Below are 72,089 nucleotides of genomic sequence, written 5' to 3'. Positions count from 1 at the left end.
TATTCAAAATTGATATTTTTCGAAAGTATACTCGTTCCAACGAACACAATATGCAAACAAAACTTAATTTAGACTTGTTAAAAGATAAAATAGATTCAAATTTTGAGATGATATGAAAAGGCATGAGAGGTGGGGTCGGTGGCTCATGCAACTCTGCCAAAAGCTGGCATGCATTGAACCCAATGCAACAATTAAGGGCTAATGAAATAAACTGGTGCATCAATTTTTAAGCAAATGGATTGCCGTATGCATGTGTACGTGTGTGCCCCTGCGAATTTTCAAACATTGTAAGCACTGTCAATAATTTGGCACCAAACAAATGGAGTCCAAACCTTTTAAACTTGCCAATATATTACCTTGGCAGAAGGTGGCTTCAAACCAAGCAACCCCTTCATATACGAGGCATCCAACTAGTTTTTGTTTTGTTTTCTTCCTTGTTTCTTTTTCTTTTTTGCAAAGAAGAGCTTTGGATCTAACTAGCTGAGTCGAACATGCTGTACTTTTTTGCACTGTTCCTTGGTTGCTTCGGTGCCTCCCTTTTTTCTCCGTCGAGGAAGGGACATGGTGTTGGATCATGGTTTTTGGGTCTCCGTCAAAATCTAGCTAGCTATCTTCATCCAACTGTTATGGCCTTTTGGGCCTTGGCTTTTGGAGAGAGTGGGTGCCACGGTCTGACGCCATGGCCGGCCTTGTGCCGACCTACGTTTGTGCCACGGTGGGCACCACGTCCTCCAATGCTGTTGACCCCATAGGTGACGTCGCCAAAGTCGCGGCTATGTTCAATGCATGGGTCCATGTCGACGCCGCCTACGCCGGCAGCGCGTGCATTTGCCCAGAGTTTCGGCACCACCTCAACGGCGTCGAGCGCGTAGACTCCATAAGCATGAGCCCGCACAAGTGGCTGCTCACGTGCCTGGACTGCACCTGCCTCTACGTGCGCGACGCACACCACCTCAGCCAGTCGCTGGAGACTAATCCCGAGTACCTCAAGAACGATGCCAGCATGTCCGGCGACGGCACTGACCTCAAGGACATGCAGGTCGGAGTCGGCCGCCGCTTCCGTGGCCTCAAACTTTGGATGGTCATGCGAACCTACGGCACCGCCAATCTCCAAGAGCACATCCGCAGAGACGTCGCCATGGCCAAGATGTTTGAGGACTTGGTCCATGCTGATGATCGGTTTGAGATCGTCGTGCCGAGAAACTTTGCTCTCGTCTGCTTCAAGATCAAGGCGACTAGAATTAGGGCGAACGACGAGGTGAACCGTTTGCTCATGGTAAACGTGAACAAGACCGGCAAGGCGTACCTTGCGCACACAGTGGTAGGTGGCAGGCTCGTCCTGCGCTTCGCCGTGGGATCGTCACTTCAGGAGGAGAGACACATTTTGAGCGCTTGGGAGCTCATCAGGAAGACGGTCGGTGAGATGATGAAGTGAGTTCACTATGGACTATCCAGCCGTGACATTACATATCTATGGTCTTCATTTATTTTTCCAAATAAATATGAACTTTTTTTTACAAATATATATATATATATATATATATATATATATATATATATATATATATGAACATTTGTTGTGACTCTTGATGGATATATAGCTAGCTGGTGATTTTGTGTTCGCCCAATTGGTTGTAAAAGAGTGGTCATGAATAGTTAGTACACGGTAATACTTGGTGTCTGATGTTCACTGAGCTGTTACTGCATAAAGGGAATTCTATTAATCTGTCACAAGATTAGATTGTTATTTTTTCTTTGTGGAGAAATTTGTCAATATATCATTGATGACACGCGTTGCCGCGACGCCGTATTGCAAGGGAGTGATGCAAGTATATGAAAAGAGAAGCCATGTTACTTTGTAGTCAAATTGGCATGAAGTAATATCTACATATTTGTTATGACCTTTTGAAGTAATACGATTTCAAATAATAAGTAAACGGTTAATATTGGAATGTTATGTTTCTGGTGAGCTACTGTAGGAGAGTTTATCCATTACTATGTCGATACGTTTCATCGTGCATTGTTTACCCCCTGTCTAATCTACTTTCGATGAATTACCCATAGTTTTAGATAGCTTGCTAAGGATCTTAGCGGCAGACCTCTTTTAAATGTTATAGTGGGCTATTTAAAATGTGTCTTCATGTGTTTGGATCAAAGAACCTTAGCGCATGATCTCTTCTAAATGCTATAGCATGCTATAACAAAGCTATAGCGAGCTATTTTAAATCATGGAATTACCTGAGGTTGTGGTGTGGATTCAGTCGTGTATCGAAGCATAGTTGCAGAACGACCGTTCGTGATCACATTGCGAACATAATGCAGCCATTTATTCATATATTTTGGTCATGGAAACATTGATCCAGATCTATTTGACAAAAAGAAAGTACATTTGAAACGTCTCAGCATGACCAACACAACTTTAAATCATACATAGGTCAAGGACCTCAAGTATCGGGCAAAATAAACTTAAGAAATCTAGACCATAGCTACATGATCTGAATAATACTCCCTCCTTTTTTTTAGTTCGCGTATTAGCTTTGGTCAAAGTCAAGCTTTGTAAACTTTGACCAATTTTATAAACAAAAATATTAACATATACGATAACAAATCAATATCATTAGATTTATTATTGAATGTACTTTCACATAGTATAAATTTGTTATGGTAAATATTTATATTATTTTCTATAAACTTGGTCAAACTTTACAAAGTTTGACTTCAGTCAACTCTAATATGCGGAGTAAATAAAAACGGAGGGAGTAATATATTTTTTACTTTTCCACTACTAGGAAAAGGGCTATAGATGAAATGGATACTAATGGCGCACCTGACATGTGGTGCGCCACTACAATATAGCAGTGGCGCATTGTAACACCCCGGATGTAACTTTCCCAATTTGTACTCCAACTCTTGCCGTTTCCGGTGTTAAGTTATATTTATTTCCTCGGGTTCGGGTCTTTGTCTCCGTGTGTTGTTGTCGTTGTCATGCATCTCATATCATGTCATCATGTGCATTGCATTTGCATACGTGTTCGTCTTTCGCATTCGAGCTTTTTCCCCGTTGTCCGTTTTGCATTCCGGCGCTTCGTTCTCCTCCGGTGGTCATTTCTAGCTTTCTTTCGTGTGTGGGGATTAAACATTTCCGGATTGGACTGAGACTTGCCAAGCGGCCTTGTTTTACTACCGGTAGACCGCCTGTCAAGTTTCGTATCATTTGGACTTCGTTTGATACTCCAACGGTTAACCGAGGGACCGAAAAAGCCTCGTGTGTGTTGCACCCCAACACCTCTCCAATTTGGCCCAAAACCCACCTAACTCTGCTCCATCATCTAGAGCGTTCGATCACGATCGCGTGGCCGAAAACCGCACCTCATTTGGACTCTCCTATGTCCCTCTATGCCTATATATATCTCCCCCCATTCGAATCACGGACGAAACCCTAGATCCACCCACCTCTCGCGCCGGCGGACATTTCTCTGTCCGGCCGGACACATCCGGATCCATCGCCGCCACCACGTGGCGCTCCGCCATTGGCCCGCGCCGCCGCCCCACTTCGCCGCCTCCATCGCCAGCCCGCCACGGCCCGTGGCCGGCCCGCCCGCGCCCGCGCACGGGCCAGTGGAGCTCGCCCGCGCCGCCTCGTCCTCCCCCACGCCGCTCGCCGCCTCCACGCCGCCCGCCGCCCGGCCGCTCGCTGCGCCGCGCCGCCTCGCCGACCGCCGCCGCCTTCGCCCCTCGCCGTCCGCCGCCAGATCCGGCCCGGATCCGGCCAGGTCCGGCTCTCCCTCTCCTCCCGCCGGTTTTTGCGACCTCGCCGGAGCTCCTCGGTTCGCGTGCCGATCCAGATCTGGGACGAACCCTAGGTCAAATTCTTCTAAGTCCTCGGAATTTTCAGTCCAAGTGCTCATGTTCACGGCTCCGTAACTTTGCATCCGTAGCTCCAATTCATGCATATAGCATATCAAAATGTTCATCTCAGAGAGTACATCATTTCATCCCATTGCATCATTTTCATTTGAGTTCATCTTGATGCCCGAAATGCTGTTAAAAGAGGGCTGCTTGAGTTAATTGTCAGATCTGCTACTCCGTTTAGCACTTTTGTCAATTTTGCCATGATTATTGTGTGCATGATATGCCCGTGAGTTCTACATGTGTTTTGTTAAGGGTTTTGTCATCTTTCCAGAGGTGCAACCCATGTATTTTAGGATGTGTGTGGTGACTTGTGCAAGCTTGCAAAGTGGTGCACTTGCTAATTCTGTTTTCAGGGACTTAGTGATTTCACTAAGTCCTGGGGCTGTTTATCTCATAATGCCATATGTTCTTGTTATTTCCTAGTGATCCGTGCCTCTTTTGAGGATGATCAGTAAGGGAGTTTTGTTAATCTTGTAGTGCTCTATCCATCCATATCTTTGTTTGCAATTATGGAGCACCCTAACTTGAGTCAATCGAGCTCTACTTTTGCTACTTTGTGAATCTGGGCAGATTGTCAACTTGTTTGCAATTTTGCCGGTGATGTTGTAGTTGATCCGTGCATGCTATGCTATTATTCTTGCCATGTCTAGCTTGCATTTTGTGCCTTCTTGATGGATATATGCTTGTCTTGCCATGACTTACTCTGTAGTGAGTGCATCGAGCTCGTAAACATGCCTACTTGAGATATATTTCAGCTTGTGTCAGTTTTCACTAAGTCTGAAAACTGATTATGTTTTTTTGCTATGTTCACATGCTTGCAATTGTATTTTCTGATCCCTTTTGGCTCAAGGTCACTAAGGGACTTTTGTTAAGCTCTTTGAGTAGCTCCATACCATGCTTTACTTTGCCATGTTTAGGTCTTGTAGCATGTAGTTTTGTTTCTCCGAAGAGGGCTACCTGATCTGAAATTCCAGACAAGTGTTAATTTCACTAAGTCTGAGATCTGTTTGCCATTTGCATTTTTGCCATGCTTGTTTGAACCTGTTAATGGATGAATTGGCCATAGCTCAGTGCTAGACTTTTGTTAAGCATTTTGTGTGCATCCCTACCATGTATTTTGTTGTCATGTTTGGGTGCTGTAGCATGTTCATTTCATTGCATTTAGACGCCTACTTGCTGTAAATCGCAGACTGGTGTCATTTTTGAATCGCTTGCCATTTCCAAACCGTAACTCCGATTCCGGCGTTCTTTATATCGTTTTCAAGCGATTTCATCTCATCTTTCCAGTGGCATACTTGGATTTCCAAGTTGAGGCCAGGTTCATGCAATTCCTGTCATATCTTGCATTTTGCATCCCGCATCGCATCCCGCATAGCATATCATCTTTGCATTGTGTTGTTTGAGTTTGCACGTGGTTGATTGTATCCTTGTTGCTTGTTTGTCTTGTTTTGGTAGAGCCGGGAGACGAGTTCGCTAACGAGGAGCCCGTTGAGTTTGCTTTCGAGGATCCAGTCAACTCTGACAACTGTGCAGGCAAGATGATCATACCCTCGAAATCACTACTATCTTTGCTATACTAGTTTGCTCGCTCTTTTGCTATGCCAATGCTACGATGCCTACCATTTGCTTGCAAGCCTCCCAAATTTCCATGTCAAACCTCTAACCCATCATTGACCTAGCAAACCGTTGATTGACTGTGTTACCGCTTTGCTCAACCCCTCTTATAGTGTTACTAGTTGCAGGTGAAGGTCGGAGGCCGTTCCTTATTGGAATATTTATTTTCTTGTTGGGATATCATCATATTATCTTGTTATCTTAATGCATCTATATACTTGGTAAAGGGTGGAAGGCTCGGCCTCTCGCCTAGTGTTTTGTTCCACTCTTGTCGCCCTAGTTTCCGTCATATCGGTGTTATGTTCCCGGATTTTGCGTTTCTTACGCGGTTGGGTTATAATGGGAATCCCTTGATAGTTCGCCTTGATTAAAGCTTTTCCAGCAATGCCCAACCTTGGTCTTACCATTTGCCACCTAGCCTCTTTTTCCCTCGGGTTTCCGGAGCCCGCGGGTCATCTTATTTTAAACCCCCCCGGGCCAGTGCTCCTCTGAGTGTTGGTCCAAACTAGAGTCCTGTGCAGCGCCCCCTCGGGGAAACTCGAGGTTTGGTTTTAGTTGTATGGAGCGCTCATCTGAGTGTGCCCTGAGAAAGAGATATGTGCAGCTCCTATCGGGATTTGTCGGCACATTCGGGCGGTGTTGCTGGATTTGTTTTAACCTGTCGAAGTGTCTTGAATTATCGAGATACCGAGTCTGATCGGAACGTCTTGGGAGGAGGTCTATTCCTTCGTTGACCGTGAGAGCTTGTCATGGGCTAAGTTGGGACTCCCTTGCAGGGATTTGAACTTTCGAAAGCCGTGCCCGCGGTTATGGGCAGATGGGAATTTGTTAATGTCCGGCTGTAGATAATTTGAACCTTAACTTAATTAAAATGAATCAACTGAGCGTGTTACCGTGATGGCCTCTTCTCGGCGGAGTCCGGGAAGTGGACACGGTGTTGGTGTATTGTTTGCGCAGGTTGCTCTCTAGTTTCTCGCCCGCGCTTTGCCTCCTCTTCTCGCCCTCTTTTGCGAATAAGTTAGTCACCATACTTGCTAGTCGCTTGCTGCAGCTCCACTTATATTTACCTTGCCATACCTATAAGCTTAAATAGTCTTGATCGCGAGGGTGCGAGATTGCTGAGTCCCTGTGGCTCACAAATTACTATTACACCAGATGCAGGGGCTGATGATTCCGCTCCAGGTGACGCGTATGAGCTCAAGTGGGAGTTCGACGGGGACTCTCAACATTACTATGTTTCCTTTCCCGATGATCAGTAGTGGTGCCCAGTTGGGGGTGAACGGGACCGTTGTCACATGTTGGATTCTCTTTTATTTTGGCGCCGTAGTCGGGCCATGAGTGTTTGGATGATGTAATGTTATTTATGTACTTGTTTGACGTGGCGAGTGTAAGCCAACTATGTTATCTCCCCTTTGTTGTTCATATTACATGGGATGTTGTGAAGATTGCCTAACTTGCGACATATGCCTTCAATGCGATTATGTCTCTAAGTCGTGCCTCGACACGTGGGAGCTATAGTCGCATCGAGGGTGTTACACGCATCATGTGCAGGTGCGCCATTAGTGTGGAAGACACTAATGGCACACCAGATACATGGTGCGCCACTAGTAACAATTTTTTTTCATTTTTCCAAACATACTAATGGCGCATCATGTAGACAGTGCACCATTACTAGTTACTGTCCATAGGTGCGCCATTACTAAGTTTTTTCCCCCTAGCTAATGGCGCACCGCCAGGGGGTGCGCCATTAGTAATCTTCTCCCTAGCTAATTCGCCCGATCTCTTCGTCCCTCCCTCCACTTCCCCCCTCGCTCCACACCCGCTCCGACGACCCCCGCGCCCCGCCTCACCATCTCGGTCCTCGCCGCCAACCCACTGCGATGCCACCCCACCCACTGCGTCGCTGCCCCACCCACTGCGCCGCCGCCCGGTCTTCTCCGCCCGTATGCCCCCTCCTCCTCCGCTCGTCCATCGCCTTCGGCCTCCTGCCCCACCCGCCGCCGCCCCACCCGTTGCACCACCGCCCGGTCTCCTATGCCTCCACGATCTCCGCGGTGAGTCCCACAACCGTTCCCCCCTTCGATCCGCCTCCATAGGCCACCGTAAGCCGCCGACGTTGACCTCGCGCTCACCCCATAGCCGGCCCGTGTGCCCCCGGGCTCCTCTGCCGCCCTACCAGCTGCTCCTGCCTTGGGCACGCATCCGCCTGCGCGCCCCTGGCCATCCCTCGCCCGTGCTCGTCCGCCCGTTGCCGCTCGCGTGCGCCCGCGCTGACTGTTGTCGCGCCGCCCCCGCTGATGTTGTTGCTCTGCTGACTGCACTACTGCTGCTGTTGATGTTTGCTGCTTGGCTGCTGCTTGCTGCTGCCTTGGCGTTGCTCTTTCCCGCTGCTGATCATGCTGCTGCTGCTGCTGGGAAGAAGAGTAGGAGCCATTGTTGCTGTTGTTGTGCCTTTGATCAGCGCCGAGCATGTGGTCCATGGAGTAGCAGGGTGGTGAGCTTGGTGTTTGCAGGTGGTGCTGGAAGAAGTAATCTTGGCCATTTGCCTATTAATCCTGCGGGCGTGCATGCGGCGGCTAAGTCAGAGAGTCAGGCCAGATGGTTGGATTGCCTTCTACATAGGCAGCAGCATGCATAGGCAGTTGACATGTTCTGAGCCGTTACTTCAATCCAGTGCTCCTCATAGGATTAAGCAAAGCCAATTAAGCAAAAAGACAGCACCATCATAGATCACACATCCCTCAAGGAAGAACCACTTTCAGCTATCCATGAAGAACCACTCTCCTGCTTGTCTGCAAAGTGGTTGTTGGAGTCCAGAACACTTAAATAGTTAGTCAAATGAATTGCTTGCTTGCTACTTTTTTAGCTACTGTTTTTATTAAAAAAATTATTGGAGTTTATATCATATATATATTGCTGGCATGTATTTCATATGTTCTGTAGCATTAAGGCTACATAGAATGCCATTTTTGTGCCTTGTATTAATTGCTTTCCCTACATGTTTGCAGGTTTAAGTGAAAAAAGAGGAAGAAAGGAGAATCAGGGTAGGGTTTCATGGCTAGAAGATGTATGATGATGATTAGTAGGACTTGTTAGGAAGAAAGTAGAAGTTGTATGATGATGATTAGTAGGACTTGTTAGGATTAGTATTACTTCCGACAAACTCGCTACTCGCGGTCTTGAGACTTATAATGTTCTATTTTTGTTCGGTCTTTTGAATTTGGAGACTAATATGATGAATTGTATTCGGAGACTAATCTTCTATTGTATTCGATGAATCTGCTCTTGCTGTGTGGTGTTATCTATATTCTGTCCAATAATATATTTTGTAACCTGTGCAAAAATCAGAAAAGTAAAAAAAACCCTAATATTCATACTAATGGTGCATCACCCCACAGTGCACTATTAGTATGCCAGATACTAATGACGCATGTTGGTCTATACTAATGGCGCACGGCGTGGTGCGCCATTAGTATATAATACTAGTGGCGTGGTACTAGCGGCGCACCTGTGCTGCGCCATTAGTATATAATACTAGTGGCGTGGTACTAGCGGCGCACCAGTAGTGCGCCATTAGTAGGCAAAACCGGTGTGCCACTAGTACGCCTTTTCCTAGTAGTGTTCTGATTTATTTTACTTTTTTATGTGAATAATAAACTTAAGAAATGTAGACCGTAGCTACATGATCTACATTGTCGAAAATCGATATGCTTTAAATGGATAAGAGAGATGTGGATTTTAGCTTAGTACAAATTGTATCCTTCTCTTTCAACTTGGACAGGAAGAGATATGAAATATTTCACAAAGACTGGATTTCATAGTCATTTGTAGTCTATCTCTTATATATATGGAAATCCAACATGTTGTGCGAATCATGACTCTTTTTCGGCCCCAAAGGACTGCTACTTTGATGAATCAAGCGGTATTAATTCCTAATGCTACTCCTACTCAGCATTATAGGACAGAGTCGTTAGTAGCAGTTACCTGAGTTTTTCCGCTTTCTTCGGTCTCCTCCAATTCAACTCTTTTAGGGAAGGCTATTTACCAAATGAGTCCGTGCCTACAAAACATAAGAATCACTATGAATACAATTTGCACCCATGTCGGCTTCTTTTGAACTAGCAAATAAACTTTCAAAATATTTTTCCAAATAACTTTGAGTATTTTAAAAATATACGACCATTATCTAAAATATGTTAAAAAATCATGACAAATATTTTCATATTTGTTCTTTGTTTTCTACAAACGAAACAAAAAAAGCGAAAAACAGAAAACAAGAAAAAAGAAAAATACTAGAATAGAAAAAGAAAAAGGAAACTAATATAAATAAAAAATACATAAATATGAATATATATAAAGAAATGAAATTGTGGAAAAAAATAAAAGCACATAAAAAGAGAAAACGTTGGCACAAAACCATGCAGCTCCACAAAAGGCATATAAAAAATCATCTGAGTCTATGGCTATTGGGCTGGCCCAGTGGCATTGCCCATTAGGGAGCGCACTGTATGGGAGCAACTAATTAGGAGTTACTAGCAAGATGCCCGTGCTACGCTACGGAGGGAGTAACAAAAGATTGGGTGGACATTGTTTACTTAATAAGTGGAGCCTGCTGAACAATAAAAGATGCACCAAGATATCAATGAAAGTGATGCCATATTGTTGCTAAGTACATATCGAGGAAAATCAAACATATGGTTTCCTGATGAACCCTGTTGTCTAAGCCAAATATTTTCTTCTCAATTTTCATCTTGCAAAAGAATTGTTATTCTCCCTACCTAGCTTTCTCATTGCTCTCGACAAAGAGCATGGGGCAAATGAAAAATATGTTCACCACACATTTTGGCAATTGCGACGATGCCAACCAGCTTCTGTTTAACACATGCTTCTGTAGTATATTTAGGCAAAGGAAAAGATAATAGACATCACTTGCAGTACATTTTGCATGGGGCAAAGAAACAAAATGTAAGTAAAATATGCTCCTGGATCATATGTACTCCCTCCGTAAACTAATAAAGGAGCGTTTAGAATACTAAAGTAGTGATATAAATGCTCTTATATTAGTTTACATAGGAAGTATATAGAAGGGATGAGTGCACATACACGTACGTGCAAAAATATTAGTATTGAATTAATTCTAACTTTCTTACATTTGGATGTACTTCCTCCATTTGTAAATACAAGTGCATTTATAGATTCTAATATGGGCTACATACGAAGCAAAATGAGTGAATCTAAACTCTAAAATACGTCTATATTTATCTGTATGTAATCCATATTCAAATCTCTAAAAAGAATTATATTTAGGAACTGAGGGAGTGTACTTTCTAAAACCAGAGAAATCACCACTGATGTTCTGGTAGGTGGTTTCGGATGGTGGTTTTGCTCACGTGGCGGTGAGGTGAGACGGGAAAGCACCAATGTGATAGCCATTCCGTCGAACACTTTAGGTGCCCCTGTTAGAGCATCTCTAGCAGACCCATAAAACCGGTCAAACCCTTATAATTTTCAGATTTTGAGGGTTTGGTCGAAAAAAATATGCAGAACAGAAACCGTAAAAGTGGTCCGACCCTTAAATATTTTAAGGGGCACCGTAAACCCACAGCCGAAACCCATATATTTGAAGGTTCGAAAGACAAACAAAGGGCGACCCTTATACTGGTCAAACCTCGTCGGGAAGGACGCGCCGCCGCAATTCCACGCATAGCTCACCGGAATCGTCTATTGCCCACGGGAATCGGCCACCGCCCGCCGAAATCAGCCGTCGGTTGTTCAAATTGGGGCCCGAGAAGGGCGGGGCGAGGTGGCCGGGATGAGCGCCACCTCGCGGATGTGACCGGCCGCCGCTGGGGGCGTTCAGGGGGAACAAGGAGGGAAGGACGGCGGGAAGCATCTCTGAGAGGAATATTTGTTTTTTACAGTGCCGTTTACAGGGTCTGTTCCGAGGGAGGTAAAGTCGATTCTTAAAATACGTTTTTTGTGACCCTTATAACGGTTTTAAGGGTCCACTAGAGATGCTTTTAGTGTGCTCCCAACGTACATGTCAACCGCTCCAAGATCTGCCACATGATGAACCTGGTGAGCACGGACGCACAACTAACTCTACAGACACATGCCTCCACAAAGCCTACCTCAACGGAAGCCACTGAAGGACACGAGGAGCCGACCGGCAGCACGCATTCGCACTGTCGCGTTAGCACAACCTCATGGAGATCATATAATATAATATATATACTAAATCTGGCCAGGTTTCTTTTACCTTGTTTTTTTGACTTTTTTCTATCAGTGAAACCCCGGCCAATCAGATCGTGCCACGTTATTTACTAGGCGATATGGTTGGGTACATTTAGGGTGTGCCTAGCAGGTTTGCATTAGATTTTGGGTTGCGGCAGTCCATGATTGGTGCGCTGTATGTCGGCACCGCATGTGCGCTGCACCTTGATTTGCCTACGTTGTTTCTGGCCGTTTCTTGCTTGGCTGTGTTTGACCACCGCTTGGCTGTTCGTTTTTTATATTCTTTTGTAGACACGTGGGTGTGCATGCCCTTGACGGTGTTTTTGTCCAGGCTGACGTGTGCTTTTATATTTAGCTTGCTGTCATACTGGGTGGCTGCCACGTATGCGCCTGATTAAGATTTGGGTTTGTTGATCGCCACGTGCGTGTGTGGTGCGATTAGGATTGGCCGCCGCTTGCATCGCGCGTTCTAGGCATTTGTTGGTAGATCGTTCTAGGCCGACCTCTCCACCTCAGTATGGGCCTATAAATGGGGCTCGCCTTCCCCATTGCTCATCATCACCTCGCGCTCACCCCTGCATCGTTGTGTCCGTTCCTCCAATTTTTGCTCCGCCCATGCCATGCCTGTTCCTCGCCGGAGGCCACTAGACAAGCTCTGCCCCATCACTTGCGCGAGAGGAAGCCACGGCGGCGCGCCGCCGGCTGCCACGCTGTTGACTCCGGCGGTGGCTGCGGCACTCGCGATGGCATGCTCAGCTTCCTTGTCGGCGGCGAGGAGGCCATCCTCGCATGCCTCGGGCTGCTCTTTGCCCACCTTGGTCGACTTCAACACGGCCGGTCAGGAGCGGCGAGCAGCAAAATCGCGAGGACAGTTGGATCAACGCGCAGCTCTGGCACTCCTGCTTGAAGATGTGTGACGCTGACGCCTCGGCGTCTGCAAGGTGGAGCCCAGGCTGGAGGCCGCGCGTTCTGCCCTTGCGCGATGGCTGCGACCTATGCGCTGGTGATTGGTGACGAGGAAGAAGAGGGTGGAGGGCATGCCCTCGAAGAACCTGATGGCAAATCACCGCCGTCGCAAGCTACCTTGATCATCAAGGTAAAGAGACCAAACGTCCATCGAAAGAATAGGGGTAGAATCCTGGGAATAAATCTGCATGTGTGTTCTTGGTTTTGGGCATCTAGATGGATAGAACGTCCAGCCTGGGGACACGATCGACTACATGAAAGAGCTAGATGATAGCGAGGAACACTCCTAAGGTGACCAATCTAGGCCACCCAGTGTCGTCACGGGAGAGCCGCGTCATTGCTGCTGTAGCTTGAAAAAATGGTGAGAACAGGGGACTAGCCGAGGATTGTTGGCTGATGGTTGCAGAGCTGCAGTTCGAGGTGGAGCGCAAGCAAGGGCCGTGGTGATACCCGGGTGGAGATCTACAGTGCCGCCAAGCTGGGTCTGCTGCTATCGACGGTGAGCACGTCGATCGTTTGCCTGCTTTCTTGACCCTCTCTTTACAGATGGCTAATTATTTCTTCTGCTGCATCAGGAACACACCGGGTACGGCGTTAGCTCACTCACCTCCCTATCTAGCCCTAACTCTGCAAAACAAACCAGGTTCAATCAATCGATCCAAGAGACATACGTGGGAGTTTATGATACATGCATTGCATAGGTAAATAGCCCATGTCGATGAGGAGAGGATAGGCATGTACGGAGCAGAAATATTTTTTTCCTTTTCATTCAATATTTTTTGGCTACCAATCTGATCTCAGTGGGGTGCGGCGCGTTTAGTTCGCTCAGGAGGGCACGCTGGATCTGTGTCCATTGCAGTTTTCCACTAATTTGGTTCCTGATCAATTTTATCGGTTTGTCGGGCGGCGGATCGTTTCTTTCAGCTGCTTGCATGATGTGTAGGACTGGACGCGTGATGTGACTACCTGCATGCATCAATTGTTTCCCGTATCTTCTTGACGGGCGTTTAATGTAGGTGGTTGCGCCTTTTTCAAATCTCCTTTGTGTGTCATTGTTGTGCCGCTTTGATTCCTATTTTTCGGTGGCCCGCTTTGGTGACCATTTAATTGGTGCCTTCATTGTGGGTCTATAAATATGGAGATTTAGTATTGGGTTGTTTCACTGATGCGTTTGATTCCTGCTTCATGGTGATCCCCGCAGTTCTCGCCGTCTTGGGTCCTCCTTGTGGCATCCGTGTTGGTGTTGTTGGTCATGCCCATGGTTGGCGAGGTCCTCCTTGTGGCATCCGTGTTGGTGTTGTTGGTCATGCCCATGGTTGGCGAGCTGCTGCTGATGGTTGGAATCCTGATGGTCGTGCCCGTAGTTCTTCTAACCATGGCTGAGTTGCTGCTGATGGTTGGAACACCGCCGCCTTGTGAGGATGCGGACGGCTTTGACGACGTCCACACCGTGTTCGTGCAGGGGCATCACCGCCTCCGTGTGGAGTGACCTCACGAAGGGTGTCCTCTAATGCGACTGATTTTATTGCCGGTGAGGAGAAAGAGCATGCACCCATGGTTTTCAACCGTGTCCTGCAGCCGGAGGAACTCAGTATCCTGCGATAGGCCACCCACACGATGGAAGAGATCCACGCGTACCAGAAATAACTGGAAGAAGGTTGGTACCAGCCGGTGTAGATGCATATATATGTCTTATCATTTGGTCGATCAAGTAGCATGCATGCATGTCGGAATAGTAGGGCACTTGACAATGTTTCTTGATCTTAATATGAACACTCTTTGCCTGTGATTTGTGACTTGTAAGTATGATGTATGTAGTACATCCGGGTACTCTAAAGAAGGTAACTTCCGACACTGATTAGTTAGTTCTCAAAGCCACACATACTTGTTTCGCAAAATAGATGGTTCGTCACTATGCTTTGGTAATATTTGTTTTAACTAATGGTGTATGGCTTTTCTTCAAAACTGTTCCAGTACATACATAAGGAAACTGGGTGCAAGCAGAATTTGCGTTGCATGTTTCTTTTTGTTTTGTGATGACATTTTCCAACCCTGCCGGTGGCGCCGCCAGCCCTGCCGGTGGCGGACGACACGCTGCTCGCCTGCGTCCGCGGCGTATTGTACTGGATGAGCGACCCGCCAGCAGGCTGTCGTATTCCTTCGTCCCACACCAGCCGTTCTACCAGACAAGACGGAGGACAACAACATGAACACCAGAGCATGCGCGCAGCAACAGCGACCGGTGCCCATGTCCGAGTGGCCGGAGCCGCCGGACCTTGTCAACCCAATACGCGTGCCCCATGGCCAACCGGGTCTTCGCGCCCGCGTCGAGGTCAAACTTGGACATGGCAGCAACCACCGCCATGTTTCCTTCTCCAACAGCCAGATCTAGAAGGAAGGAGTGATGCCGGAGAAATATCAAATCCAAATCTGCTTTATTGTACAAGAGACATGAAACTCCGCCAACTCAACTCTGGCGGTCGCGGGGAGAGAGGGGAGGGGCCAACAGCGTGAAAATTGGGAGGGAGAATCTGTTTCGCCAGGGAAGGAGAAGCCTCTAGAGACCCGGCGGTTGGCTCGGCACAACACATCTCAATCCCAATCTCAGCCTTAGATTACAGATCAGACGGTTCATATGGCTCAAAGATAGACACATCATCGCCATCAACTCATATTTTTATAGGAGTAGAGATGGCTCCCGTAAAGATCAGTATCTAGACCTAGACGCGTGTGAAATGGTGTGCTTCTTAAAAAGTAAAAAAAAAAAAAAAACAGGCTATGCTTCTGCGAAGCATAGTCTGTCCTACCCGAAAAGGGAAAGGCAAGATGTGCTTTTCGAAAAAGAGAAAAGCACAACCGATGCTTTCATGAGTAGTATAGTTGTGCTTTCCGAAAATGGAAAAACATAGTCTATATTTCCATAAGAAGCACAGTCTGTGCTCCCCCCCTCCCAGAAAAAGTGAAAAGCACAACTCTGCTTCTGGATTCTAGGTTTTTTCCTTAGGTTTTCATTTGTTTTTTCAGGTTTTTAATTTTTATTTCTTTTTTGTTCAAAAAAGTCATGGAAACACTCCTAGGTTGCACAAGTGATGCACATGCACTTGTCACAATGAATAAACGTGGGAGTAACGTTCGCGAGGGATGCCCCCTAACTAGGGATTTCTGCTATATATCACTCGTAGCGCCCCGACAGCGAAAGCCGTCGTCCTTCGGGTTCGGCCCACCTATCCTCCAGCCCATCATCGTACGGGCCACTCATTCGTTCCAAAAAAATTAAGTGGTAAATACATACGAGCGCTATGTCTCGCATTAAGCGAGACGGTAGCAACTCTCGCTGAAGCATTTTCTCCCCTTGTGCCGTATTGGGCCGGCCCATTCATGCGCGCATAATCGTAAAAGGAGCAGAGGTAACGCGAGATGAAGGGATCGGTCCCTTGTCTCCAGGGAGATTGCACGCTGCGCTAGGCACTTGTTCAACATTTGATTAAAAATATTCAAACACTTGTTCAACATTTTTTCAAATGCTCGATTAACATTTTATATACATGATCAAATGTTTTCATCATTTATTTAATACATAGTGAACATTTTTTCTATACACATTTAACATTTCCCATATGCTTGACTAACATTTTTCAAATACTTGTTCAACATTTTTTTAAATGCTTGATTAACATCTTTATACACATGATCAACAAAATTCATCATTTTTTTAAAATAAGTGATCAACATATTTTATATACACGTTCAACATTGTTCGAACACTTATTCAGCAATTTTTTAAATACTTGTCCAACATTGTTTAATACCTATTCAACATTCCAAATATACTTGTTCAACATTTTTCAAATATTTTTTCAATATTTTCAAATGTTTTTTGTAGAATATTTTAACATATAAACAAAAGTAAAAAATAAAGCAAAAAAAGAGCATTCCGCCTGCCGCGCGCGTGGGCCGGTCCATTTTGGTCGACTCGTTGAAGGGCGAGATGGACGCCAGTAAATAGGCACACTGCCAAGGAAAAAAGATACTACATACAACGAGGGTCACAAAACTTACGCCGGATGGTCAGTTTGGTTCATAAACCTAGTAGAGAATTACATATCTCCGTTGGATTGTCTATGTATAGACTATACACACAGCTGAGAGCATACATTGCGTACAAATGAATAATGAATCAATCAATCAAGAAGCATGGTGCATAACGGATCCCGCCGCCTGACCGAGGAAGTGCAGGACTGCGAAAGCGGAGACCGGCACGCCGGCGAGCAGCATGGCGACTACGGCCGCAGCGACGCCAGGCCTGGTGCCCATGGCCAGCAGCTGCAGCGCTCCGGCGAGCACGGACACGTCGGAGACGTAGGCCGGGTAGTAGCGCTTCTCCCAGTCCGCCCACGCCGGCGGCGCCTCGTAGTTTGTCTCCGCCATCCGCGCCTCCCGGATCCTCCGCCGGAGCACCGCCATGCCCTCGTCCACCAGCGCGCCCCCGTAGTGGTGGTCCTGCCCGAAAGCGGCGCAGCGCCTCGTGCTCGGTCGCAGCGCCAGCAGACCGTGGCACGGCACCGCCTGCGGCCTCCTCGGTGGCAGCACCGGACCGCGGCGCGGCGGCGACCCGTAAAGCTGGCGCCCAGGCCCGGAGGATGCCGGCCGCACCGTCGCCGGTAAGGAGAGGGCGGACGACATCGATGGAATCGAATCGGCTGAAGAATGAGCCGAACGTGTGATCTGTCAGACACGAAGATGAGACAGCAAGAAAGCGATGGAGGGAGGAGCAGGAATGAAGCAATGGAGGGAAGTGAATGCTGAATAATGGCGAGAGATGCAGCTCGATCGAGTGGGTGCTGCGTCTTATAGGTAGTGGTAGAGAGAGCTCACGCGGTTTCATGGACGGTCATCCTTGGCGGGTTTTGGCCGGTGATTTGGAATCTCGTTGTTTAATTGTGGTTTGGATCCAGCTGACGATGGATGGAGCGGTAATCACCTAGCTAGCTCGTTAAGCAACAACACGACAACCACGAAGGACCATGGATTCCAACTAACACCTGCCTGCCTACCGCCTCTCAGTTTCATCGATTAAATAATGATCAATCATCGATGAGTTGAATCGTACTCCTACCAGAGCGCCAGGTAATTAAAAAGAGTATATATGTACGTACATATATACTGTTTTCTTATGAGTTGAACTGGTAGTGCCTCGGTAGCCTGGGCGGCGGGTTATTTATTTTAAGGAGAAAAAGTCCAAGCAACATGTTCTCTGGATGGGTATATGTACTTAGTACTAAATTAATTTGTATGATCAACCACCCTTCAAAAAAGAAATTGTATGATCAAAGACTATGGTTTTTCCACAACGAATTTCTGACTTTATTTATAGAGAGTGAGATTGATTCATTTTCTCTTTATTGCCTTCTATTGGAAGGAACGCAGCTGACCAGGCATGCTGAATACACCAACTTTTTTGCATTGAACTGAATTATAAATAGTCAGCGAAGGAAACATGCGCAGATGATCATAATCATCGCATATGTCACCAACGTATAGTGCCGATCCATCCCAGCACCTTGGGTCGAACTACTCTATCATTTTCCCGTCGTAGTGTATTAGTCTCTTCGTATTTTATGCCAAATTTTAAACATAAATCTAACTAACAAAATGTTAATACATGTCACCAAAAAATATATTGTTGGATTCGTTTTTTAACATAGTTTTCTACAATAATAATTTTGCTATGCATAACTTATATTCTATTAATTAAAATCATGATTAAAATATGACCCTAAATATGGTTGAGACTAACAAACCGGGATGGATGTACAATAGTACCTCGAATTCAATTAGATCATAGTTCCACCCGCAAAAAAAAAAATAGATCATAGTTCATGCAAGTATCCTACTAGTACAGTAGTACCTCGAATTTAATTAAATCATAATTCAACCAAGTATCCTACTAGAAAAGGCTAATTAGTTCATTCATCCATGTGCATTGGTCTCTCTATAACAAAAGATTGCAAGAAGTTTTGTTGCCCTATGCAAAATCAAAAACATTTTACATTTTGATACAGAGGGAGAGAGTATAATGCTACCTCGAGGCTCTTTTCTAGGTTATTTAATTGATCCATCCACGAATTAGTCCTAGGCCCAGAAAGAGCTCCAGGAAAGTCTACGGGCAAGCAGAGACGTCCATATCGACCAGCTGCTATCAATCGAATCATCCATTTGCAACTCTCATATCCACTTGAACACCTCTGACGATGATCGATCACATGGTGTGAGTAAGTGCTGTTAGGAATTAATTAATTAGGTTAATTAACTATTAATCACTGCTATGACGGTGCCACTTTTGGCAACTGCCTCCTTTTGTAACCGCCTTGTAAACTGGGTATAAATACCCCAATCTTCAATCAATAGAATAACTGTTCAATCCATAAACTGGGTATAAATACCCCAATCTTCAATCAATAAAATAACTGTTCAATCCATTCGTTCCTCTTTCTTTTTCTTCTTTACACGTTATCAGCACTTTGCCCTAACCTGGAGCGAGCGATTAGGCCACCCACATCAATCCGTCACCGGCGACGTCCTTGATGCCCGAGAGGCAGCAAGGTTTCTCCGACACGACCGGATGCCCAGCGTTCCTTGACGCATCTCGTTGTCCCCGGCGGCAGCCCACGCCCTCCGGCGCGTGGTGCGAGCACGCCTCACCCTGCAGAGCGGCACGGCGGCGCGGGTCTCCAGACGGCGCGTGGTCGCGTGGCCTCGACCTCCCGCATCAGCCCGAGGCGTTCGCGGCACAGGCGCAGGCGCTGCGAGTCTCTCGATCAGGGAAGAAACCAGATGCAAAGAGAAAGAAAGCACAAAATTCAGAGAAAGGTCAAGAACAGCAGAACGGCAAGGGGATCAGAAGAAAACATACAAGATCCCTGTGACACATCTCGTACAAAACGACAATAATGCAAAGACCAACTCTGCATCATACATCAATCAGGTGATTCAATTCCGATTTCGTTATACTAACCTCTAGTGCATCGTTTTTAATGTCGTCCAAAGCAAACTTCGGCAGCAACCCATGGCCCGGTCGATGTTTACCTCGGCTAGGCTCCTCGCGGAGCGGCGACATCCTTCGGCCCGGCTGCTCCCAGCGTTGCACCCCGAGGCGGCCGTGGACCACGGCCCCGGCGTGGCGGAGGATGCACTCTGGGCCTGCATCTTTTTCGATGAGGCGGCCAGGCGCGTAACGCACAGCGGCGGCAGCGGCCAACGGCCGGTGCCCGGCATGGCAACGCCCGGCAGCAAACACGGTGTCTCGCGGCTCCGCGGCGGCGGCCATCGGCCGGCGTGCGGCAGCGCGGTCCTCAGCCCGGGCAGAGGCAGCCCACGAGGCGCAAAACGCGGCGGCGCAACCATCGGTCTGCCCGCACTGCACAGCGGCAGCAGTTACCATGGCCACGACGCTCGCATGGGATAAGAAATTGGGGATCTTATCTTCTTTGGAATTTATTCAATTCAACCATGTACTTAGAGATAATCATATCTTGCCCCTGCAGTTTCAGATCCAGTAAGACTTAACTGGGATTTACTAAACCGCATGTTTTAGTACCCAGATTTCTGAAATTGTCATTCAGTCTCTAACACTTGCGGTTGCAGTTTTAAGTCTACAGACTTTGTTTGGTCTGCATTTTAATCTATGTACTTGCTGTAAAGCATATTAAAAAAGTTGTAATGTGTTCAATCTTCTTGCCTCATGCAATCTCTATAACACGTAACTATGTACAACAACTCTATTTTGGCAATTGAAATATATTTTTCTTGCAAATGTTGATGTAAACTCATACTACAAAATTATAGTATGAGACTATCTTCAAATTTTATTTGTGAACCACAAGGTATTGGTGACATCTACTGCATCATTTGCAGATTATCCATCACTATTATGAGGTCTACATCTTGTCACTTTAACAAGATGACTACCTTCAAAGTGCTATTCCAAATATTAATATTAGATGTGACTACCTCAAGATATCATAAGGTAATACTGGCATTTACTGCAAATTTTGCAGACTATCCACTATTACTGTAAGGTCTACATCGTATCACTTTGATAGATGATTACCTTCAAAGTGATTTCATATATTTAGCATAACATAAGGTAATAGAATTATGAACATCTACTGACAAAAGTCAGACTATGTTTTCTATTACTGCGAGATCTACACCACATTCGGTGACTATCTTCAAAGTGTTATCCTATATAAATTGAGGTCTACACATATGAGTATATAGCATCAGCTATCATAAAAATTTGCTCCTCTGAAGCAATTGTTGTTGTTCACTAAAAAGAAGATATTTACTCTCATAGTAAAAGGTATCCATGCATGAACACTACATGTTGAAATAACATATATTTTTCATGAATATTAGTTAATTAAGCCTCACTTTGCTTGAAAAAGTCATAGAATATTACTCAAGTATTGTCATATCCTGGTAATTACCTTCTATTACATAAGTAAAATACATGGCAATGGAGCGTATGTCACTATTTATAATTATGGTGTCGTCCATCCATCAAGATGGATCCCATAATTTATGGTACCGATTGAGTGTCTCAACATTTTCGCAATGTCCACATCACATTGTGGTTATACTTTTATAGTGACTAAACTAATGTTAAACATGCAACGTCTATGTTTCTGGCGGTGACTCTAAAGTTGCAACGCTCATATGCATTTTATGTGTCACCAACTTCACTTAGTTCTCAAACTAAGTACATAATGGATGAATATTTATTCATCTCGAATGTTTCACTTAAGAGAAACATGCTGCCATGAGCACATCGCGAATGATCACCCATTCGTTTTTCAAGACCTCAAGTCTATCGCAGCTCACAATTCTGTCATTTAATCAACTTCAAGTTGAGATCCCATGATCAAATATTTTCATATGTAATCCGGTTGAAAACCCCTTAATACCCTTTACATCCTCATATGATGGTATTATCATTTTCCATGATGGAGAAACATGGAATTTCTTAAAATCATCAGATTCACCCAACGGGTTCTAACCCATTATTTGTAATTCTTGCTAATATGAGGACTTCAAAGAGAACCGAAGACGGAATTACCTCTTAATAGGGAATAAATCGTTTTCAAACGATCACAAAGACAACTCTCAAGTTTGTCAAATGTGTGGTTATACAAACATCGCACCTATGATTACCAAACCCTCAAAGCTATGGTCAAACCACACTGCAAATTTATTGAAAAGGAAAATAAGTTCATTGGATTGTTCTCAAATCTTCATCAGAAGGAGAGAAAATCTAGTGCAATAAAAGGATGGTAAATTCCTTTGCAATGATGATATGTTTGTGTAATGAAATTTTCAATAATACTGGAGACCTCATGTAATCTCTTAATTATCCCAAAATTTTATTAGCCTATACTTGTTGTACTACAAGTAGTGCGATGTTCAATATCATATTTCTCGGACATGATATTCGATAAATTTTGAATGTATGAATCAAGTAATACTCAATATTGTTGCGTACACAGTAATTTTCTAGGTCTTAATATATTAAATATTTGGCTTGGTAGCCTTAACCATCCTGGTTTGGGGATGATTAGAAAATTATTGACAATTCTGTTGGTCACACTTATCAAGTTACAATTTTTCCCAAATCATCAGATTTTATGTGCACCGCATGTGCCATAGGGAAAATAAGTTTTAAGGCACTCTCACCTTAAAATTCTAAGCAAGACACTTATTCTTCCTTGAACACATTCAAAAGATATGTCTGGATTGCTTAACCATTATCTGGGGTAATTTAGATACTTCATGATACACATTCATAAAATGTTTTTAAGTGTGTCTCTTATCACACACAAGCATGCATGATCTTACTAAATAAATTACTCAACTTATCAAAGTAGGAGCAAATTCTCCTGAAAACATGATCTATAAACCCATTCGAATGAACAGTGTTGTTGAACTAATTCAATGAGAATTTTTTTGTATTAGGTACTTTATGTGCATACCCAGAATGGTTTAGCTAAATTTCTTATCAAAGAGAGTTAAATGAATTACATGACCACTTTTAAAGAATTGTAAATTTACCAGCCTCTTGCTGGACACATACGGCCTTACACACCGTAAGTATGATCTAACTCATACCAACTGCATATCATACTACTTTCCCCTTGTAGTAACTACGTGGAAATCAACAAAGTATTTCCCATCTGCGATAATTCGGTTACATACCAATATCACCACTCCAGCGTACATCAATGGACACTCACAGAAAATTAGGGATCTTGTGAGGAATAACAATTTATCCGTCAATCAAAATTATTCATAGCCTGTATGCTGATTGCATCAGCAATAAGGATATTTTCCGGCATTAGGGGGAGATAAGTACCATAAAGAATGCCGAGAAATAAATTAGAAATGTTATTGACATTCAATCCTTATATCCACGTACTCAAAGAATCTAAACTAGAAGTTTAGAGAATCATATATTTGCAACACATTGCAAATTTGCCACATACATTTACTGATGACAAGGTGTCACTAAATTCTATATTCCTGCAGTAAAGTGTCAGAAAGAGTGGAGGTACCTGATAAACCACTCTTCTCCCCAAATGAGAGCAAGGGAGGAGAAAATCTGACAAGACGAGATATAACTTCTCATATGCTTCCGCGGAAATAGAGGAAATCAAATCCTCAACCAGTAAATGTAATTCAACATCAAGTTGAAAGACACCTCACTGGATGCTCATCATCCAAAGCCCGGCATAAATGTGCACAAATGTTTTGGTGCCGGGACATCGAAACACCTTGACTCCATTTGTTGTAGGAAATCACAAGGAGTTAAAAAGGAACAAATATTTTATCCACAAACTTCAATGATTCCATCAGAATCATATAAACTAAAGACTACATTTGTCGACATATATTTCTTCTTAAATTACTAAACCTTTTGGGCCCTGAACCAAAATCCATGGTAGAGTGCCTCTTGCACTCATATTGGTTCACATAAAAGGAAGCAAGTAATGAAGAATAGCACTCGCTCTACAAATGAGTAGTATTTACCGCAGTAATACCTACTCCTCATAAGTATCTTCCACATGAAATACTAAAAACTTCTCATTCATAGACAAAGTCAATGAGGTGGTGAGAAAGTGAGGCTTGTAGCAAAAGGGTTCCCGTAGAGACCCGACATCGATTACGATGTAACATACCCTCTTGGTATGAGTGGAATTATGTTTCGATACTAAATATCATTGGCAATAAAATAATAAAATATCCATGCAGTTGATGGATGAAGTGGCTACATACTCATATGAGTCACTCATTTCGGAAATCTCTATTCAAGTCCCTGAAGGGCTTATACTTCCGAATCCAAAAGCAAATCGCAACAATTTTGTGTAAAACTTCATAAGTCACTCTATGACTTGAAATAGTCGGAAATCATATGGTACTACCGACTAAATGAGTTCCTTCTTCAAAAGGATTACTAGAATAATGATGATTATTTACATGTTTAATAAAGGAATCCAATTTGATTTCCTTTATCACCTCAGTGTATATTGATGACCTCATCATTAATATCTATACAAGACCTAAACATACACAAAATCATCTCAAGACGGAAAATTTGGATTGAACCAAATTTAGCTTAAGTTTACAACTTGAGCATTCTCTCAAGAACTATCAGTCTACATATATCCAATACATATATGAGAAGTTCAATGTGGATATACTGTACCAACAGTAAGTCATGTATGGTCATACTAATAGGATACAAATCCATTCATACCTAGGGGTGATAATTAAGTGATATCAACACCTGAATTTCTATCTTACTAATAACAAAGCACTCATATAATTGCAAACCATGTCAGGCCTGACATTATGCTTGATATCTTTGTTTAGAGTGCAACCCCCAACAAAGGTATATGGTCGATATAAGAATTATCAACTTATATCTCAAGCTCACAATAAATCGTTGGACAATTCCATCAAGAAAATCAAGATATGACCATGATATATGAAATGATATTGGCTCTTTATTTGATCCCAACAATGCCACATCAATAACTGAATTCATTGGAATAGTCTTCTTATGAAAGTCATCAAAATGGACTTTAACAGCTACTTCCACTTATCATTCTCACATAATTTCTTTATCTACAAGCATTGCAAAATATGCATGGCTCGGCAGAATGATAAACCACACTCAAAACCATGTGGTTGAGATTCATCAGAATAACATAACTTGATTTATCAAGATGCTACCACTTGTATTACTCAATACATACAGGTTATATGAAGAGCAATATCACAAAGCACATTGCTCGAGATCACTTGTCCTCATGAATTGTAGAAAAGTGATGAAACAATTTGCAAACAGAATATTGGAAAAACCGACATATTATTCATAATGTCATGATCATGTCAATGTAATTGATATGAGACATCCTCCAGATTTACAAAGTCCAGGGGGAGTAATCTCCCAAAGTATATCTGTTAACAACCATCAGATTACATATATTGTACTCTTTTTCCCTTCATGAGTTTTTCCCTAATGGTTTCTCATAAAAGGTTTTTAACGAGACAATATAGAAACAAGTGTTCATATATGTCATATCATTTTCTCCTTATATTTTTTTCCATTGGGTTTTAAAGGAGTTTTCAATGGCATATATAATCGCACTCTTTTCCCTTATGAGTTTTCTCTCAAAGTTTCTCATAACGGTTTTTAATGAGGCAATATCTTTTAAGATAATATGCAATACTTTCAAGTTTTCCCCATTGGGGTTTTTAAAGGAAAGTATACAAAGCATATTTATTGTTCTCTAAACTCACCAATGATTTTTCTCCTTCTACAAAGGTTTTTCTCATATGAGTTATCAAGAGACAATAATCATTATATGTTGCATCATTTTCTCCTTATTATTTTTCTCACTGAGTTTAAAGGAGTTTTAGCAACATATCTACACTATTCTTCTCATATTTTTCCCACAGGATTTTTGGAGGAGACTTCTAAGATGAAGATGATGAACGTTCAAGGCAAATACATACTAGGAGGAGACTATCAAGATGATGTATATTCACAAAGACAAGCATTGATTAGGGGGAGTGTTAGGAATTAATTAATTAGGTTAATTAACTATTAATCACTGCTATGTCGGTGCCACTTTTGGCAACTGTCTCCTTTTGTAACCGCCTTGTAAACTGGGTATAAATACCCCAATCTTCAATCAACAGAATAACTGTTCAATCCATTCGTTCCTCTCTCTCTTTTTCTTCTTTACAAGTGCGACGCGTTGTGTGAGTAATTCAGGCGCCATTTAGCCAGATGGTGTCCACCCAATGTTACCTATAGAAAAAAATTCACTACAGGCCCTATTACTTGCGCTGGCGTTAGCTTTAGTCCCTATAATTACAAATACCTAAAATACAGTCATCAAAGTTGCTCTAGAGGGTCATCTACGGTTCATTATATGGTTTGCTATACGTATTGGCTGACCTGGCCCGAGTCAACAGCCGCCAACTGTGCGCTGACTGCCACATGTGCTAGGTTGGCTTGAATACGCGCTCGCAAGGTTTTTTTTTTTTGCAAAGTTGCGTGCGTCACTCATCAACATCACCGTCAAGATCGACCCCACCGCCGAGATGCAAGGACAGGATGTCGTTGGCGTACACTACTTACAATTACAAGGAGCAGTCGCTGTGCAAGACGTACTAGACGGCGGCGGTGTGCACGAGACGGCGGCAGGGAGCACCCGTGGTAAGAAGCGGCAGCAGCAGCAACGGACGGCGGGCTCCAGGCTCCTCCGGCTGCTGCTTTCCAAGCTCCTCCACGGCAAGGCGGCCAACCAGAAGCCCGCCGCCCTGCAGTGCTCCGAGTCCTTCAAGAGGGTCGCGCCGTCGCTGTTGCCTTGCTCCAAGCATCTCGACGCCGTAAAGCTTAGGACCCACGCAGATGTCGTCGGCGACCAGAAGGAGACGGAGTATTCCGACTCCGAATACGACGACGAGAAGCAGCAGAGCCGTTTTGAAGCACTCCTGTCCACGGCCAGAGCAGGTTCTCCTGCGTGCAAGGCTCGCCCAAGAACGCAATGGCCATCGTCCGGGAGCTCCTGCTCCTCATGGAGATGGAGACAGCGTACACGCCTGCGCTGCGCACCCAGTTGTTCGCAAGTCTGAGGACCTCATCAATGACGCCAACGATCTTGCCGGCCACGACGGCGACGACGACTACTGCTATCGCACGAGCCCTAAGAACATCCACGAGGAAGACGGGACCACGGCCGCCGGAAGCCCCTCCACGAGCGCCGCCTACTGGGCGACGCACCGAGCTGAGCTGGCCAGGGCGTGTGAGCTAGTCTCCTCAGAGGTGCCGAGGTCGAGACTGGACGCCGCTAGCGTGCAGGCGGAGCGACGGGACATCAGCGCCGACATAGAGACCGCCTTGCTCGATGCTTTGGTGCTGGAGTTCGTCATGGATCTCGGTGGCTGCTAATCGATGGCGCCCAATCCGCCATTGTAGCGTGTAGGTGCAGGACAAAGAACAGAGCGGTGACCTCTGCCTTGCTCTGTTTTTGTTGAGTAGTTGCTCATAGGTCGGGACCTAGTACTCAGTGCCAAGTGGAGGCCTGTATCGCCCTCCCAAACGTCGGTTCCCTGCCCCATGCTACCACCTCGCTCGATGTCATGCGCCATGACCACCTTCCTGCCCCACGCCGCCGGCAGCGAGCACGAACGCTGCTACCTCCACATGTCGTTCCGCCGCCACACACAGCTTCGGCGAGCCCCACTCCTCCGCTCTTCCCAGCTCCCCACTCACCTCCGTCGCCTCCCCACAGTAGCGCTGCACGGTTTGGCTGTCGGAGGCGGTGACCCGAGCACTGCGTTGTAGCAAGGCAGAAGGAGGAAGAAAATCTTGATGTGGCATTGTCCAATGGCTTCTTGATGACACGCGGTTTTATAGGAGGTGACGTCGGCCTCGGGGCGCGTCGGACGGCGATCAGTTTGGCCGGGAGGCCGACGGACAGAGGTGACGAAGACGGCAAGGGCGTCGGCGTTATAGGTCGTCTTGCTCTAATTAAAACATCAGAGGAAGAAACGGGGACCCTGGCAAAGCTCTTTGACATGGTGGTGCACCATGGGATGATCTCCGGCCACGCTACGCAGGGCGACGTCCATGGCACGAGCTTGGCCACTGGACAGAAGGGGGGAAAGAGCATGTCAGTGGTCAACGCTGCCACTTTAAAATGCGGCGACACGTGTGTACTTGCCGGCGAGGGATCGGCCTCGCGCTGGAGAAGCGGAGGCTGGTGCGGCCCTGGTGGCTTTGGCGGTCATGGCCGAGGCGAGCGGGCGCCTCGAGCGGAGCTCGGCCAGGAGGAGGAGAGGGTGGAGGGGAAAAGGAGGAGGGGGAGGACGGTGCAGGTGGCGAGGCTCACCCGACCGGCGGCGGGAACCGCCGGGCGCGTCGTGAGGATCGCGTGCGAGCGTCTTTCGCGGGGACCGCTCGGGCTGCTGGGGCTGTGCGTTATGAGGACGAGACAGGGGTGGATCGGTCGGACCAGGGGGTGCGCTCGGTCCGACCAGGGGGTAGATCTTTTAATAACTGGCAACTTTGCAAAAAGACCCTTGCGTGCGCGCGTATTCAAGCCAACTTAGCACATGTGGCAGTCAGTGCACAGTTGGCGTCTGTTGACTCGGGCCAGCTCAGCGAATACGTATAGCAAACCATATAATGCCAGACACAGAAAATCAACCAGATTATGTCAAGATTCGTGCATATAGTACTGGACGGTGATGGATGCGTGTGGTCGAGATGGTCGACGCCCACACGTGTGGGCGTTAACATTTCCGAATAACTTTGATGACTGTATTTCGGGTATTTATAACCACAAGGACTAAAGCTAACGCCAAGGCAAGTTACATGCCCTGTAGTGAATTTTTCTCTTATATATACCACAAGTATGCGGTATATGTATAGACGGTTTAAGGGGAAAACTTCCATTCACGGGATTCCTGAAACACGGGAGAAATGACACTCAATAGATATGGGAATAGAAATTTTGATTTGCAGAGGAGATCCTCTGTAAATCCTATAACAAGGGAAGTGGCCTCAACTTCAATCACAAGTTCAACCTCAAGTTGAAGAAAGCCCAGCACACATGGAACATTGAAGTTGATGTCCATGACGTTGCTTCAAAAGCTGACTTCCACCAGAATATTCGCCACACACACCGTGGTGGCAGGAGAGATCACATACGCCATAGTGTTGTGCCGAGGCAACACGAACAGTTCCAGCTCACAGCACATGCGTCAATGAAGCTCTCCAAGAGGCATAGTTGTCTGTGGGCACATAAGTAAGTGATCATCATTGACATGGTGTGCAATCTTAAACTTTATGTCAAGGTAATTAATCGGGCATCTCATGTGCATAAGATATTAGCGGAATAGGATGGTAATGTTATCGTGCGGTGCACTTATTACTTGTTCAACAAACATGCCCTCAATATGTCCGAGAGTTCGCCACTGCAGTTGAGGAGATTGAGGATCATACCAACTGTCTACACGGCCTACGGTCTGGCGCACTGCATACCAGGGTTGACACATGCAAATTGTACCTATTGTCTCGAGGACTTGAGTTCTATCAGCAGTTTCACTAGATGACCAAGTGTGATGCTGCTACAACTTGCACTTGCACAAGTTTTTTTCCAATGAGTCAATCTAGCAACTGCCCACATTCACGGCCAACACACTCAAAGGTAAGCGCCCCCAATCGAGTTTCCGAAAAAAAAAATCTATAATACTAAATGCGTGCATGTTTTGATGTTGGCCTCTCCTTGTTGTTGCTCAACCATGGCCTCAAAAATATATTTGCTAAGATTTTAATTATGATCAGTAAAATGTAGATGTGATTTTTTTACAAACACGTGCATCTAATAACATGAAATGCTCCTCCTCTAGGATCCGCTGCTCTGGCAGCCTCACACACCACGAACCAAGAAATAAGTAAATATAATGGAAGAGGTACGTAGCAGTGAGAAATCCATTGTCCGCCAGTGCTTCTAGATTGGTGCGGGTGGACCCGATGCAATTTCATTTCCACCTTTGTTTCTAGAATACAAAATCTATACAAACAGGAATGCGAGATGGATCCCCGCGAGAGAGAAATATCCACCCATCCACGGTGTTGTCCCTCTCCCACATCCAGCTCTCTTTCGTGGAGAGACACACTAGATCCGCATGGACGATTACTCTGGCGCAGACCACGACGCCGAGCACTATCATTGACTCCTCCCCGGGATCTCTAGAACTCTCCGGTGAAGGAAAATTGACATGCACCGCCACCCCCAATCATATCCAGATAGTACGGAATTGTTCAAAAATTATAAGCCCTTTTCATCAATTTTCTATCTGTCATGTAAAATATACATAACCATCGTGGTTTGGGACATTTGTGGATTACGGTTTGTGGAATTTATTAAATGGTATGTGAAATTTATATTCGTGAAGATGATTTTGATTAAACTCATTTTGGTGATGTGTGCGACATATATGCACAATATATGTGAAACTCATTTGAGTGGTGTGTTGTTTGTGAAATTTGTGACTTGTGAATGCGTGATTCGGTGGAATCTGTGAAATTGATGAAAAATAACATAAAGTGATGCTTATGACATGTGGAATATGTGATTACAATTTGTGAAACTGAATGTGGTGGAATTTGTTTTGCAGTGTGTGAAAATGTTATGTCAATCTATGGAATTGGTTATTACAATTGGTGAAATTGGTATTTCAATCTATGAAATAGCTGAAATAACCTATTGCAATTTGTGAAGTTGGTATTTCAATCTATGAAATAGTTGAAATTACCAGTTTTGAAATCGTTTTTATTTTGGAATCTGTGAAATAATTTGAATTTGTGATCGTTCAAGCCGGACCTAACTTGGACATCCGGCTAAATTACCGCCAGCCCTCCTCATGCCGGCTCATAGCGCATTAGGTTTCCCATGAGTTGCACGTACAAGCAGAGTGACGCGGGTCTGGTTCGTCTTCTAAATTCTAATAGGTTATTGATCTTCAACCCCAAAATGACACAAGGCAATCTTTTTTTTTTGAAGGGTACACAAGGCAATCTTATGATGTAATGTAACTGGTGTCGTTATCACATTCCACAAAGCATTTGACTTCGGGTCCACTCTCTCGGTGGTGTTGTAAACTTCATGCTTCAGTTCTAGAGCCGGGCAATCGCGTCCTTTCTAAAAAAAATGTTGGGTCGTTGAAGCCAGCAATTTGACAAGTTGTCTCGTTGACTTTTTTTGCATAGTAATATGTATCTCATTCATATCAAAAAGGTCAAAGTATAAATCATGTAAGGCCGACATGACAAAACTGAAAAGATAGCAAAACATCTCTGAGCTTGATACCAATTTCTGTCATTTACCTCCGGCACCACCATAGCAGCCACCGAAGAAAAGATCGACGGATCACCTTCGCTCGTTGAAACTAGTGAAATAAGAAAAGAAAATACATATTACTCTGCGTTTATACTGCAGCTAAAACCAAAAGAATTACATATCTCCATTGCACTGTGTATCTAATTATCTACAGACACAGATAGCACACGCTACCGGCGAATGAATGATAGTCAATCAAGAAACAAGGTGCAAAACGGATCCCGCCGCCTGCCCAAGGAGGTGCAGCGCGAAGACGGCGGACACCGGCACGCCGGCGAGCACCAGCGCGGCAACAGCAGCCGCGACGCCGGGCCTGGTATCCATGGCCAGCAACTGCAGAGCGCCGGCGAGCGTGGACACATCAGAGACGTACGCCCGGTAGTAGCGCTTCTCCCAGGCCGCCCACCCCGGCGGCGCCTCGTAGTTGGTCTCGGCCATCCGCGCCTCCCGGATCCTCCGCCGGAGCACCGCCATGCCCTCGTCCACCAGCGCGCCCCCGTAGTGGTCCCGCCGGAAGGCACCGCAGCACACCGTCGCCACCGCCCGCGGCCTCCTCGGTCGGAGCAGCGGACCGTGGCAGGGCGGCGACCCGTGCAGCTGGCGCCCAAGTCCCGGGGCTGCTGGCCGCATCGTCGACTGCAATGAGACGGCGGACGACATCGATTTCACCGAATCTGCTAACGAATAAGCCGAGCGTGTGATCTCCTGAGTCAAGAAGATATGGTAATAGCTAGCAGTGCACAACAAGGAAGCGATGGAAGGAGGGGCAGGAAGCGATGGAAGATGCAGCTTGAGTGGGTGTGCTTCTTATTCTTATAGGCACTGGCACCTGGGGTTCACGCGGTTGCATGGACGGCGGCTTCTTGCCGGTGATCTGACGTTGTTTATGTGGGTTGGATTCCAACTAACACCTGCTTGCGTGCCTGTTGGTCTCATCGATTAATTGATCAATCATCGCTGGGTTCAATGGTACGTAGCACAGTGCCAGTTGTGATTAATTAAACAACGGAATAGCTATGGTGAACGTTCGCCGCCACAGCCGTCGGACGGTGGCAGTTTTTTACAACTAAAACTCCCGCGATTTAAACAAACTGCCATGGCAGTTTTGCAATTTGCCATCTCCCACTGCAGAAACTGCCAGCCACGCCGTTCGCAAATGCCATCATGGTTGACGAAATTGTATATTTTGAGATGAGTTGAACCAGTAATGCATGCCTGGCCTTGGCGGCCGGTTTATTTATTATTAGAGAAAAAAGTGCAAGCAACAGGTTCTCTGGATGTTGGTATAGTATACAACATACTTCTCAATTTTTTATATGAAGCTCTGATCGACCATGTCTTTTTTGGATCGACGATGGTTCTTCATATTTGTTTTGTTATATATGTTGTTTTCTGTTGGAAGGAACGCCGCTGATCGACCCTTGAACATACACCAACTATTCAATGTTGATATCTAAATATTCTTCTTTTGGCCGACGAACAAAGAAAATAAACATGTGCGCATTGGTCATACGTCACAAACGTTTAGCGCCGGCCGAGCGCAGCACTTTGTTTTGTCATATTAATATTTTCTCCGCTCTTTATCATTGGACAAGGTATAATCACTCAAAATCATTACAGTTGAGGTTAGGATAACAGATTGGTGCCGCTTTTGAGATAACTCACAGCGAACCACTATTTCTTAGGCTAATCAAAGCAATGATGACCGTCTGAGCTTGTGAAAACAGCGAATCCGCCAGGTATGGCCCACCTGTTGGGCTGATGTGACAAAGACCAAACACAAATACTTTGACCAGCTGAGATGGCAAATAAGAGGTGTGTAATGACTAAATGTTTATCTTCTTCCAATTGGGCATTTTCTCAAGCAGCTTCCGGACGCGTGGCGGCAAGCCCGTGGGCGTTGCACGTGATCCTGCCCTCTAGCATGGTTTTTTTTTCTTTTGAGAAATCTCGCTGTCTTTATTGATACATGACAATGTTCATAGGTACGCGGCTTAGGTCATGAGGAGTGCCCAGCCAAACATGTCTACCTATATCTAGATTACAAGCAAACTTAGCGAGATTATGAGCCTCGAAATTAAAATTCCTCCGCTTAAACACAAAAGAGCAAGAAGTAAAACTATCCTTGCGATTCGTTATTTCATGTATAACAGCCGCATTGCGGTCAGCTGTCCCTTCATTGATGTCCTGCACCATACCTTGGCAATCCGATGCCACCCTGATATTCTGCCCATGGAGATCTTCAGCCAACGCTAAAGCCTCCCGACACGCGTATGTCTTCAAGATCATCAGGTCGCGTACGCCCCCATAGACCACCGCCGACGCGCCAAGATAGTTGCCGTTTGAGTCACGGCAGACTGCGGCAGCAACTCCCACTCGCCTGTTTTTTGATAGTGCCCCATCCACGTTTATCTTATTTGAGCCACGCGGAAGTGGAATCCAGCGCCGTTGTTGCTCCCTTGCCGCCTGAACTTGTACCCTAGGTTCACAAGCGATAGCTTGATGTAGCTCTTGAAGATAAGAGTCTACAAAGGAAACAGTCTGGTGTGGGTTTTGAAAAAGAGATTCATAAATCGCCTTGCGCCTTGCGTACCACACGGTCCATAATGTGACACTCATCCTCGAGAAGCTCGCATGGTCTAGTGCCTCATAAAGCTCAAAAAGCCAATTCTTCGCACTTGGCTCCGTACTCGCTGTCATCTTGGACACAATGTTTTCATCTGTTAATGCCTAAACACATCTCGACATCGTGCAAGACAGGAGCGCATGTCTCCAAGAATCTTGGCAGCCACATAGAGGGCAGGTACTTTGAGTTGCCATATTCCGTCTCTAAAGAACGTTCGTAGTTGGTATGGAATGACGTGCTAGACCCCACAGAAAAATTCTCATCTTTGATGGCACTTTCAGTTTCCATAGATTGCTCCATGCATCCTCTTCTCTGGAGTTAGACGATGCACCTCCTCTTCCTTCTAACCAAGCTTCTCTCTGTAACTTTGTTGTGACAAGTAATTTGTACGCCGAGCTTACCGTGAACTTACCCTTCCTGTCAGGATTCCAAGCCCAGAAGTCCTCAGTGTTGCGGGTGCACATCGGTATCTTCAAAATAGCCTCAGCATCAAACGGCGGAAAAACTGACCGTATTAGGGGTTCATTCCATGCCGCCGTAGCTGGGTGCAATAGGTCAGATACTCTCTCCGGCGGTGTCTGAACCAGCGACGTGATCGGCCTCGGTGTTGTTTCTTTGAGTATCCAATTGTCCTCCCAAATATTAGTGGATCGTCTGTTCCCAATCCTTCTGATAACTCCTTGCTGCAACACATCCCGGCCCTCAAGGATAGCCCGCCAGATCTGTGATGGCCGAGACCCTAGCTCCGCCTCAAGGATTGTAGAGCTTGGGAAATACGATGCCTTCAAAATGTTTGCACTTAAAGTTTTTGGATTCTGAAGGATTCTCCACGCTTTCCTAGCAAGTAGTGCTAGATTGAATAGTTCAAGATCTCTGAAGCCTAAACCTCCCAAGAATTTTGGCCTGGTCATTACATCCCATGATACCCATGCTGGTTTGCGTTCGCCTTGTTTGCAGCCCCACCAAAACTTCCTGATGATAGTTTTTATATGATCACAAAGGCCTCTTGGCAATTTGAAACAAGACATTGAAAATACCGGAATAGCTTGTGCTACAGATTTTATAAGCACCTCCTTTCCTCCTGCCGACAAGCACTTGCTCATCCAACCCTTCACCTTATTCCAAACCCGATCACTCAAATATTTGAAAGTCCCCTTTTTGGAGTGCCCCACATCAGATGGCATACCAGATATTTGTCATTAAGTGATTCATTGGGAACTTGCAAAAAACCCTTCACCGCATTTCGAACTATTTCTGAACATCCTCTACTGAAGAAGATCGATGACTTGTCCCTGTTAATTCTCTGTCCTGATGCCAAACAATATTTATCCAATAGATTTGAAACCGACTCCGCTCTGTTGATACTTGCCCTGAAAAACAGCAGGCTGTCATCCGCGAATAAAAGGTGGTTCACTGGCGGAGTCGATGGTTCCACCTTAATGCCGCTGAGCTGGGATGACTCGTTCTGAGATTTTAATAGGCACGAAAGGCCCTCTGCTGCCAACAAGAAAAGATACGGTGAAATCGGATCTCCCTGTCGAATACCACGGGTAGGCTTAAACACCTCTGACTTAACCCCATTAAACATCACTGAAAAAGATACTGAACTTATTATGCTCATGATAATCGTTACCCACTATGGAGCAAAACCCAGTTTCTCCATAATAGCACGCAGGTAAGTCCACTCCACCCTGTCATAAGCTTTCATCATATCTAGTTTTAACGCGCAATAGCTATTAGCTTTGGATCTGTTCCTCTTCATAAAGTGAAGGCATTCATAGGCTGAAATTATGTTATCCGTGATTAGCCTTCCAGGCACAAACGCAGATTGCTAGTCAAGCATGGGTACGATGGTGGTGGCACGGGAGAGCCTAGCGGCGGTGTTGTTGGGCTTGAGGTGGGCTTCTGGTCCTTATAGCCCTCGCAGGAGCAAGCGAACTTGCAGGAGTCGAACACCATGCGAAACTCTGGGATGGGCGCGGTGGCTGGGTTTGGTGCAGAAGCAGGCGTAGTCGACGAGGTACACGGGGCGCGGCCACGTCATCAAGTATAGAGTGGCCACGTCGGCCGAGAGAAATGCGACCAGGAAGACATGCACGAGCCAGAGGGCATGTAGCCTGGCGAGAAGCTCCAAGGGCTTGACGGGCACGTCTCCGTAGCCTTGCCGACGTGTATTTGACGAGGAGGGCCTGATGACCCACAAGTATAGAGGATCAATCATCGTCCTTTCAGTAAGTAAGAGTATCAAACCCAACGAGGAACAAAAAGAATTGATAGGCGGTTTTCAGCAAGGATTTCACTTCAAATGTTGTAAGATGGTTTTGATAGATAGTTTGATAGCAAGATAATTTATAACAAGGTAACAAGTAACAAGGTAGCAAGATACAGAAAGTGGCCCAATCCTTAATTGTGCTAAGGACAAGCTAGTGATATTTCTTATAGTGATTAAAACGCTCTTAAGGACACACGGGAATATCACCAAGTTACATTCACCATGATTCATTGACTTACATTCATTGCATTGATAAGTGTTATGTGGGTGGACCGGAGCTAAGATATTGTCCTAACTTGAACATATACCTACTTATAAGTATACTCTCTATGCAAGCATCGATAGCTACAAGAGGTAATTAAGATAAATCTAACGATAACATTAAAGAGTTGGATCCAAAACAACCCCTTGCGGAATAATTCACAAATCAGGGTTTAGGTTTCTATCACTCCCGCAAACCATGATCCACAAACTAATTTCACAATGCACTCCCCAAGGACCAAAGATGGCGAATGTCATGTAGTCGACATTTACATGACACCACTAGAGGAAGAACAACACAGCATAATATCAAAACATTGAACGATCATCAACTTCACATGAGTAACAAGACTTCTCTCATGTCCTCAAGAACTAATGGAACTACTCACACCTCATCATATTGATCATGATCGGTGGTTACAAATATATGATTACCAATCTGAAAATAATAGTCTTCCACCAATTGAACCAACAAGCATCAACTACAAGATGTAATCAACACTACTAGCACCCCTAGGTACCAATCTAAGGTTTGATACAAAGATTGATCACAAGAGATGAACTAGGATTTGGAGATGAGATGGTGCTGATGAAGATGTTGATGAAGATAATGATCCTCATGATGAATGGAGTGTTGGTGGTGAAGTTACCCCGGCAGAATCGCCATTAGTACTAGTGGCGTGAAATAGCTGAAATAACCTATTACAATTGGTGAAGTTGGTATTTCAATCTATGAAATAGTTGAAATTACCAGTTTTGAAATCGTTTTTATTTTGGAATCTGTGAAATAATTTGATTTTGTGATTGTTCAAGCCGGACCTAACTTGGACATCCGGCTAAATTACCGCCAGCCCTCCTCATGCCCGCTCATAGCGCATTAGGTTTCCCATGAGTTGCACGTACAAGCAGAGTGACGCGGGTCTGGTTCGTCTTCTAAATTCTAATAGGTTATTGATCTTCAACCCCAAAATGACACAAGGCAAACTTATGATGTAATGTAACTGGTGTCGTTATCACATTCCACAAAGCATTTGACTTCGGGTCCACTCTCTCGGTGGTGTTGTAAACTTCAGGCTTCAGTTCTAGAGCCGGGCAATCGCGTCCTTTCTAAAAAAAATGTTAGGTCGTTGAAGCCAGCAATTTGACAAGTTGTCTCATTGACTTTTTTTTTTCATAGTAATATGTGTCTCATTCATATCAAAAAGGTCAAAGTACAAATCACGTAAGGACCGACATGACAAAACTGAAAAGATAGCAAAACATCTCTAAGCTTGACACCAATTTCTGTCATTTACCTCCGACACCACCATAGCAGCCACCGAAGAAAAGATTGATGGATCACCTTCGCTCGTTGAAACCAGTGAAATAAGAAAAGAAAATACATATTACTCTGCGTTTATACTGCAGCTAAAACCAAAAGAATTACATATCTCCATTGCACTGTGTATCTAATTATCTACAGACACAGATAGCACACGCTGCCGGCGAATGAATGATAGTCAATCAAGAAACAAGGTGCAAAACGGATCCCGCCGCCTGCCCAAGGAGGTGCAGCGCGAAGATGGCGGACACCGGCACGCCGGCGAGCACCAGCGCGGCAACAGCAGCCGCGACGCCGGGCCTGGTATCTATGGCCAGCAACTGCAGAGCACCGGCGAGCGTGGACACATCAGAGACGTACGCCTGGTAGTAGCGCTTCTCCAAGGCCGCCCACCCCGACGGCGCCTCGTAGTTGGTCTCGGCCATCTGCGCCTCCCGGATCCTCCGTCGGAGCACCGCCATGCCCTCGTCCACCAGCGCGCCCCCGTAGTGGTCCCGCCGGAAGGCACCGCAGCACACCGTCGCCACCGCCCGCGGCCTCCTCGGTCGGAGCAGCGGACCGTGGCAGGGCGGCGACCTGTGCAGCTGGCGCCCAAGTCCCGGGGCTGCTGGCCGCATCGTCGACTGCAATAAGACGGCGGACGACATCGATTTCACCGAATCTGCTAACGAATAATCCGAGCGTGTGATCTCTTGATGCAAAATGGACGTATTAGGGCTCTGGTGTTGTCTTGTGCTTGAATCAAGCCCAATTAAGGGAAGGCATTGGAGGACGGTAGGATGAGGTCTGCCAGGTGTCTAGCTGACCATCGTCGTCGGCGTTGATGCGGTCGTGGTTGGTGATAACCCACAAGTGTAGGGAATCAGTTGTAGCCCTTCCGATAAATAAGTGTCAAACCCAATGAGGAGGCAAAGGTAGAATTAATACTCCCTCAAGTTCTATCGACCACCGATACAAATCTACGCACACTTAATGTTTTCTTTACCTAAAACAAGAAATAAAACTACTCTATAGGTGTAATAGAATAGGTTTGCAAGATAATAAAGAACATGGAAATAAAAGTAAAGTGTTGCTTTAATAAAGAACAATAAAGTAAATATAGCGAGTGTGGAAAAATGGTGGTTCATACGTCTCCTTTGTATCTACTTTTTCAAGTACTTTTGCCCTTATTTTGGACTGTAACTTGTATGATTTGAATGGAACTAACCCGGACTGACGTTGTTTTCAGCAGAATTACCATGGTGTTGTTTTATGTGCAGAAAACAAATATTCTCGGAATGAACTGAAACTCCACGGAACATCTTAGAAAAAACAATAAAAAATCCTCGCCAAAGATGAAGACCAGGGGGCCCACACCCTTCTCACGAGGGTGGGGGGCGCCCCCCCTAGGGCGCGCCCCTACCTCGTGGGCCCCCTGTTGCGTCTCCGACTCCAACTCCACCTCCATATATTGAGTTTCGATGAGAGAAAAATCAGAGAGAAGAAATCATCGCGTTTTACGATACGGAGCCGCCGCCAAGCCCTAAAACCTCTCGGGAGGGCTGATCTGGAGTCCGTTCGGGGCTCCGGAGAGGGGGATTCGTCGCCGTCGTCATCATCAACCATCCTCCATCACCAATTTCATGATGCTCACCGCCGTGCGTGAGTAATTCCATCATAGGCTTGCTGGACGGTAATGGGTTGGATGAGATTTATCATGTAATCGAGTTTGTTTTGTTAGGGTTTGATCCCTAATATCCATTATGTTCTGAGATTGATGTTGCTATGACTTTGCTATGCTTAATGCTTGTCACTAGGGCCCGAGTGCCATAATTTCAGATCTGAACCTATTATGTTTTCATGAATATATGTGAGTTCTTGATCCTATCTTGCAAGTCTATAGTCACCTACTATGTGTTATGATCCGGCAACCCCGAAGTGACAATAATCGGGACCACTCCTGGTGATGACCCTAGTTTGAGGAGTTCATGTATTCACTATGTGCTAATGCTTTATTCCGGTTCTCTATTAAGAGGAGGCCTTAATATCCCTTAGTTTCCAATAGGACCCCGCTACCACGGGAGGGTAGGACAAAAGATGTCATGCAAGTTCTTTTCCATAAGCACGTATGACTATTTACGGAATACATGTCTACATTACATTGATGAATTGGAGCTAGTTCTGTGTCACCCTATGTTATACTGTTACATGATGAACCGCATCCGGCATAATTATCCATCACTAATCCGGTGCCTACGAGTTTTCCATATACTGGTTCTCGCTTATTTACTTTCCCGCTGCTACTATTACAATCACTACAAAATACCAAAAACATTACTTTTGCTGTCTTTACTTTTGTTGCCACTACCACCACTATCATATTACTTTGCTACTAAACACTTTGCTGCAGATACTAAGTTTCCAGGTGTGGTTGAATTGACAACTCAGCTGCTAATACTTGAGAATATTCTTTGGCTCCCCTTGTGTCGAATCAATAAACTTGGGTTGAATACTCTACCCTCGAAAGCTGTTGTGATCCTCTATACTTGTGGGTTATCAAGACAATTTTCTGGCGCCGTTGCCGGGGAGCATAGCTCTATTCTTTGAGTCACTTGGGATTTATATCTGCTGGACACTATGAAGAACTTGAGAGATCCAAAACCAAGATCTATCCCTCAACTACGAGGGGAGGTAAGGAACTGCCATCTAGCTCTACACTTGATTCACTTTCTGTTATGAGTAATTTTGCGACACCTACATCTGCTTCTGCTATTCGTTCTGATGTGTCGCATGTTATTGATGATGCCACTTCTGCTATGCATGATACTTATGATGAAACTGCTTCTATGCCTGATACTACTGTGCCCCTTAGTGAATTTCTTGATGAACAAATTGCTAGGGCTAGAGAAAAAGAAATTATTAAATCTGAATACGATGATGATAGTGATGATGAAAATATGCCTGTTATTCATGAGGGCTATCTTTTTGATACGGAATCTTCTGCCGCTATTTTTGCTTGCAAAGATAGATATGAGCTTAAGAGATTATTAATTAAATGGAACAAAGAATCACTTAGAGATAAAATGAGACCCGACCCTGCTTTTGCTACTTCACCTATTTGTGTTCCTGATAAGGATTATGAATTTTCTGTTGATCCTGATATAATTACTTTAGTTGAATCTGGTCCGTTTTATGGCTATGAATCTGAAACTGTTGTGGCACGTCTTACTAAGTTAAATGATATAGCTGCCCTGTTCACTAATGATGAGAGATCGCGTTACTTTTATATACTCAAAATATTTTCGTTCTCATTAAAGGGTGATGCTAAGATATGGTTTAATTCTCTTGATCCTGGTTGTGTGCGTAGTCCCCAGGATATGATCTATTACTTCTCTGCTAAATATTTCCCTGCTCATAAGAAACAAGCTGCTTTGAGGGAAATATACAACTTCGTGCAAATTAAAGAAGAGAGTCTCCCACAAGCTTGGGGGAGGCTTCTCAAGTTACTTAATGCTTTGCCTGATCATCCTCTTAAGAAACCTGAAATACTTGATATCTTTTATAATGGACTAACTGATGCTTCCAGAGATTACCTGGATAGTTGTGCTAGTTCTCTTTTCAGGGAAAGAACATCGGATGAAGCTTAAATTCTATTGAATAATATGTTGACAAATGAAAATAATTGGGCACCTCCTGAGCCATCTCCTGCTCCAATTACTGAGCCTATTCCTAAACCAACTCCGAAGAAGAGATGTGTCTTATTTCTCAGTCCCGAAGATATGCAAGAGGCAAAGAAATCTATGAAAGAAAAAGGTATTAAAGCTGAAGACGTTAAGAATTTACCTCCTATTGAAGAAATACATGGTCTTCATATACCGCCCGTTGAAGAAACTTATGGTCTCAATTCTTTATTTACTGAAGAACCTCCTGATCTCGATATCCCGACACAGGTAGTAAAGGTAAATTCTCTCTATAGATATGATAAAGCTGAAGTCCCTCCTACTAAAATTGCTAGTCAATGCTTGGATGAGTTTGATAACTTTATGTATAAGCAAGACGACTTTAATGCTTATTTTGGTAGACAATTAAAAGAAAATGCTTATATGATTAGACGCTTGGGTGATTATATGGCTAATATTAAAGGTGAACTTAAACTTGTTAGCAAACATGCTTCTATGGTTACCACTCAAGTAGAACAAGTACTTAAGGCTCAAAAAGAAGTACTTGATGAAATGAATAGTAAGAAAAATGACTATGCTGTTAGAGTGGCTACTAGAACTGGTAAAATGACTCAGGAACCTTTGTATCCTGAAGGCCACCATAAGAGAATCGAGCAGGATTCTCAAAGAAATAATATTGATGTTCCTAGTTCTTCTAAAAAGAAGAAGAAGAAAAATGATAGAACTGTGCAAACTTCTAGTGAACCTATTGCTGAACCATCTGATAATCCAAATGATATTTCTATGTCTGATGCTGAAACACAATCTGGTAATGAACATGAACCTAGTAAAAATATTAATGATGATGTTCATGATGATGCTCAACCTAGTAATGATAATGATGTAGAAATTGAACCTGTTGTTGATCTTGATAACCCACAATCAAAGAATCAATGTTATGATAAAAGAGACTTTGTTTCTAGGAAACATGGTAAAGAAAGGGAACCTTGGGTTCAGAAACCCATGCCTTTTCATCCGAAACCATCCAAGAAAAAGGATGATGAGGATTTTGAGCGCTTTGCTGAAATGATTAGGCCTATCTTTTTTGCGTATGAGATTAACCGATGTGCTCAAAACAAATCCTTATGCTAAATATATGAAGGATATCATTACTAACAAAAGAAAAATACCGGAAGCTGAAATTTCCACCATGCTTGCTAATTACACTTTTAAGGGTGGACTACCAAAGAAACTTGGAGACCCCGGAGTACCTACTATACCTTGCTCCATTAAAAGAAATTATATTAAAACTGCTTTATGTGATCTTGGAGCCGGTGTTAGTGTTATGCCTCTCTCTTTATATCGTAGACTTGACTTGAACAAGCTGACACCTACTGAAATATCTTTGCAAATGGCTGATAAATCAACTGCTATACCTGTCGGTATCTGTGAGGATGTGCCTGTTGTGGTTGCAAACGTTACTATTTTAACGGACTTTGTTATTCTTGATATTCCCGAGGATGATAGTATGTCTATTATTCTTGGAAGACCTTTTCTTAATACTGCAGGGGCTGTTATTATTTGCAACAAATGCAATGTCACTTTTCATGTTAATGGTAATGAGCATACGGTACACTTTCCGAGGAAACAACCTCAAGTTCATAGTATCAACTCTATTGGAAAAATTCCATCGATTATATTTGGAGGTTTTGAATTTCCTCTTCCTACTGTCAAGAAGAAATATGATATTCTTATTATTGGGGATGTGCATATCCCCGTTGAGGTAACTTAGTGTTATTCAAAATTTCTCCGGTTTCATGATTATCAGAATGAGTTTGTTAACAAGACTTGATCAACCTTGTTAGTGGATTCTTTTTGATGAGCATGAGATGGATGAAACTAGAAGCACAACCTTCTGTACCCCACTTTTACTTTCTATTATTTATATTAAATAAAGTAAAATAGTATTTTCTGTCTGTTTCCTGACTTATCTGTGCAATATAAAAATATCCCGAAAATAAAAGTCCTCAGAATGCCATGCCAATTTAATATAATTTTTTCGGGAATATTTGAGGATTTACTGTGCAAAAATTACCGCGGGAGGAGCTGCCACCTGGCCACGAGGGTGGTGGGCGCCCCCCTATAGGGCGCGCCCCCTGCCTCGTGGGCCCATGGTGGCCCTCCTCCACTTATCCCAGCACTCATCTTCTTCCTCTATCTCACACAAACCCGAAAAACCAACTCAAGCATGAGTTCCAGCCACTTTTGCTGCGATTTTCGATCTCCTTGCTCAAAGCACCACTCGCGAAACTGCTTGGGGAGATTGTTCCTTGGTATGTGACTCCTCCATTGGTCCAATTAGTTTTTGTTCTAGTGCTTTATTCTTTGCAAATTTGTGCTGCATAGGTGACCATGTTCCTGAGCTTGCATGTCAAATTTATATGGTTCCAAGTAGTTCTAATGCATATAGGCTCTAGGCACTTGTAGGAGTAGTTACTATCAATATTATTGAAGTTGGTTCACTTTTATTTTGAAGTTACTAAAAATTTCAGAATTTTTCAAAAAATGATGAGGAGATTATTGAGGGGCTCATCGAGCCAAAGCTCGAAGGAGAAGACACCGAAGCCTAAGTATAATTTGCCACGCACCACGGAGATTCGGGCATGTGAATGGCCTTCTGATGATTTCTTGAGAGCAGCCGGTATCTATGAAGATTTTCATGAATTGGCTCACAATGCAGGCCTCACCGCTTTCCTCCACGACCAATGCGATCAGTATCTCTTACTCACAAATACCTTTGTGCAAAACTTTCATTTTCATTCTAGGAACTCACCACCTACGGTGGAGTTTCATTTATATGATGAGCATAAGGAGATGTCACTTTATGATTTCTGTCGGATTTGTTTAGTCCCTTTTGCGGGCAAGACATAAGAACCACATCATGATGATGTGGCTGGGTTTATTGATAATATCACTATAGGAGAAACCAGGAAGGTTTCCGACGCACGAATCACTAGCATACATTTCCCTGTTTTGCGTTACTTTTCATTATTTGCTAGTCGATGTTTAATTGGACGCGGAAATTCTGGAAACCTTAGCATCCCTGATTTAATTATTCTGCTCCAAGGTTTATACAGTGATAACACTTTTAGTTTTGGCGGTATTATTGCTAGACGGTTAAATATGAACCGTACTAAGGGCCCCATCTTTGGAGGCATCTATGCCACACGCCTAGCCGCACATTTTAACATACCTATTAGGCATGCTGAGAAGGAAGAAAAGGTGCTGCCCCGTGTTTATCTAGATCATAAAAGTATGGTGGCACATGATTTTATTATTAAAAATAGGGCAGGGGAGCTTAAATATCAATTGTTCTTTAATAAACATCATCCTGAGACTATTATCTTGCCCGCTCCTTCTTTGTTTGATTTGACTGCAGGCACATACCTTGTTCCGTTGACGGCTATTCACGCCTACCGGAACCCTGCACCAGTCGAGGAGACAGAACAGGAACCACAAGATGAGCCTCCACGACAATCTGTTTATTCTTGGGATCCAGAGATGACTGTCAGCCAGTGGCAGTCAGAGTCTTCTTCTTCATCACAGTACGACCCCAACAACTATTATTATGGATATCCGCCAGGCCAGCCGTGGCCATAGACCAACTTAGGCCAAAAGCCTAAGCTTGGGGAGTACGTATTTCTCACCGACATTACATTTATGCTCACACACACTCATTTCTAAATGTCGGTGCTCATACTTTTTCACTGTAATATTCATGCTAGTTTATTTTCCTTTTCCTGCTTTCTTCTTGTGTGTTTGTTAAACCTTAAGAAAAAACCAAAAAATTTAGTAGTAGTTTATTTTTCTGCTGTAGTAGTAATAATTAAAAAGAAAACCCAAAAATATTTCCCGTTCTTCTTTTGCTTGTTGGGAGCTTTCCCGTGTAAATAGTTTTATTTCTTTTCTTTTCTTTGGGGGTCAGTAGGAGAAGCCATAATTAAATTGTTGAAGTGGCTCTTATATGCATTACTGTTGATTTAACAGAGCCCATATTGCCTTGTCTTCTCCTGTTTATTGAATGCTTGCAGATTCCAGCTTAGTCAAATGCACGTGCACTCTTATTATTATTCACACCGTTCGGTCGTGCAAGTGAAAGGCAATTATGATGATATATGATGGACTGACTGAGATGAGAAAAGCTGGTATGAACTCGACCTCTTTTGTTTTTGTAAATATGATGAGTTCGTCGTTCTTGATTCAGCTTATTATGAATAAACATGTTTGCAATAACAATTAGAGATCAGAGTTGATTGTGCCATGCTTGATTAGCTATGAGCTATAATGATTTACCTTGTGTGCTAACATGCTATTGAGATGATTATGATGTGGTATGATGGGGTGGTATCCTCTTTTGAATGATTTAAATGACTTGACTTGACACATGTTCACGCATGTAGTTGAAACAAATCACATAGCCTTCACGATATTTATGTTCATGGTGGATTATATCCTAGTCATGCTTGCATCCAATGTTTATTAATTTTAATGCATGTACATGGCTGTTGTCGCTCTCTAGTTGGTCGCTTCCCAGTCTTTTGCTAGCCTTCACTTGTACTAAGCGGGAATACTGCTTGTGCATCCAATCCCTTAAACCCCAAAGTTATTCCAGATGAGTCCACGATACCTTCCTATATGCGGTATCTACCTGCCGTTCCAAGTAAATTCGTATGTGCCAAAATCTAAACCTTCAAATAAACATTCTGTTTTGTATGCTCGAATAGCTCATGTATCAACAAAGGTTGTCCTTATCTTCCGTGTTAGGCGGGTTATTCTCAAGAGGAGTGGACTACGATCCTCACTCACGAGAAAATGGCTGGTCACCGGGATGCCCAGTCCCATGCTTTATGCAAACTAAATCAAAAAATTGCAAACAAAACTCCCCCTGGGACCTGATATATGTTGGAGGCACTCGTTGTTTCGAGCAAGCCATGGATTGATGTTTGTTGGAGGAGGGAGAGTATAAACTTTACCATTCTGTTTGGGAACCGCCTATAATGTGTTTAGCATGGAAGATATCGTCATCTCTTAGTTGTTACGTTGACAATGAAAATATACCGCTCAAAATACAATTTATCTCTATTTCAAAACCGAGCTCCGGCACCTCTACAAATCCCTGCTTCCCTCTGCGAAGGGCCTATCCATTTACTTTTATGTTGAGTCATCACCCTCTTATTAAAAAGCACTAGCTGGAGAGCACAGCCGTCATTTGCATTCATCATTGTTAATTTATATTGGGTATGACTATGATTGGATCTCTTTTACCATGAATTACAATGTCTAGTCGGTCCTTGATTTTTAAAGGTGCTCTGCATTTATGTTTTGTGGTCTCAGAAAGGGCTAGCGAGATACCATCTTGTTATATCATATTATGATTGTTTTGAGAAAGTGTTATCATCCGAGATTTATTATTATGACTTGCTAGTTGATTATGCTACTGATATGAGTAATGATGAGACCTGAGAATTATTACAAGTGTGGTTAGTTATGATCTATGCTGAAAACTTGAATGCTGGCTTGACATAGTTACAACAACAAGAGCAAACAGAGTTTGTAAAAGTTTTTCTTTCTTTCTTTCAGTTTGTCAACTGAATTGCTTGAGGACAAGCAAGGGTTTAAGCTTGGGGGAGTTGATACGTTTCCGTCGTATCTACTTTTCCAAACACTTTTGCCCTTGTTTTGGACTCTAACTTGTATGATTTGAATGGAACTAACCCGGACTGACGCTGTTTTCAGCAGAATTACCATGGTGTTGTTTTATGTGCAGAAAACAAATATTCTCGGAATGACCTGAAACTCCATGGAACATCTTAGAAAAAAATAAAAAATCCTTGCCAAAGATGAAGCCCAGGGGGCCCACACCCTTCTCACGAGGGTGGGGGGCGCCCCCTCTAGGGCGCGCCCTCCTACCTCGTGGGCCCCCTGTTGCGTCTCCGACTCCAAAACGAGAGAAGAAATCATCGCGTTTTATGATACGGAGCCGCCGCCAAGCCCTAAAACCTCTCGGGACGGCTGATCTGGAGTCCGTTCGGGGCTCCGGAGAGGGGGATTCGTCGCCGTCGTCATCATCAACCATCCTCCATCACCAATTTCATGATGCTCACCGCCGTGCGTGAGTAATTCCATCGTAGGCTTGCTGGACGGTGATGGGTTGGATGAGATTTATCATGTAATCGAGTTAGTTTTGTTAGGGTTTGATCCCTAGTATCCATTATGTTCTGAGATTGATGTTGCTATGACTTTGCTATGCTTAATGCTTGTCACTAGGGCCCGAGTGCCATGATTTCAGATCTGAACCTATTATGTTTTCATGCATATATGTGAGTTCTTGATCCTATCTTGCAAGTCTATAGTCACCTACTATGTGTTATGATCCAGCAACCCCGAAGTGACAATAATCGGGACCACTCCCGGTGATGACCCTAGTTTGAGGAGTTCATGTATTCACTATGCGCTAATGCTTTGTTCCGGTTCTCTATTAAGAAGAGGCCTTAATATCCCTTAGTTTTCAATAGGACCCCGCTACCACAGGAGGGTAGGACAAAAGATGTCATGCAAGTTCTTTTCCATAAGTATGTATGACTATTTACGGAATACATGCCTACATTACATTGATGAATTGGAGCTAGTTCTGTGTCACCCTATGTTATGACTGTTACATGATGAACCGCATCCGGTATAATTATCCATCACTGATCCTGTGCCTACGAGTTTTCCATATACTGGTTCTCGCTTATTTACTTTCCCGCTACTACTGTTACAATCACTACAAAATAGCAAAAACATTACTTTTGCTATCTTTACTTTTGTTGCCGCTACCACCACTATCATATTACTTTGCTACTAAACACTTTGCTGCAGATACTAAGTTTCCAGGTGTGGTTGAATTGACAACTCAGCTGCTAATACTTGAGAATATTCTTTGGCTCCCCTTGTGTCGAATCAATAAATTTGGGTTGAATACTCTACCCTTGAAAGCTGTTGCGATCCCCTATACTTGTGGGTTATCAGTGGTAGGATGTGTGAAATTGTCCCTAGTCAATTGATAACTAGACCAGATTTGATGTACTTATGACTGGAACTATTTGCAAGCATCCGCAACTATTAACTTGTCCATTAAGGTAAACCCAAACATATCATTAAGACAAAATTGGCCCCCCTTCATCCTATATGCAACAAAAAACCAAATAGTGTGTAGGCTTCTATCACTCTCGCAACCCATCATAAGCAAATTAATCACATATTGCAACACCCTATAATATAATACATATAGCGTGCGTTCATATATATAATGGGCACCAAAGGACAACAACAAAATAAAACATGCAACTCAAGCCAATCATGATCACCAATCAATCCATACGACAAAAGTGATCTACTCAACCATAATACGATGACACAAATCATTGGGTACTAACTCATAGCACCAAAGACCATGTTCAAGTAGGGGATTACAGTGGGTCATGGGAGAGTCGACCGCTGATTATAGAGAGGCTATGGAGGTGTTGATGAAGACGGTGGTGTTGATGGAGATGGTTGTCATAATGATGGTTCCCCCGGCGTCACTCCGGCACCACCGAGAGAGAGGGGGAGAAGGGCCCTCTTCTTGCCCTTGCTTGCCTTCCCCCTAGATGGGAGAAGGGTCCCCACCTCTGGTCCTTGGCCTCCATAGTCCCCGAAGGGCGGGAGCCCCTCCGATATTGGATCTCTCCTCCTCTTTTTCTCTAGGTTTTCCTCTCTATTTCGATATTGTTTTCGGGTCGAACGCCGTTTCTTAAATAACTAGAGTTTCTTAACTCCGATTGGGATGAAATTTTAACACAAATTTTTCACTAAATTAGCTTCCTTGTGGCCGAAGGAGAGCTCCATCCGACTTACGGATCCCCCACAAGCCCTGATGGCGTGACTTATGTCGCTTGAAACTGTGTCGGTATTTCCCCAAAGAGGAAGGGATGATGCAGTACAGCTACGGTACGTATTTCCCTCAGTTATGAAACCAATGTATCGGTCCAATAGGAGAACCAAGCAACACTATGTAAACGATACCTGCACACAAAGAACAAATACTTTCAACCCGACGCGTAAGAGGGGTTGCCAATCCCTCCTCGGGTAAAAGATAGATTGGTTTGTATGATTTTGCATAAATAGATCTCACAAAAACACAAAATAAAATAAGTAAGTAAAAAATGCAGCAAGGTATTTTTGGGTTTTTGGAATAATAGATCTGAAAATACAAGTGGCAAATAATAGATCGGAAATAAAATATGATAAAGATTAGACCGGGAGGCCGTAGATTTCACTAGTGGCTTCTCTCAAGAAATAGCACACAGTGGGTAAACAAATTAATGTTGGGCAATTGATAGAAGATCGAATAATTATGATGATATCCAAGGCAATGATCAATATATAGGCATCACGTCCAAGATTCGTAGACCAACTCCTGCCTGCATCTACTACTATTACTCCACACGTCGACCGCTATCCAGCATGCATCTAGTGTATTAAGTTCATGGAGAAATAGAGTAATGCAATAAGAACGATGACATGATGTAGATGAGATCTATTCATGTAGGAATAGCCCCCATCTGGTTATCCTTAATAGCAGCGATACATGTGTGTCTTGCTACCCCTTCTGTCACTGGGAAAGAACACTGCACAATCGAACCCATCATAAAGCACCTCTTCCCATGGCAAGAAAAATCGATCTAGTTTGCCTAACTAAACCAAATATTCAAAGAAGAAATATGAGGCTATAAATAATCATGCATATAAGAGATCAAAGAAGACTCAAATAATATTCATGGATATAGATCTGATCATAAACTCAAAGTTCATCGGATCCCAACAAACACACCGCAAAAAGAGTTACATCAAATAGATCTCCAAGAGACCATTGTATTGAGGATCAAAAGAGAGAGAGGAAGCCATCTAGCTACTGCCTACGGACCCTTAGGTATATGGTGAACTACTCACGCATCATTGGAGAGGCACCAATGAGGATGATGAACCCCTCTGTGATGGTGTTAGATTGGATCTCGTGGTTCTGGAACTTGCGGGGGCTGGAATTGTGTTTCATCGACTCCCCTAGGGTTTCTGGAATATTTTGGAATTTATAGGGCGAAGAGGCGATGCAGGTGCATCCATGGGGGCACAACCCCCTGGGCGTGCCTAGGCTCCTGGGCATGCCCTGGTGGGTTGTGCTCCTGATACGTCTCCAACGTATCTATAATTTTTGATTGTTTCATGCTATTATATTATCAACCTTGGATGTTTTATATGCATTTATATGCTATTTCATATGATTTTTGGGACTAAACTATTAACCTAGAGCCTAGTGCCAGTTTATGTTTTTCCTTGTTTTTGAGTATCGTGGAAAAGGAAAATCAAACGGAGTCCAATTGACCTGAAATTTCACGGAGATCATTTTTGGACCAGGAGAAGCCCACGGAGTACCGGAGATGTGCCAGAAGAGTCCCGAGGCCACCACGAGGGTGGGGGCGCGCCCCCCCTACCTCGTGGCCTCCTCGGGGACCCCCCTGACTTGTTCCCGACTCCAACACCTCTTATATAACCCCAAACTTCCAGAAAGAAACCTAGATCGGGAGTTCCGCCGCCAGAAGCCTCAGTAGCCACCAAAAACTAATCTAGACCCGTTCCGGCACCCTGCCGGAGGGGGGAATCCCTCTCCAGTGGCCATCTTCATCATCCCGGCGCTCTCCATGACGAGGAGGGAGTAGTTCACCCTCGGGGCTGAGGGTATGTACCAGTAGCTATGTGTTTGATCTCTCTCTCTCTCTCTCTCTCTCTCTCTCTCTCTCTCTCGTGTTCTTGATTCGGCACGATCTTGATGTATCGCGAGCTTTGCTATTATAGTTGGATCTTATGATGTTTCTCCCCCTCTACTCTCTTGTAATGGATTGAGTTTTCCCTTTGAAGTTATCTTATCGGATTGAGTCTTTAAGGATTTGAGAACACTTGATGTATGTCTTGCATGTGCTTATCTGTGGTGACAATGGGATATCACGTGATCCACTTGATGTATGTTTTGGTGATCAACTTGCGAGTTCCGTTACCTCGTGAACTTATGCATAGGGGTTGGCACACGTTTTTGTCTTGACTCTCCGGTAGAAACTTTGGGGCACTCTTTGAAGTTCTTTGTGTTGGTTGAATAGATGAATCTGAGATTGTTTGATGCATATCGTATAGTCATACCCACGGATACTTGAGGTGACATTGGAGTATCTAGGTGACATTAGGGTTTTGGTTGATTTGTGTCTTAAGGTGTTATTCTAGTACGAACTCTAGGATAGATTGAAAGCAAAGAATAGCTTCGTGTTATTTTACTACGGACTCTTGAATAGATCGATCAGAAAGAATAACTTTGAGGTGGTTTCGTACCCTACAATAATCTCTTTGTTTGTTCTCCGCTATTAGTGACTTTGGAGTGACTCTTTGTTGCATGTTGAGGGATAGTTATATGATCCAATTACGTTATTATTGTTGAGAGAACTTGCACTAGTGAAAGTATGAACCCTAGGCCTTATTTCAACGCATTGCATTACCGTTTGTGCTCACTTTTATCATTAGTTACCTTGCTGTTTTTATACTCCCTCCGTCCAGAAATACTTGTCATCAAAATGGATAAAAGGAAATGTATCTAGACGTATTTTAGTTTTAGATACATCTCTTTTTATCCATTTTGATGACAAGTATTTTCGGACGGAGGGAGTATTTTCAGATTACAAAAACCTTTATCTACCATCCATATTGCACTTGTATCACCATCTCTTCGCCGAACTAGTGCACCTATACAATTTACCATTGTATTGGGTGTGTTGGGGACACAAGAGACTCTTTGTTATTTGGTTGCAGGGTTGTTTGAGAGAGACCATCTTCATCCTACGCCTTCCGCAGATTGATAAACCTTAGGTCATCCACTTGAGGGAAATTTTCTACTGTCCTACAAACCTCTGCACTTGGAGGCCCAACAATGTCTACGAGAAGAAGGTTGTGTAGTGGACATCAGCTCCCCACGGGCCTCCCCTCTAGTACTTCTTTGGCCCACTGGGTCTCTTCTGGTCCAAAAAAATCTCCAAAAAGTTTTGCTGCGTTTGGACTCTGTCTGGTACTGATATTCTACGAAGTAAAAAAACAAGGAAAAAACTGCAACTGGCACTGGTCGCTATGTCAATAGGTTAGTCCCAAAAAATGATATAAAGTTGCTATAAAATGATTGTAAAACATACAAGAATGACGCTTACCAATATTACCTATCCTTTGACATTCATCACAAGATAAAACAAACTTACGGGCATCCTTGAAGAGAGTAGGCCAATAAAAACCAGATTGCAATACCTTGTGAGCAGTTCTATCTCCCGCATGATGTCCTCCATAAGCTTCGGAGTGACATTTCCGTAGGGTTTGTTCCTGTTCATGCTCAGGTACACAACATCTAATAATACCATCTACTCCTTTATAAAGATGTGGGTCATCCCAAAAGTAATGTCTTAAATCATAGAAGATTTTTTTCCTTTTGTTGGTAAGTGAAACTTGGTGGTATGTATTTAGCAACAATGTAATTAGTATAGTCAGCATACCAAGGAGTATTATGAAAAACATTTATTGCATCTAGTTGTTCATCAGGGAAGTTATCATCAATAGGTAGTGGGTCATCAAGAATATTTTCTAACCTAGACAAGTTATCAGCTACTAGGTTCTTAGCTCCTTTCCTATTAGTGATATGTAAATAAAATTCTTGTAGCAAGAGAACCTACCTAATGAGTCTACGTTTAGCATATTTCTTTTCCATAAGATATTTTATAGCAGCATGATCAGTGTGAATAATTACTTTAGAATCAACTATGTAAGATCTGAATTTATCACAAGCAAACACAACTGCTAAAAATTCTTTTTTAGTGGTAGCATAATTTCTTTGGGCATTGTCTAGAGTTTTGCTAGCATAGTGGATAACATTTAGTTTCTTATCAACTCTTTGTCCTAGAACAGCACCAACAGCATAATCACTAGCATCACACATTATTTCAAAAGGCAAATTCCAATCAAGTGGTTGAACTATAGGTGCAAAAGTTAAGGCTTTCTTAAGTGTTTCGGGGGCTTCTACACAATCATCATAAAAAACAAATGGGACATCCTTTTGTAAAAGATTTGTAAGAGGCCTAGAAATTTTGGAGAAGTCTTTAATAAACCTCCTATAGAAACCAGCATGACCAAGGAAACTATGAATACCTTTATATCTTTAGAACACGACATTTTCTCAATTGCATCAACTTTAGCTTTATCCACCTCAATACCTCATTCGGAAATTTTATGCCCCAAGACAATACCTTAATTAACCATAAAGTGGCACTTCTCCCAGTTCAAGACAAGATTAGTTTGCTCACATCTCTGCAAAACTCGATCAAGGTTGATTAAGCAATCATCAAAGAAGTTTCATAAACAGAAAAATCATCCATGAAAACCTCAACAATCTTTTCACAAAAATCAGAGAATATAGCAGTCATACATCTTTGAAACGTAGCAGGTGCATTGCATAAACCAAAAGGCATATGTCTATAAGCATAGGTTCCAAAAGGACAAGTAAAACTGATTTTCTCTTGATCAGGTTGTGAAACGGGTATTTGAGAAAAACTAGAACATCCATCAAGAAAACAAAAGTGTGTATGCTTAGATAATCTTTCTAGCATTTGATCAATAAAAGGCAGAGGGTAAAGATCTTTTCTAGCAGCTTTATTTAATTTTCTAAAATCAATTATCATTCTATAGCCAGTAACAATTCTTTGTGCAATAAGTTCATTTTTATCATTAGGAACAACGGTAATACCTCCTTTCTTAGGGACACAATGAACAGGACTTTCCCATCTACTGTCAACAATGGGATAGATTATACCTGCTTCCAGAAGCTTTAGTATTTCAATTCTTACCACTTCTTTCATATTAGGATTCAAACGCCGTTGGTGATCAACAACGGATTTGGCATCAGGTTCGATATTAATCTTGTGCTGACATAGAGTGGGACTAATGCTCTCAAGATCATCAAGAGTATATCCAATACCAGCATGATGTCGCTTGAAACTGCATCGGTATTTCCCCCAAAGGGGAAGGGATGATGCAGTACAGCACGGTAGGTATTTCCCTCAGTTGTGAAACCAAAGTATCAATCCAGTAGGAGAACCAAGCAACATCATGTAAACGGTACCTGCACACAAAGAACAAATACTTGCAACCCGACGCGTATGAGGGGTTGTCAATCATTATTCGGGTAACAGCGCAAGAAATTGTCAAGTTGATGGGATAAATTTGTGATAGATTGGACAAATAGATCTCGATAAAACACGGAAAAAAATAAGTAATAAAAAAGTGTAGCAAAGTATTTTTGGGCTTTTGGAATAATATATCAGAAAACAAAAGCGAAGAAAAATAGATCTCAAAGCAAATATGATGAAGAATAGACCCGGGGGGCGTAGATTTCACTAGTGGCTTCTCTCAAGAAATAGCACGCGGTGGGTAAACAAAGTACTGTTGGGCAATTGATAGAAAATCGAATAGTTATGATAATATCCAAGGCAATGATTAATATATAGGCATCACGTCCAAGATTAGTAGACCGACTCCTGCCTGCATCTACTACTATTACTGCACACATCGACCACTATCCAGCATGCATCTAGTGTATTAAGTTCATGGAGAAACAGAGTAATGCAATAAGAATGATGACATGATGTAGACGAGATCTATTCATGTAGGAATAACCCCCATCTTATTATCCTTAATAGCAATGATACATGCGTGTTGCTGCCCCTTCTGTCACTGGGAAAGAACACAGTAAGATCGAACCCATCACAAAGCACCTCTTCCCATGGCAAGAAAAATCAGTCTAGTTGGCCTAACTAAACCAAAGATTTAAAGAAAAAATACGAGGCTATAAATAATCATGCATATAAGAGATCAAAAGAAGACTCGAATGATATTCATGGATATAGATCTGATCATAAACTCAAAGTTCGTCGGATCCCAACAAACACACCGTAAAAAGAGTTGCATCAAATAGATCTCTAAGAGACCATTGTATTGAGAATCAAAAAAGAGAGAGGAAGCCATCTGCTACTGACTACGGACCCGTAGGTCTATGATGAACTACTCACGGATCATCGGAGAGGCACCAATGAGGATGATGAACCCCTCTATGATGGTGTCTAGATTAAATCCCATGGTTCTGGAACTTGCGGCGGCTGGAATTGTGTTTCATCGACTCTCCTAGAGTTTTTGGAATATTTGGGTATTTCATACTTCTTCGGCACATTGGATGTCTTCTAGTCCAAAAAAATCTCCAAAATATTTCATTGCGTTTGGACTCCGTTTGGTACTGATATTCTGCCAAGTAAAATACAAGCAAAAAACATCAACTAGCACTGGGCACTATGTTAATAGGTTAGTCCCAAAAAATAATATAAAGTTATTACAAAATGATTGTAAAACATCCAAGAATGATAATATAACAGCATGGAACAATTAAAAATTATAGATACGTTGGAGACGTATTAGTGACCATGGGGTACCCGTGCGGCCTACCCTTGTGGGGCCCATGGGTCTCGTCTTGCATTGATTATTGCACCAAAAACTCTAATAATTCCAATAAAAATCACAAAAAAATTAGGCAATTCCGGCTCCGTGAATTTCACCTAAAACCCCCAAAACATTATAAAACTGAAACTGACCTTTGGTACTAGGTTAATAAGTTAGTACAAATAAAAATAATATAAATTGTTGTCAAAGAATATGGAAAAGTGGTATGCTAATAGCATGAAACAATCAAAAATTACCAATGCGTCAGAGACGTATCAGTCAGCGTCCACGGCGTACCAAGCAGGCGCACACGTGCGTGCACAGCTAGGAGGAGTAGGCCTCAGTAGCGCCTCCAACTTCTCCTTCATGGCACTAGTTGTGTCGTCCTCTGCAATCTCCTCACACTTCTCTCTCCAATGGTTTTATGTATCGGGCCATTGTGGTGAGCACTTAGGACAGATGATGGGTACGGTGGGGTGTGGGGGTTGCGGGAGCGTGAGGCGAGGTGTGGGAGTTACAGGTCATGCGTGCCTCGATAGCGTCTGACGTCATCGTCTCGTGAATGGACCTGCCACGACCCACCCTGGCCATCTGCAGCGCAGCCTCGTGGGACCTCGTTGTTGTGAGCACGAGTAGCATGGCGACCGTCGACAGTTTAGACGGGCGTGCAGTGGCATGGGATACGAAGAGTGAGATGATGAGGAGTAAGAAAATAAGGAGGAAAGATGTGAAGCTAACACATGGGTCCCTCATCCACCTCGGCGTATTGTCCACATCGGCAGGCCAACTCAGCCTAACAACTGGGATCCACTGCCTTCGCGATCTCAAACGACCGTTAGTGCTTTTTATTACCAATTAGCCTCAAAAATGGTGATGCATTGTGAGTTGTCTCAAAAGTGGCATCAATCGGTTACCCTAGTCTCATATTTGGTGGTTTTCAGCAATTACCTCTCATTGCATTGAATCTTGATTGGACCCTCTCGATTGAGAGGGCTTAAAAAAGATCGATTGATCGAAACGATACCCCCACGCCACCTGCTCTGGTGTCTCGGGGGCGCACCCATAACCCCGCCGCCACCTCCCTTCATCTCACCCCTTCCCTTGCCGCTGCCTAAGGCACCCACAGGCAAAGCTCGGATGGCGCCGGGGACAATGGTTCGGCGTGGTCCTCAGTCGACAGTTGCGTCCTCCTGGATTTCGTCCACAGGAGCATTGACTATTGTATATGGGCGGCACGCAGGAGCAGGGTGGTGGGGGCTTCATTTTCCTATGGCCATGCGCGTGATGGTGGAGTGGTGAGCGGTTTTCGGTGGTGCAACGCATGGGCACGTCGATCTCAGAGGTGGCGGTGAGGCTTCCTATTGAACTTGGCTCGAGCGGCGGAGGATGGCGGAAGCTGGTCGAGTTCCTCCTTTATACGAGCTTTGGTGAGTGGTGATGCACAGGCCTCCTCGGTCCCTATGTTTAGCTCGGTTCCTCCCAGTCATGTGCTCGGTGGTGCTGGTCGGCTGGCAGTGATTTCTCTCGGAGCTCCGGCTGCCTAGAATACAGTGGAGGTGGGTTGCAAAAATCTGGGTGAAAACCAAGCATTGAGCTTGTCAGTGCCAGCGGCAACGACGTCTGCGGATGTCGTCTCCCTCCTTGGAGGTGCCGTCGTCGATCTGTCGCACATACTGACCTCATGTCTTGTGACTCCGGGTGAGAACCTTTGATCGGGCCATGCCGGATTGGATGGCGGTGTTGTCCTCGACATCACTATCCCCCTTGGAAGCGTCATTTTTGGAGTCCTTGATGACTTTTATCGAGTGTCATGTTGTTGGGGGAGCTTGGATAGTGGTGTTGCCGACGGAGGAATTGATTGGGGCATGAGTTGGGTTGGAGGTGGAGTGGCGTCATATATACCGCGTCGATGACGGCGGATCTCGGCAGCATGGTGCAGAGGACTCGCGGTGACGGATGCGATTTCATGGAAAGCGCAGGCGGTGGCATGATATGGCGTCGTGGTAGCGTCGTCGTCACTAAGGCCTGGCAAGGCCAATCATAGTTCGCTCCTAAAACTGGGACAGCGGAAGATGGTAGTGACAGATTTTGAAGCGTGCGCATGCGGGGCGCGCTAAGGATCTGCTAGACCGGTTGATGATCTTGGCTGGCCGTGGGACGGCTTGGTGAGGCCGCCGAATTATATGATGTGTGTTGATGCGTGGTTAGTTCACATCATCAGGCTATTAGGGGTAGCGACATAGATCATTAGGAAGATGGCTTTGAATACATCTGTGCATTTATTTTTGTCAGTCTTTATTGAATAATATAATAAAGATGATTGTGTGTGATCAAGATTATCTGGAATTGTGGATGTACACTCTTCGATTTATATAAGATGGTCAACCTATTTTTTTGTTTATTGTGTGTGAGGGTTTTCTGTTGGAAGGAATTATCGGGGCTAGGTGATCGACCATGTTTATGTGTGTGTATTCTGCATTGATCTGAATTATTTTTCCGCCGTCTAGGAAAAGAGTGAAGTCTAAAATAAGCTCTGAGATTATAGAGGTCGATGTAAACGAACCCTCACATTTAAATCTCTGAAATTGGTACCCTATATTTACAGATCCCGTCAATCCAAACCCTGCATGAGTAAGATCCGGTTTGTTGTAATAGAAAAGGTGTGATCCCAGCCGGGATTAATTCTACTCTCATTTACAACATAGGCCCACATGTCATATGCATCACCCTCCCCAATCAATTTGAACTCGCCTCCAGATGAGTGTGTCGGACGGGGCCGGGTCGGCCATCAACGCCATCCCAGATGAGCTCCTGGGCGCGTCCAAGCATAAACAGCGTGCATGGATGATGGCGCGCTATCCCGACCAGAGGAGCTCACCGCAGCCCTCGCCGGCAAGCGATTGCTGCTCGTCTGGGCTAGATTGCAGGAAAGTTGGTGCCAACGGGGTGAGGATGCCGCCACGGATGCCACCAACAGCGTATGAAGCCAAGGGAGATGTTGAGCTTGGTCCGGTGATCCCTAATGGCGTCCTTCATCCTTTTGATGACGAACAACTCCGCACGGTTGGCATACCGGGCTACTGGCTCCTCACCGGCCATGGCTGCCATCGCCATCATGGCATGCATGCTCACCGTATGGCAGCAGGCACTCCTGGGCTGCATCTCCAATCAGGATTGTGCAGCGAGGAAGATGGCTATGATGTTTTGACCCGCGTAACATGAGATAAGCGAGTTTCCGGTAGGATTGTGATTTTCTCAGTCTACCAAACATACGTGGGGTTAGAATAGACCGGGATCATAGAGGTCGGGATACCGACTTCAGGGATTTGAAGATGAGGGTTCATCTACGTCGACTCCTACAATCTCGGGGTTTATTTTAGACTTCACTCCTGGAAAAATGAACATGTAAACGTTAATCATCACATACGTCACGAACATGCCTGTGCCGGCAGGTTGATTAAGCGCAGCATACGCGTAGCTGGGTTTATTAAAAGAAATTGTCTATAATTAATTATCTGTCGAGTCTTGTTTGAGTACAACACTCCTCATTAAATGTTTTTTTTAAACGTAGACGCTAATCGCGTCCGGCTTTAAATTAATAAAGCCACACAGGCAGCATCCAAGGTTTGCACATCACATACATCACATAACAGTCTCAACAGGCTACATCAGCCACGCACAACACATCAAAAATAACTTAAAAGGAGGACCCGACCCACTCTAACTCACAAACTAGACCCCAAAAGGATACAGAAGACGCTTCAATTCGCTTGCCGCAGCCTTGGGATACATGTAGCGATCTGCTCCATTGTGCTCTTCATCAGGTCGGCATCACATTGCTTCCCCGGCGGAGCCCAGCTCTGTAAAAATAAATGACATTTGAAAATAACATCAGTCGGATTAGATGGAAACTTGTGTTCCATAGTCATTTTGTTATGCACAGTCCAAAGGGACCAAAGCAATGCTCCCACGCAAATCCACACAATTCTGGCTTTGGCACCCCTCTGCGTCTGTAATATAGCTAACAACTCGGTCCCAGTTCTAGGATTCCAATTCTGTTGGAAAACCTGGCGCACCGCGCTCCAGGCAAAGCGAGCCAGTGCGCATTGGAACATGGCATGGTTCGCATCCTCCAGCGACTCACATACCACACACGTCCCGTCCGAGGGCCCGTTGCGTTTAGCTACGTTATCAGCCGTCGGTAACCTATTGCGGAATAATTGCCAAAGGAAAATCTTAATCTTTAGCGGCACCCTAGCCTTCCAAAGGTTCCTGGCAATATCTAAAGCAGGGCCCTCCGTCAGCCTATTGTATAGGGACTTTACCGAGAATTTACGAGACGCCGACAGGTCCCAAGAGACAGCATCCTCATCCAGATTCATAGTATTGTGTCCCACTCGCGCCTGAAGCAAGTCCCAACTTGCTATTTCCGCCGCGTTCAACTGTCTCAGAAAGTGGATTGCCGGCGGAGTCGAGCGTAAAGCCTCTCCCACCAGAATTAGCGGGTCCGCCGTCACCTAGTATAACAGCAGAAACTCCTGCCACAGCGGCCTGTCGCCCAACCAACGATCCAACCAGAACCTAGTCGATCTGCCGCTATTCACCTCGAATCTCGCCCCTAACGAGAAGGCCGGCCTAACCGCCTGGAGCTCATTCCAAAACGGTGAGCCCGAAGCCTTGCAGAAAATACATTTCCGTCCGAAAAGTACTTTGCCCGCGGGAGGTCCGCCCATAGACCCCCTTCCTTAGAAGCTAACTTCCACCACCATTTGGTAAGCAAAGCCACATTCATAAGTTTGGAATTAGTGATCCCTAACCCACCATACTTCTTAGGGCGACACACCGCCGCCCATTTTAACAAATGGTATTTCTTTTTAAGTCCCGCTCCCTCCCAAAAGAATTTGGAGCGCGGCGTATCTAACTTCCCATGCACCCCATCTGCCAACAAGAACATACCCATCGTAAACAGAGGGAGGGAGGACAGACTCGAATTGGTGAGAATCAATCGAGCCGCCGAAGACATAAAACGTCCCCGCCATGGACTAACCCTATTGGCGACTTTACCATGCAACGGTTCCCATTCGGAGATGGTAAGCTTTTTATGCGAGATCGGGAGCCCCGGGTACTTAATTGGAAAACTCCCCAGTTTACAATTTAGCTATCCTGACACGCTCGTGTTGGTCCATACCCATTATAATAACCTCACTTTTGAGGAAATTAATCTTGAGCCTTGATAGCATTTCAAATGCTAGGAGGAGCAACTTGATAGTAGCAATGTTGTGTTCATCAGGTTGGAACAACAGCATCGTATCATCAGCGTATTGCAGATGCGTCACCCCCCTGGAATGAGATGTGGCACTACGCCTTTCACATGACCCGCCCCTCGAGCCCTTGCCACCATTGCAGCCAGCGCGTCTGCCATGAAATTAAAAATCAAAGGGGAGCTAGGGTCTCCCTGCCGGAGACCCATTTTGTTTCGGAAGAAGTTGCCCATCTCCCCGTTGATCGACACCGCTGTTTGCCCACAGCTAATCAGGTGCATAATCCTATGAACAAAGCCTGCGTCAAAACCCTTTTTGAGCAGCACCTCCCGCACGAACTCCCAGTTCACGCGGTCATAGGCTTTCTTGAAGTCGAGTTTGAGCAAAACCCCTTGCCCTTTCGTTCGTTTTAGCTCATGCACAACCAACGCCAATTAAATCGCTGTAAAGGATCGATCGCAAGTAAATCACGGGACGAAAAGTCCGCCTTGATGGTTTCCTGTAACGCCACAATGTCGATACGCTCCTTGGCCATGTATTCCCTAAGCTGCGTGCGACGCCCTACGTGCCCACAGCCCCGAATATTCCAATAGAAAAACCGCATTACAGCATCCGATTACGAAGGTGAACTCCTCGCGAGCTCACCGCCTTTTGCACTCTCTTCCTAGCCGGCGCGCGGCTGGAAGAGGGGATGTCAGAACCTTCCCTCGGCTCTACTTCCCCTTCGGGCACCCCCACTACCAACTGACCCCCTGGGCAGTTTTTCTGTGCATCCGAGGCCTGGCACCGCGCCGCCGCCTCGGCCAAGGCAGCTTGTGCCTCCTCGCGCGCGCGCACTAACGGGATAATATCAGCAGAGCTAGACCCCAACTCCACCCCACTATCATGTAAAATCGAAGCAAGATGCTCGTCCGAGAACGCGCTGAGAATTTTAAAAGAGGGGAGGGGGTTACCTAACACGTCCAAGTTCTTGTCAGCCGCACGCAGTTTCGCGCTCTCCATGGATGAGAGATCTCCCAGCTTGGCCTTCGCCCTGGTGCTCGGCTCCCGCGTCGCCACCGGCGTGGCCTTGGAGCGCTTGGCCTTGAAGCCCACATCCCCCGCCGCCAGCTCCGTCCCCAGCTCGCCCCGCAGAGAAGCCTCCATGCTTGGAGTGGACTGGGCCACGGTCTTGGGCCCCGTCTTCCCACCCGCCGTCTTCTTGGGCGGCCTGCCCGCTCCCCCTAAGCCCCGCTTACCCGAGGCAGGGGTAGCGCTGTCACATCCCTAGCTTCTGGTGCTGTCTGGTGTGTGCATCATGTTTAAATTCAAATGAAATTTGAATTGAGGAATTTTCAAAAGCCTCAGGAAACCTCTAAAAATAACCAACAATTAAATCTTCTCAAATGTGTCCAAGAAAATGTTCCTGTTATTCCATGGAAATATTGGTAAGAGGTAAAATTTAAATCAATATTTTTGGAGTCACAGAGATAATTATTTTGGCCATTTGAATTAATCCAATAACTATTTGCTTTGGATTTATATTTAAATATATATTGAATATGACTCCAATAATTCTGGAGGTTTGTGAGTGGCTTTGTATATATTTTAGCAAGCCACATAAAAATCTACAGAATTTATTTAAATGATTTAGTTGCTAAACTAAATCAAAACAAACTACAGAAAATAGAAAAAAAATAAAAAGAACAGAGCCTACCTGGCGCCTACCTGTCCAGCCCAGCCGGCCCAGTTCCTCCCGCTGGCCCAGCCCACCGCCACCCCCCTCCCCTGTCGTCTTCCTCCTTGCCAGGAGGACGGACACCGCGACACCGCCGCGCGCGCCACCTCCACCCTGCTCGGCCACCTCCTGCTTCCTCCCTGGCCTCCCCAGCGACGCCCCGGACGACGCCACGCGCCTCCCCGACCCCCTCTCACTTCTCCCTCGCTCTCTGGATCTCCCTCCCCTCTTTGCTCCCTTCCCGAGCGGAGCCCATCGCCGCCGACGCCGTTTACCGGGGCCACAGCCACCCCCTCGCTCCCACTATGCGTCCCTGAGCTCCGCCCTGACCCCGTGGAGCTACACACGCGACGCACGCGACCAGAGGAGGCCGCAGTCGACCGGAGCGCCGTCGTCTTCATCTCCGGTGCCCGGAGATCGCCGTTGTCAATTCGCCGTTGCAGAGGCTTCCCCGAGCCCACCGAGCTTCTCTCCCGACCCCTCGTGAGCCCCTGTCCATTTCCCCTCTCTCCCCGTGCCCGTCCGTGCCTTCTAACCGCCCCGACTGTCGGAGCCGACCGTTCCTCGCCGCCGGCGATGACGCAGACGGGGCTAGAGCCACCGTAGCTAACCCCCGAGCACGGCAACGTGCTCAGCACCCTTCCAGGAGCCGAGCGCGCCCACCCGTGCGACCTGCCGTGCCCTCTAGCGCCAACCCCGACCTCGCCGTGCTCCGGTCGCCGCCGCGGGCCCCGTTCCGGTGAGCTCGGGCCACCTCAGCCCCTCCCGTTTGCATAGATGGATGCGGGCGACTCCCAGCTACGCGTAGAGCCCCTCAGTCGCCGATTTGGTCGTCGAAGGAGCGTTTCCGACGCCCTCCGCCGTTGCTGGCGTCGCCGGCGACAAGCCGCGGGTCAACTCCGGCGGGTTTGACCCGGGGTTTGACCCCCCGACATGTGGGCCCAAGCGCCTGCTTAGTTAGTGCTAGGTTAGTTAGTATTAATTAATTTAGTTAATTAGGTGAGCCACTGACATGCGGGCCCCGCCCGGCTAACTAAGTTAGTTAGGGCTAACTAACTTGGTTAGTTGACTGGGTCACTGACCAGTGGACCCCACTGGTCAGGTTTGACCTGGTCGACGCCTTTGACTTGCTGACGTCATGACGACGTCGTGCTGACGCAGTAACCTATTTACTGGATTTATTAATAATCAGGAAATTCCAGAAAATTGTATAAACTTCAATAATTCATAGAAAATTAACCGTAACTCCAAATTAAATAATTTATATATGAAAAATTATCAGAAAAATTCAAGGAATCCATCTGTACCATTTTCATGCATGTTAGAACAACTTATAGATGCTGTTTAGCACAAATCAAATAAAGGGCATTTAAATAATCACATATGGAGTTTGAATTTGAATCTTGGATTCAAACCAACTCCATTTAATCTGGTTTTAGATGCATTAGTCCAAAACACATTCATTTTGCCATGTCATAGCATGCATCATATTGTGCATTGCATTGATCGTGCTTTTTCTGTATTGCCGGTATTTGTCCCCTCTCGATAGACGTGATACCGATGATGTGATCGTTGACACTGATGAAGACTCAATGCTATCTTTAGAAGTGCCAGGCAAGCAAAACCCCCTTGTTCATTCCGATAAAATCCCACTCTCTCGCTCCTGCTCTCTTTTACTGCATTAGGACAACATCGATTCATCTGTTACTTGCTGCGGTAGCTGAACCCCTTTATCCTTTGCATGACCTGTCATTCCACAGTAAATAGATGAAACCCACTAGTATGAGTAGGAATTGTTTGAGCCCTGTTGTGCCTACTCATTCATGTTTGTTTGTCATGCCTGCTACTGCTTAGAGTTGAGTCAGGTCTGATTCATCGGGGATGAATCAGAGGTGTGTGAACATGTCCGACTGTGTGTGAGCTAAGTGTGTGAACACGATTTGGTAAAGGTAGCGGTAGAGGCCATGTAGGAGTACATGGTGGGTTGTCTCATTGCAGCCGTCCTCAGGAACTGAGTTCTGTGTTTGTGATCCATGATTCAGCTACTACCACGCATTGGGCCCGAAACCAATGGACCCTCTCGGCTTCTTAATCACCCTTGTCCTCTGTCCATGAGTTGCAAGTAGTTTCTGGTGTTTGTAGTATGCTGGAGGCCGTGGACAGTGCTGACCGTAGGGGTGGGCTGTGATGCGGTAGGCACGTGGCCGGGTAAACCGGGCACCCGTTTGGTGTCACGGAACCCTGTACACATCGTTTGGGGCTGTGAGCGAAACTCCGGCCGGATCTCCTCATGGATGGAACCCGAATAGGCGATAAACCTGGACTAGAGACTTGAGTGTTTAGGCAGGCCGTGGCCGACACCCACGTTGGGCTTCCGCTTGAAGGTTGCCGAGTACATGTCGTGTAAACGGCGGTAAGTGGTGAGAGCGTGTGTGAAGAAGTACACCCCTGCAGGGTTAACCTAATCTATTCGAATAGCCGTGTCCACGGAAAAGGACCTCTGGGTTGCTTATATCAGTTCATAGACAAGTGAAAGTGGATACTTTAAAATGCGCAAGATAAGCGTGAGTGCTATGGATGGCGTTCTCGTAGGGAGACGGGAGCGGATCCATAGTGGTGTATTGGTTGGTGAATATGTGGACTCGTGTGCGCCACCTCGAAAGAGTCGCTTGCAGTCTTAGTTTAGGATAGCCACCGAGTCAAAGCTGGCTTGCTGCAGTCAAACCCCTCCACCCCCTTGTTGATAATGATGCATATGTAGATAGATCTGATGTAAGTCTTGCTGGGTACATTTGTACTCACGTTTGCCTATTTTATGTTTTGCAGAGAGACTTCGGTCTCACTAGTAGTTTCGCGTGGACTTCGACGTTTAGCTTGTTACCTCAGCTACGATCTTGTGCCCTCGGCAGGATCTGATATATAGTCAGGCTTCTCAGCCTTTTTCATTTATAGATGTCTGTACTCAGACATGATAGCTTCCGCTTGTGTTTTGACTTGTATGCTCTGATTGTTGGGTCATGAGACCCATGATTGTAATATCTCGCTCCTCGGAGCCTATTGAATAAATTACTTGAGTCGTAGAGTCATTTTGTGATGCCATGTTGTATTGCACATATCGAGCATATTGTGTGTATGTTATTGAAATGCCTGGTATGTGTGGGATCTGACCATCTAGTTGTTTATCTTTAGTAGCCTCTCTTACCGGGAAATGTCTCCTAGTGTTTCACTGAGCCATGGTAGCTTGCTACTGCTCCGGAACACTTAGGCTGGCCGGCATGTGTCCTTCTTCGTTCCTGTGTCTGTCCCTTCGGGGAAATGTCACGCTTTGAGTACCGGAGTCCTGTTAGCCCGCTACAGCCCGGTTTACCGGAGTCCTGCTAGCCCAGGGCTACAGCCCGGACCCATTTGCTGATGACCGACACGTTCGAAGCTGGGTCATGGATGCCTGTCCCTGTAAGTCTGTGCCACTTTGGGTTTACGACTAGTCATGTCAGCCCGGGCTCTTTATCATATGGATGCTAGCGACACTATCATATACGTGAGCCAAAAGGCGCAAACGGTCCCGGGCAAAGGTAAGGCGACACCCGTGGGAACACCGTGCGTGAGGCCGCAAAGTGATATGAAGTGTTACCGGCTAGATCGATGTGACATCGAGTCGGGGTCCTGACAGCGTTTGCGCCAGTCGTCCTCCACCTCCCGCCAGGAGGCCAGAGGCGTGTGGCCGGCGCGTGCGCACCGCCGTGCCGCCACGGCACCTGCCTGCCTGTCCTCCCCCTCGACGCCTGGACGTCCGGAACGTCGCCACGCAGCTGCCCCGCACCGCTCTCACTCTCCCTCGCCCTCCTCCTCTCCCCCTGCTCTCTCTCCCTCTCACCCGAAGCACTGCCGCCGCCGCAGCTCGTCACCGACGCGCTCCCCGCCGTCCCCTCGCCCCTCCGTAGAGCCCCCGAGCTCCGCCGCGACCCCCTCTACCTCCTCGTCGAGCCAAGCAAGACGGGGCATCCCGTGGAGCCATCGCCGTCGCCATCCTCACCTCCGGCCGCCGTGGGTACTCGCCGTCGATTCGGGAGCTTCCGGGTATCCCCGACCTCGTCCTCGCGCTCGCTGGATCCACGGTGAGCTCCTCCACCGTTCCCCTCTCTTCTCCCTCCCGTTCCCGTGCCGTAGCGCCGCTTCCCACCACGGCCGAAGCCTCCCGCCGCCGTCCTTGTCGCCGTCGCCGTCTCGGCCCGCCTTCGCCCAAACCAAGCCTCCCTTCGCGCTCCTGGTGCCACGAGGGTGCCGCCGAGCCCCTCAGGTGGCCTCCCCGTGCCCCGCAGCCCGATCCCGCTCGCGCCCGAACTCCGGCCGCCGCCCCGAGCTTCGCTCCGGCGAGCTCCGGCCTCCCCCGCTGCTTCCACCTACCCTACCAGATGCGCGAGAGCCCGGGCTACGCCCCGGTGCTCTCAGACGCCGTCCCCGTGGCCTGTGGCGCGGACTCCGCCGCGTCCAGAGGTCGCCGTCGACGAGCCCCCGTCGCCTGAGCCCTGCCAGGTGGGGCCGGCCCGTCAGGTGATTAGCTTAGTGCTAATCACCGTTAACTAACCCCCCCTGACGCTGACCAGTGGGCCCGACCCCCCCCCTAACCTTTTAATTAACCCTGTTAACCCCAGTGTCACTGACGTGTGGGTCCCACACGTCAGGTTTGACCTGGACAGCCGCGTTGACCGCTGATGCAATGATGACGTCATGCTGACGCAATTATACATTTTCTGGAATTAAAATAATTCAGAAAATCCAGAAAATGATTTAATCTTCAAAAATTCATAGAAATTCAACCGTAGCTCAGATTGAAATAATTTATATATGAAAAATTATCAGAAAAATGCAATCTTTCCATCTGTACTAGTTTCATGCATGACAAACCAACCTATACATGCTGAATATGAGAAAACACATTATGGCATATATAAGAGACCTAATTTAGAAATGCATTTGAACCTTTGGTTCAAATGGACTTCAAACCAATTGAACACTAGTTGCATTAGCTCAGCAGCATCACATCTACATGCCATGTTCATGCATCATATTGTTGCATATGATTGTGTATTGATTGCCGGCACCGTTCCTTCTCGATAGGTCCTACTCCGGAGACGTTCCAGAGTACCTGTCTGTGAAGCAGTGCCTCCCTTGTTGATTTACCAGGCAAGCAACCCCCCTTGTTCATTTCGATAAAACCCTACTCTCTCGCTCCTGCTCTCAGTTATTGCATTAGGACAACAACGATTCATCTGCTACTTTGTGCTGCGGTAGTTGAACCCATTCCTCTGCATGACCTGTCATTGCCACAGTAAATAGTTGAAACCCACTAGCATGTGTAGGAGTTGATTGAAGCCACTGATGTGTTCCTACCATGCTATGCCTGCTATTGCTTAGAGTTGTGTCAGGTCTGATTCATTGGGAATGAATTGGAGTGTCACGATATGTTCTGATGCTGAGAGTGAAGTGTGTGAACACGATTTGGTAAAGGTAGCGGTGAGAGGCCATGTAGGAGTACATGGTGGGTTGTCTCGCTGGAACCGTCCTTAAGCACTGAGTTCTTTGTATGTTGTCCAATGACTCGATACTACCACACATTGGAATGCTTAAGTGCCCCTCTCGACTTATTAACCAACTTGGTCTCTGTCCAGGAGTCGCAACTAGTTTCTGGTGTTTGTAGGTAGTGCTATTTTTCTACCAAGTGGCACCCGGCAGGGTGGGCTTGGGACAGACTAGGCACACGTGGCACGGTGTACCGAGTGGCACCCGGTTGGTGGGCTCGGGAACCCTGCTCACATCGTTTGGGGCCGTGAGCGACACCCCGGCCGGATCTCCTTGCGGATGGAACCCGAATAGGCAATAAACCTGGACTAGAGTCTTGTGTGGTTAGTCAGGTCGTGGCCGACACCCTCGCCAGGCTTCCGCTTGAAGGTTGCCGAGATACATGACGTGTACATGGCGGTAAGTGGCGAGAGCGTGTGTGAAGAAGTACACCCCTGCAGGGTTAACATGATCTATTCGAATAGCCGGGTCCGCGGTTATGGACTTCTTGGATGCTTACATGGTACATAGACAACTTGAAGTGGATACTATAAAATGCTCAAGACAAGTGTGAGTGCTATGGATGGCCTTCTCGTAGGGAGACGGGAATGAATCCATAGTGGTGTATTGTGTGGTGATTAGTGGACTCGTGTACGTTGCCTCACCTCCAGAGTTTCTGGTAGTCGTAGAACAGGATAGCCACAGAGTCAAAGCTGGCTTGCTGCAACTAAACCCCACATTACCTCTTGATACAAATGCATGTATGATAGGATCTGATGTAAGTCTTGCTGAGTACCTTTGTACTCATGTTGCTTTATTTATGTTATTGCAGCGGAGACTTCGGTCTTACTAGTGTTCTCGTGGACTTCGACTAGTAGCTAGTACCTCAGCTGCGATCTTGATCGGATGTTGTAGATAGTCAGGCTTCCAGCCTTTTTCATTTATAGATGTCTGTACCCAGACATGTAATGCTTCCGCTTGTTGCTTGTATGCTCTGTATGACGGGTCTTGTGACCCCTGTTTGCAATAAATGCTATGATGGCTCTTCTGAGCCTTTATCTATATAATTGTTGAGTTATGCTGTGATGCCATGTTGTACAGCACATACTTGCATGTTATGTGTACGTGTAATGTGTAGTGCTATGTGTGGGATCTGACTATCTAGTTGTTTAGCTTTAGTAGCCTCTCTTACCGGGAAATGTCTCCTAGTGTTACCGCTGAGCCATGGTAGCTTGCTACTGCTCTGGAACACTTAGGCTGGCCGGCATGTGTCCTTCTTCGTTCCTGTGTCTGTCCCTTCGGGGAAATGTCACGCTTTGAGTACCGGAGTCCTGCTAGCCCAGTGCTACAGCCCGGACCCACTTGCTGATGACCGACACGTTCGAAGCTGGGTCATGGATGCCTGTCCCTGTAAGTCTGTGCCACTTTGGGTTTACGACTAGTCATGTCAGCCCGGGCTCCTTTTCATATGGATGCTAGCGACACTATCATATACGTGAGCCAAAAGGCGCAAACGGTCCCAGGAAAAGGTAAGACGACACCCGTGGGGATGCCGTGCGTGAGGCCGCAAAGTGATATGATGTGTTACCGGCTAGATCGATGTGACATCGAGTCGGGGTCCTGACAGCGTTGGTATCAGAGCAACAACATCATATGCCCTAGAAATAGCTCTGACAATTTTGGCAAGAGTTATATATCAAACCAAAATTTTGGGACATTTCTAAGGAATTATTGGGCTCTGATTTTAAATCAATATTTTATTTGAATTTGGAGTTATATTCATAATATATAATGAATATATTTTCAAATGACCTGAGATATTTTTATTATGTGTGGAGAAGTCCATTAGGTGACTTAAAAAATATCCAGGGAAGTTTAGGCACTGTTTTCAAATTCTGTTTGAATTAAAATTCAGTGCCAATTAAATAAAACAGAACAAAAATAGAAAACAGTAAAAAAGAGAGAGAGAGAGAGAAGCCCAGCTTACCTGGCCTCACCCGTGCAGTCCACCAGAACTGGCCCAGCTGGCCAGCCCATCTGGCCGGCCCAGCCCACCTCCTCCCCCTTGTCTTCTTCCTCCTTGCCAGGAGGACGAACAGAGGCGTGGCGCGCGCCCGAGAGGCCTCGGCCACCTCCTGCTTCCCCCTGGCCACCTCCTGCCTGGTTGCCTCCCTCCTCGACGCCCGGAGACGCCACGCCACCCCCTCGGACCCCTCTCACTCTTCCTCGAGGCCCCGCTCCTCTGCTCTTTCTCTCTCGCCCGAACCCGAACGCAGCCGTCGCCGCCGACGAGAACCACCGCGGCCACCGCCTTTCCCTCGCCTCTCCGACGCGCCCCCGAGCTCCGCCGTGACGTTCCCGTCCCTACCACAGAGCCACAAGACGCCGGACGCCCTGGAGCGCCGTCACCGACGCCATCTTCTTCCTCTGCACCGACGGCCGTCGTCGCTTGATTCGCCGGCCACAGAGCGTCCCCGGCCTCGCCCTCGCGCTCGTTGGACTCGCGGTGAGCCACTGAACCGTTCCCCTCTTCTTCCCATGCCGTTGGGCCGCTCTAGCCATTGCTTCCGCCGGACCCGAGAGCTCGCCGCCGCCGTGCCTCGTCACCACCGTGGCTGGAGCCGTTGCAGCTCGAAGCCGAGCACACCACCGCACTCAACACGTCTCCAGGAGCCCGTAGCCGCCACTAGCTTCCCCTCCCGTGCCCCCGAACGCCAACCACGACCTCGCCCGAGCTCCGGCCACCGCCTCGCTCGTCGCCGTTGCTGATTCCGGCCACCCCCGCACCTTCCGTTGGTCCCCCTAGATGCGCACGGGCGCGGGCTACCTCCTGGTGCCCTTGGCGCATCGATCCGATGCCCCTAGCGCAAGTCCGGCGTGCCCCGCCATGTCCTGTGGTCGCCGCCGGCTGGTCTCCGGTGACGCCGACGTGGCGCACTTACTTAGTCGCTAATGACCATGCTAAACACCCCCACAGACACTGACAGCGGGCCCCGTAGCGGGTCAAAGCCCGAGTCAACGCGGGATTAGCCCCTGTGCCACTGACGTGTGGATCCCACACGTCAGGTTTGACCCTGGACAGCCGCGTTGACCCGCTGACGTCGTGCTGACGTCATGCTGACGCAATAAGTATTTTCTGGATTTAATATTATTCAGGAAATTTCAGAAAATAGCTAAAACTTCAATAAATCATAGAAAATTAACCGTAACTCCAAATGAAATAAATTATATATGAAAAATTATCAGAAAAATTCAAGGAATCCATCTGTACCATTTTCATGCATGTTAGAACAACTTATAGCTGCTGTTTAGCACAAATCAATTAAAGGGCATTTAAATAATCACATATGGAGTTTGAATTTGAATCTTGTATTCAAACCAACTTCATTTAACTTGTTGCTAGATGCATTAGCCCAAAACACATTCATTTTGCTATGTCATGATCATGCATCATATTGTGCATTGCATTGATTGTGTTTCCTTCTGTGTTGCCGGTATTTGTCCCCTCTCGATAGACGTGATACCGAGGATGTGATCGTTGACACTGATGAAGACTCAATGTTATCTTCAGAAGTGCCAGGCAAGCAAA

The 72,089-nt window shown here is 45.6% G+C and overlaps 4 protein-coding genes and 1 long non-coding RNA gene across 7 annotated transcripts; 2 read left to right on the top strand and 3 right to left on the bottom strand.

Moving 5' to 3' along the window:
• The first annotated feature begins 491 nt into the window (after positions 1–491).
• On the top strand, positions 492–1,435 carry LOC123056615 (tryptophan decarboxylase 1-like). The gene is made up of 2 exons (XM_044479955.1): positions 492–496; positions 655–1,435. Exons 1-2 carry the CDS (start codon positions 492–494, stop codon positions 1,433–1,435), a joined length of 786 nt encoding a protein of 261 aa, XP_044335890.1.
• A 10,899-nt stretch (positions 1,436–12,334) lies between these two features.
• Positions 12,335–15,775, top strand: LOC123059863 (uncharacterized). Of its 3 annotated transcripts, none has more exons than XR_006427612.1 (3): positions 12,335–12,856; positions 12,943–13,225; positions 13,302–15,775. It is a non-coding gene; the product is annotated as an uncharacterized lncRNA (long non-coding RNA). The 3 variants fall into 3 exon arrangements; XR_006427613.1 differs by having other exon boundaries at positions 12,335–13,225; positions 13,302–13,738; positions 13,928–15,775; XR_006427611.1 differs by having other exon boundaries at positions 12,335–13,225.
• Positions 15,776–16,779: 1,004 nt separating this feature from the next.
• LOC123059862 (uncharacterized) lies at positions 16,780–17,528 on the bottom strand. Its single transcript, XM_044482393.1, has one exon. It carries the CDS (start codon positions 17,407–17,409, stop codon positions 16,912–16,914), a length of 498 nt encoding a protein of 165 aa, XP_044338328.1. The 5' UTR covers positions 17,410–17,528; the 3' UTR covers positions 16,780–16,911.
• Positions 17,529–31,235: 13,707 nt separating this feature from the next.
• On the bottom strand, positions 31,236–31,970 carry LOC123057567 (uncharacterized). The gene has a single exon (XM_044480512.1). It carries the CDS (start codon positions 31,860–31,862, stop codon positions 31,398–31,400), a length of 465 nt encoding a protein of 154 aa, XP_044336447.1. The 5' UTR covers positions 31,863–31,970; the 3' UTR covers positions 31,236–31,397.
• Positions 31,971–37,864: 5,894 nt separating this feature from the next.
• Positions 37,865–38,329, bottom strand: LOC123056614 (uncharacterized). Its single transcript, XM_044479954.1, has one exon. It carries the CDS (start codon positions 38,327–38,329, stop codon positions 37,865–37,867), a length of 465 nt encoding a protein of 154 aa, XP_044335889.1.
• Between the last annotated feature and the right edge of the window lie 33,760 nt (positions 38,330–72,089).

The sequence above is a fragment of the Triticum aestivum genome, chromosome 3A (genome assembly GCF_018294505.1).
Source record: "Triticum aestivum cultivar Chinese Spring chromosome 3A, IWGSC CS RefSeq v2.1, whole genome shotgun sequence".
Classification (NCBI taxonomy): domain Eukaryota; kingdom Viridiplantae; phylum Streptophyta; class Magnoliopsida; order Poales; family Poaceae; genus Triticum; species Triticum aestivum.
Note: the sequence above shows the minus strand (reverse complement) of the source record. Positions and strands in the feature narration are given on the sequence as shown.

What these genes read in the sequence shown, in the direction of transcription:
- LOC123059862 (XM_044482393.1), bottom strand. Translation starts at nt 17,409, where the DNA reads ATGTCGTCCGCCCTCTCCTTACCGGCGACGGTGCGGCCGGCATCCTCC.
- LOC123057567 (XM_044480512.1), bottom strand. Translation starts at nt 31,862, where the DNA reads ATGTCGTCCGCCGTCTCATTGCAGTCGACGATGCGGCCAGCAGCCCCG.
- LOC123056614 (XM_044479954.1), bottom strand. Translation starts at nt 38,329, where the DNA reads ATGTCGTCCGCCGTCTTATTGCAGTCGACGATGCGGCCAGCAGCCCCG.